Source organism: Nuphar pumila, chromosome 6 (assembly GCF_984573655.1).
Source record: "Nuphar pumila chromosome 6, dmNupPumi1.hap1.1, whole genome shotgun sequence".
Taxonomy (NCBI): Eukaryota; Viridiplantae; Streptophyta; class Magnoliopsida; order Nymphaeales; family Nymphaeaceae; genus Nuphar; species Nuphar pumila.
In genome coordinates, this window is record NC_143254.1 from 49,846,501 (window position 1) to 49,918,589 (window position 72,089).

Below are 72,089 nucleotides of genomic sequence, written 5' to 3' on the forward strand. Positions count from 1 at the left end.
TCGCATAACCTAGTCCAAATCACTTGAGGTATATTATTCAATGTGTTTTAATTAAAACCAAGTGACTAGCCGAGCTAAAACCACCTGAGAGCGATCCAACATTGAGAGAAACTCACCAGTGGCTACAAACAAGATTGATCCTTACTCTGCAAAAACATAGACATACCACCTAAGATAAGATTAGGTGGTCCAGACTCCTAACTCCGTAGACTGGGGACCAGTGAGACCTTTCGCTCACAAAATAAAATAGGGTTTACGCAAGTTGCACCGCTGCCCCCTCTAAAGCAGATCTAGAAAGTCTGATCATGCCAGTTCAATGACTAATTTCACCCAGAACCGCAATGTGATCCATTAGCCTACAATTTCAATTACTAATTATGTCAAAAATCTCTTGATGGGTTTTCTTTATTAAGGTAATAAGCCAGTGCAACGGGGCTATTAACCCACACTATGTGTCTTAAGTCCACACTTTCATAACCAAATGCATGTTTGTTATTATGCACACATACACGTCAAATTCTATCCACAATCATGACATACCTCACTTAACCATTATCATATGCGCATTGGATATCATATGCAACAATGACATGCACTACAAAAAAATTGTCAATTAGCGACGGAGTTTTTCGTCGCAACGTTGCGGCGGATTAGCGAAAGAAACTAATATGTCGCTAAGTCGCAACACATGCGACAGTTAGCGACGGATTTGCCGACAAAAGTTTTTCTGTCGCTACGTAGCGACGACGTTAGCGATGAACATCTTCCGTCGCTAACTAGTCATGTAAATTTATGATGGTGTTGTGATGGAATTAGGCCGTCGCCAAATCTGTCGCTAATTTTTCCGTAAATCCCAAATCATAGCCCTTTTTTCTCTTTCTTGTTTTGTCTCTCCCGCCCGCCTGACGCACTCCTCTGCTGCTCGACGCACTTTCCGACCTGCCGCCCATCGCTCCCCGGTCCGCCGCTCGGCCCGTCGCCACCCGGTCCGCCGCCCGACGTCTCTCAGGTAAATCCCTCTTTTTTTTTGGTAGGGGGGCGCCTGCCCCTTTTATTTTTTTCGGCAGGGGGTCGCCCTCCCTGCCTCATTTATTTTTTCTGGTAGAAACGGCGACCCCATGTCACGTTTTGTTTGTTCTGGCAAGGGGGCGACCCCCTGCCTCGTTGTTTTATTCGAGCAGAGGGGGCGCCCCCTGCTTTTCCGGCAAGGGGTCGCCCCCCTGCCACTTTTTTTTCGTCAGGGGGGGCGACTCCACTGCCTTATTGTTTTATTCGGGCAGGGGGTCGCCCCTATGCTTTTCCAACAGGGGGTCGCCCACCCTGCCTCGTTTGTTTTTTCCGGCAAGGGGGGCGACCCCCTGCCGCATTTTATTTTTTCTGACAAGGGGGTGAACCCCCTGCCTCGTTGTTTTATTCGAGCAAGGGGTCACCCCCTGCCACTTCTTTTTTTTATGGCAGAGGGGGGCGACCCCCTGCCTAGTTTTTTTCTGGTAGGGGGTCGCCCCCTACCTCATTTTTTTATTCGGGCAGGGGGTCACTCCCGTGCCTCTTTTTTTTTGACAGGTGGGACGACCTCTGCCTCATTTGTTTTTTTCGGCAGAGGGTCGCCCCCCTGCCTCATTTTTTTATTCGGGTAGAGGGTCTCCCCCCTGGTTTTTCGGCAGGGGGGACTGAGGCGACCCTGCCTCATTTTTTTTTCGACAGGGGGTCGCCCCTTTTGCCTCATTTTTTTTTCGGCAGGGGGGGGCGACGGGCCGGGTGGCGCCCAACGATCGTCGGGTTCGTGAACCACGACATCACCCCGTGTCTGCCGCTTTGGAGGATGATCACTGCCTCCGAAGACTTCATGCTATTGTCGTACATCGTTGGCCTACTGACTGGACAACCGAACTCTAGGGCGGTCGGGCCGAACGAAGAGGTGGTCGACGCCCAGGAGGCATTCTGCCTCGCCAAAATCCAGTCTGACTTCGATATTTATTCTAAATTTTTTTCTTTCGACAGAGGGTGACTTCATTTTAACATAATGTCTCTTGCAGATTTCTCAATGGATCCCGCTGGTGCCGCACCACCCATGGTAAGTAAGTGACAAAAATAATGCAAATCGAGTAAATACTCGTGGTGAGTAAGTGATGCAAGCGCATCACATGTTATTTAATTTATTGGATGCAACACTTTATTGTTCATACACTCACTTAGTTGTTGATATCTAGGACTGCTTTGTTCGAGTTTGGAGATCATGTTGAGCATGATTTTAATGTATGAGAATAGAAGTGTTCTTATTTTTGGAGTACGGATTTCATGCTAGGCATGGTAGTAGTTAGCGGGATATTGGAGTGTGTTTGTTGCAGGTACATGTTTGACATTTTTTTGATATGAATGTTTTTGTGTTATTACAATATTTGATGTTATTGTATTCATGCTTGCATGTAGTTACTTTCAATTTGATTATGACTTATATGTGAAATTGTACAATGAAAGCATGCTTCAAATGAATGTATTGTGTTATGAATAGTTTGCACATGAAAATATTAAGTTATCAATGCATGCATCAAAATTCTTGTGATTGTATGACATCATATATTGCATGATAAATTTGATATTTTTTTTTATTGTAACATTCTAATGATTCTCTTTTAACTAGTTAGGATACTATTCATAACATCATACGACAAAATGATTATAAACTATGAATGGATGTACTGTAGGATAGTTGGCAATGAGTTATCACATGAATATATGGATGGTGTTAAAAGTTTTATTGAATTTGCAACGACAACTGTCAGTACAGTGGATCATACAGGTCAGATTAGGTGTCTCTGCAAGATTTGTAAGAATAATCGATTTGTAAAACCTCATGGTGTTAGACATCACATATACAAGAAGAGTTTTGTGAGCGATTATCAGAATTGGACGTTTTATGGTGAAGAATTTAAAAACAATTTTGATGCACGGGTGAATGTGGTGCACAATAATCCATATATGGATTTGATATTTGATGTCGTAAGAACAGAACTGGGTTCTGTTATGGGTCCTAGTGATGTAACAACTGCAGTAGATGAAGAATCATCAAATGATGCAGCTAGTAGATTTTATGATTTACTTAGTGATGCTGATGAGCCACTTTGGAATGGTTGCGAGAGTCACACTATATTGTCTGCAGTTCTTCAACTAATGAATTTGAAGTTCGAGTATAATTTGAGTTAATCATGTTTTGACCGTTTGTGCATGATTGTGAAGAGTATGTTGCCCAAAGATGAGAAATTGCCACAAAATTTCTATCGTGTGAAGGTTATGGTCAACGCTCTAGGTATGGGGTATAAAAAGATAGATGCTTGTCCAAATCACTGCATGTATTTCAAGGATCAGGAAAACAACATATCATGCACGTCATGTGGGCATCCTCGGTTCAAGCCAAAGACAAGAGGCAATGGTAGCACGAGATCAAAAGAAGTTTCATATAAGTCGCTCTGCTACTTTCCTATCACTCTTAGATTGCAATGATTATATATGTCTTCAAGGACAGCTAAACACATGAGATGGCATGCAAATAAAGTTCGACATGATGAAGATAAGATCACGCATCCTGTTGATGCAGAAGCTTAAAAGCACTTTGATTGTACTCATTAAAACTTCACAATGGAAGTGAGAAATGTTAGACTCAATCTATGTACAGATGGATTTAATCCATTTGGGGGTAGATCAACTTCATACTCATGTTGGCCAGTATTTGTAACACCATAATACCTTCCACCAAGCTTGTGTATGAAGCATCCAAATCTTTTCTTGTCTCTATTGATCCCTGGTCCGACCTCACGTGGCCAAAATCTTGATGTATATTTAAGGCCATTGATTGATGAACTAAAAGTATTGTGGGATGACGGTGTTACCACGTATGATGCCCAAAAAAAATGAAATTTCAATATGAAGGCCACTATTCTATGGACAATCAGTGACTTCCCTGTATATGGTATGTTATCTGGTTGGAGCACACATGGGAGGTTGGCATGTTCGTACTGCATGGAGGATACAAAAACTTTTAGATTGATGCATGAAATGAAGCCTTTCTGGTTTGAGTGTCATCGTCGATTTCTACGCAGTGACCATCCGTTTGACAACAAAGGAATGTGTTTCAAGCAGGCACAACTGAAATGAAAGGTCCACCCACAAGATTGTTTAGCATAAAGATTTTAATAAAATTGTGATACTTTCTAGATCTATTAACAGATGCTCATAGTCCGACGCCCAACCTTGGATTTGGGAAGGATCACAATTAGACAAAGAAATCTATTTTTGGGCAACTACCATATTGGCTGACCCTATTGATACGACATAATTTGGATGTGATGCATGTGGAGAAAAATGTGTTCAATAATGTGTTTAATACAATAATGAATGTTAAAGGGAAAACAAAGGATAATTTGAAGGCCCGTATGGATTTAAAAGTAATATGTAAAAGACCAGAATTGGAACTCAAAGAGTATAATGGCAAAGTACTGAAACTAAAGGCAAGGTACGTGCTTGGACCTAATCAAATAAAACAGGTATGTCAATGGTTGAGACAATTGAGATTTCCAGATGGATATGTCTCTAACATTGCTCGAGCTGTGAATATTGACGATGGACAGTTATATGGGTTGAAGAGTCATGATTGTCATATCTTTATGCAACGATTGATACCCCTAGCATTCCATGATATGTTAGACAAACCTATATGGGGGTATTATCTGAATTGAGTGAATTTTTTAGAACATTGTGTGCATCGAAAGTCGTAGTATCTGATGTAAAGAATCTCAAGGACTCTGTCATCACTGGTGTTTGTTTGCTAGAAAAGATTTTTTCGCCAGCATTTTTCGATGTTATGGAACATTTGATCATACATTTGCCATATGTACTAAGGGTTGGTGGTCCTATGCAATATCGGTGGATGTACCCATTTGAAAGGTATATGTCTTCTTATATTTGTCTCTTCAATGACAGATATTTCAAATTTGAAATATATATTTTTGACAGATGCATGTTTGACCTCAAAAAAAAAGGTTTGTAATAAAGCAAGAGTAGAAGGCTCTATTTGTGAGGCGTACACTTTAGAAGAGATTTCAAAATTTTCATCTATGTACTTTGAACCTCATATTCCAACACGTTACACATGCCCACCTCGTAGCGATGATGAAGAACAAGTAATTGTAGCTGACAAGCTGTCGATATTTCAACCACTTGGGCATGCATTTGGTAGTTGCTGATCAAGACTCTTGACAGATCGAGAGTAAGACGCAACACATATCTATATTCTTTTTTGTTGCTCAGCGGTCGACCCATACATCGAGTAAGTATATATAGATGCAACACAATTCTAAATCCTTTTATGTTTTATACGTGCATGCATGGTTCGGTAATATAAGTATTTATGGTTTGCAGACGATTTGATCTGGAGTTGCGAAGAGAAGTTTCATATCTCATTGATGCAAAAGTTTCATTTGTGGAGTTGTTGAAACAGTTGGTAAGGATGCTCACATAAATTGTATACTTGTAAACAACACTAAGCTACTTAATTGGTCGTGATCACAATCATTGTTTATGTTTGTGTGTAGGTCTGCCTTGGTGATGTTAAAGATCAAGGAATATGTGATTTACAAAATGGTCTGACCAAAGTTGTGCAATGTTACAACGGGTACATTGTAAATGGTTATCGATTCCATACAAAAGATTACGGTATAAACAAATCAACGATGAATAGTGGCATATGTATCAAGGGTAGCAGCTACGGTGAAAATGAACATGATTCCTACAGTGTTATAGAGGAAATAATGGAGTTGACTTACTTAGGCATAAATAATAGGGTAACTTTATTCAAGTGTCATTGGTTTGATCCAACTGCAACAAGAGTCGACAAAGCCTCAGGCATTATGGAGGTGAATCATAAATCAATGTTTGGAACATATGAACAATTCATATTAGCTTCGCAAGTTCAACAATTTATTATACTTCATATCTGAGTATAAAAAAGTAAGATAGAAATGAATGGTAGGCAGTTTGCAAGGTGAAGTCCAAACTATACCCTGAGTATGATCAGTTACAGAAAGACAAGTTAACTGAAGAGAGTGATTACTATCAATCAGATGATATCTATGACTTCTCTTATGGTCACGATGTTGTACATGATTTGCATGTCATATCTTCATTGGTCGATGAAACATTCATAGAAGAATGTGATCCAAATGATATACCAAGTGGATAGGCAAACAATGAAGAAGAAGATGAAGAAGAAGAAGAATATGAAAGTCAAACAAGTGATGAGAAAGAATTCTGAAGCTAGTGAGCAAAATCTTGTAATAGAAACTTCTATTTGAATGTATTGCAATACTTGATATGAATGATTTGAATTATTTGAATGTATTGCAATACTTGATGTGAATGATTTGAATGCATTGCAATACTTGATTTGAATTATTTGAATATATTACAATACTTGATGTGAATGATTTGCAGGTATTCCAATGATTTGAATGTATTGCAATACTTGATTTGAATTATTTGAATATATTGAAATGTATTGCATTGATGTGAATGATTTGAAACAATTTGAATGTATTGCATGACATTTTTTATTTGTTAAAATATGGTTCATAGAGCTTACAGTGGTCGTTCATCCAGTAGTAGCCAGACTTGGCCTTCATCTTCACGGGCTCCTTTGATAGGTATATCATTTAACTAATTGGATGCTTGATTAGTTGAAATGTGCATTCTGAAAATTTCTAACGTATTTTTTTACAGATGATGTTTCACCTGTACATGACCTACCTACACCAGTTGATCATATAAGCCAGGAGCCAACACACAATGCAGAGTCATCTCAGTTTAGCACAAGAAGACTCATTTGAATAGTGTATATCGATAATCAATCGTAAGTATTTTGTTTTCACTTATTGCATATCTTATAAATATTATATATTAATATTTATTGTGTACCAATTCATGTGCAGCACGAGGTTTGAGCCACAAGAAGTAGTACGCGATATTAGGAATTCACTTCTTCAACATCTACCAGGATCGGTTGCTCAATGAAAAGAGTATCCAAAAAAAACATCTGGCAGAATAGATAATCCACTACAGTGAAAGGGCCATGACCCTATTACTATCAGGAGAGATTATTGGGAGAGAATGTGCGACAAATGGGCGGGGGATGCATTTCGAAATCGCTCAGCGAAGGCGGCACAAAATTGAGCGAAAATGCCTGAAGTCCATCTACACACAGGTGGATCTAGAACTTTTGGGAGCCACCTGAAGAAAATGGTAACTCATCAATATATATATTGTCAATTTTATAAGTATTGTTGTAAACCTATTAACTAAATCTTTTATCATTTCACTTCGCGGGAAGCAAAAAAAAGAGGCATTGTGCCATACAAGGATGTGTTTGTTGAAACATATAAACGTAAGACCACGGAAAAGTTCGTATCAGAGAATGCGAGAAGGACAACAGTATTATTTATTGTATTAATAATCATTGCAATATACAAGTTATCATAAACATTGTAATTCTTAATTATTAATTCATACTGTGTGAACACCCCAAATTTTCCAAAAATTCCAAAAAATGACCTTTTTGCCCCTGACCTCCGTCATCTGAGTAATTGGGTCAATTTTTTTACCAAAACTCCATTCATTCCTTGAATTCATTAGAATTTGGACCCAAAATCGTATCTCCGGCTCAGTCTTGATCCGAATCGGATCCGAACCCGTCTTTGAGAAAAATTTTGAAAAAAAAAAAACGAATTCTCAGAAAACTCTCTTTTATAAATATTTTTGCAAAAATATCACAAAAAATATGGAAAATATAGAAAAAAAAAGAAAAAAAAAAGTTTTGAAAATTTCCTTTTTAAAAATATCCTTTTCTAAAAATCTCCTTTTAAAATCATTTTAAGAAAAACTGTTTTAAAGGGGAGGGACCCTCTTTGTAAAAACAGGAAAATGAGAGGGCCCCATCGAAATTCCTTTTAGGGTATTTTGAGAAACCCTTGTAAGGGGAAGGGACGCGAGAAGGCTCCCTTTCTCTCTTTTCCCTCTCTAAAAACCCTCCACAGCCTTCTCTTCTCTGTACACGACCCCTCTTCACCTCCTCCATCTTCCGCCAACCGTCGGATCAGCCTCCCTCCTTTTCAGTCATCTGATCCCCAACGGACTCTACCATCTTCCTGAACCTTCTTCTTCTCTTTAAAGAGAGCCCGCAGGAAGCCCCACAACTTCATCCAGCTTCTACCTCTCCATGTGCCTCTTCTCATTCACGATCGCGTTTCACCCCTCCATCAAGCTCTTCTCGATTTTCTTCTTCTCCTCCTACTTTCCCCTCCTCCTAGCTTCCTCCCTCTGGCGCCTCCTCTGCAAGAAAACTAGAGATCAATTTCCCTCTGGTGCCTCTGCCACCATCGTTTGAAGAAGATCAACCTCACGGCAGCCGACGATAGTAAAAATAAATCACTCCTAGGATGTCAAACTGCTGAAGAAGTTGTTGCTGCTATGATGCACCTCAGAAGATAACAAAGTGGTTTGGTGTATGATCAAGACTTGGGCAGAACGGATGCCACCTGGCAGATTTCGTACATATGAAGCTATAGATATTCAGGGTTTATCATCGACCAAGCAAAGCTCACTCGATTAACAACAAGTGGCCCCAGCACCATTTGCATCTGTAAAGGTTCAGCTAGATTAATAACTTCTGCAACCAGTTATCTGCAATCAAGGGAGGATCAGCTCATCAGGTATGTCATCTAGCCATTGTTGAACATTATTAACCTTTTTTTTTCCTTTCTTTTCATTGTGATTTCTACCGATTCTTTTTCCTGCACTCTTTATTGTTGGTTAATTAAATGTCGTTAGCTGTTAATTAAGTAAATCGGTAGTCAATAGTCAAACAAATCTATCAGCTAGTTGGTTAAGTAATTAGTTAAATCGATAGCTGTTACGTAGTTAGGGCACTTAGCTATTTCGTAAATAAGCCTTAATCGGTCCCTTTGTAATTAGCTAAATTCATCATTTTAAATTAACTTAGTGATTGGTAATTTTAGTTGATTTAAGATAAACCATGCAGGCCAACACCTATTTGCCTGGGGTACAACATGTCTGCTCCACATTGTCTTCTATCTCCTACCTGCATTTTGTATATCCCCTTTCGTTTTACCCATTCATCCACTGTTGCAGCTACACCCCATTGTAGCTCCTTTTCACCTTATTACAAATCCTTCATCCCATCACATTTTAGTGCCTTCACTCTACCGCTGTTGACAGGTTGCGTGGAGTGTTAGTCGATGCCTTATAGGTTCAACTGAGGAAGTCATCCAAAAATACTTACCACATGTCCAGTGAAGCTGGACATTTTACCTACATCAGGAATTAGTTCTTCACATTGGACCTCCTAGAAAATGACTATAACCCACAGTTGTGATTCTTAAGGCAAGGTGTCCTGTGAGCATGTAATAGAGCTAAATGCTATTTCAAGGATATTTATATCATATATTCTCTGCATGTGTGTGTATATATATATATGTATATATATATACATATATATATATACATATGTATATATATTCTTGTATAGTAATCCAGCACAACACATCTCACTACTGAGATCTTTGGAATGTATCCCAGTCACCCTTAGCTTAGGATGCCCTTGATTTATATTACATGCACTATTTCATGTGCATCATCTCTATTGGCTGTCGTTCTTCCTGTTCATATATTCCCCTCTTCCATAACTATACCTGTATTCAACATATACAGCCCTTACTGCTGTGAATCACCTATAACAGCACATTGCCATCCGTTTACTTGGGCACTATACCCTCTGTTGTCGAAGGTATCAATACAGTAGGTCGGTTCCTCCTCACTGTACATGCTCCATCTTGAAAATATAGGACTTCATATAACCATTTATAGCTCCCTCATATTTATATCATACTTTGTTTCATGACAGTACACTGTTCACATTAAATCCCCATTTGTCCTTGTCTATATCATTTGCCTTTTTGCTATGTTTCCCTGCAAACGGCACCTAACATCTTCAGCCACACCTGTGTATATTTCCTGCGAGTCACACTGTTCCTCCCTTGCGGCTCTTCACTTTCACCTAACATCTTCACATCTTAGGCCCACAACATATCGCCCGTGGTGATTGCTGCTCAATACACTCCAACATTCAGACTGTGCTGGTAATATCATTTGCCCAGCACAATTTCCATCTTTTTTTTTTTAAGCAGTCACTTGCCCTTTCATCCCCTGCACTTACCTGTTGTAAGTTGCATCTCATCTATACCTCAACACTCACATACACCCTGCATTTTTGCATATATACACTGCTCAGCATAGCCTGTCATCTTCATTCCCCCATTATTTCTATCGTACATACACTAACACCACACTTATGCATTTGCAGCACAGTAAATGCATTTCAATTTCCATGATCCCACATAAGACCCGAGTGCCCAGCACTGATTTCCCTGCACTTACCTACTGCAACACCTGCAGTCATACCGTCTACTCCACTTTATTCATATCACACACCTTCCACTTCAGTACTAACATCTCCCAGTCGGCTACTCACTGCACCATTACCCCCTGCAATGTCTCACAACCTTTGGGCTTCCAGCTTAAGTGGTTACTATTCCCCTTAAAAGTCATTATAGCTCATCTCCTGTTATCTCATTTTCCAAAGTTCGATACGTCATAACACATGCAGGGGACATCATAATTATATATTTTGGGTCTTGATTGGTAATGGAACCTTGTATTATTTCTGAATAGTAGGTTCGTGTGCGTTGTAACCTCCTCCTTATTTCTAAATGTCTTCCATAAACATGATTAACACTTGTGCTTTTTCATCATCTTTGTCAAGTGCTAACCCTGTTTTTGGCAGGATATACATAGAAAATACCCTTACTTGGGAGTTGTAAATTCATTTTGCAATAAATTAAATCATAATGAGAATTCTTTATTTTCAAGCATTAGATTAGAATGAATAAGCATTGTAAATATCATGAATTGCTTGTTTTCATACATTTTTATTTCTCAAAATTCTCACAATGGTGAAACACGAATGGCACGTGCACCATTTCCTAAGAGGTAAATTAATCCTAAGTTGATGATTTACATCAACGACCATAGTCGGGATGTAAACAAGACTTAGTATTTTTGTCTTTTACGAAATAACACTGGATCCACACTGGATCCGTTTTTCAAAATTCATTATATTTTCCTTAAATATTTTCTTCTTTTATCAGAATTTAACTTAAAATTAATTCAAAATATATACCAATGGCCATAGTCAGGGTATATTGAGAATTAATTTCATCTTAAATTCTATAAAAGCACCAAATGTGTTTCATTCTTCACTTGAATCTAAATATAGATTATTATATAATACATCCAATGACCATAGTCAAGGATGTATTATATCTTGAATCTTATTTTAATTCATCTAAAGAATGAAATAGCTTTTCAAATCCAATTTCAAAATTCTTCAAATTCATTCATCATTTAGGATAGAATTGCATCATGTCTTCAAAATTCCCTTTTCAAAAAAACTCCAAGTAAATGTAAATATCTTCCTCAATCTATCTTCAATCCTTATCAAATCCGATTCATCCTTTCATTTGTCAAAATTCTATTTTTCTATCTCAAAATTCAAATTTAACTTTGAGATTTCATATTCAGATTCAAATCAGATTTCAAAAATCAAATTTGACTTTGACATTCCAAAATTCATTCAAAACTCCAATCCAATCTTCAAGTTCAATTTAACTTTGAGATTCTTGATTCATCTTCTAAATTTCAAATCCAAGGTCTAATTTGACTTTGAAATTCATTTGTATATTCAAAGATTCAATTTCTAAAATTCATTTTTCAAATTCAAATTAAACTTGGAAGTTCTTGATTCATCTTCTGAATTTAACTCCAAATCCATTTTAGGATCCAGGATTCAACACTCATATTGGATCTCAGACTTCAGATCCAATTCCTCTTTAGGATCTAGGATTCAACACTCATATTGGATCTCAGACTTCAGATCCAATTCTCCTTTAGGATCCAAACTCCAATTTCACTTTGGATCTCAGAACACAGATCCAAATCCATGTTAGGATCCAGAATCCAACTCTACATTGGATCTCAGACTTTAGATCCAATTTCCTTGTAGGATCCAGAACCAATTTCACCTTGGATCTCAGACTTCAGATCCAAATCCATCTTAGGATCCGGAACCCAATTTTACTTCGGATCTTAGACTTCAGATCCAGTTCCATTTTAGGATCCAGAATTCAATCACATGTTGGATCTTAGACTTCTGATCTAAATCCATCTTAGGATCCAAAACCCAATTTTATCTCGGATCTCAGATCTCAGATCTTAAATCCATCTTTAGATCCAACTCTATTCCCAATTCTAGATTTCAAATCCAATTCCATTTTCAGATCTCATCTGAACTCTCTAAGTCCATTTCTATTCTTAAATACCATTTGATTATCTCAGATCCATTCCAAACTTCAGAAATCCAAATTCAATTCCATCTCAAGTATTCATTTCCTTTCCTAAATTCAAATTCAAATTCAAAGTTCATTTTGACTTTGAAACTTCATTTCCTTTCATTTCAAAGCTTCAAGTCATTCTTTCTCATTTATTCTTCCAATCCTGATTTACTTCAAAAACTTAGAACTCCTCTGATCTATCTCAAGTTCTAAGTTAGATTAAATCATTTCTTCACTCCTTTACCAAGTTCATCTCAGAATACTTGGAAATTTCTAAATCAATTTTCAAAAAGAGCATACATCCTTGCATTGCACAAGCATGATTCTTTGTGCATTTAGAGTTATAATAAATTCTTAGATAATATTTAGGCAAAGCAAAAGGCATAGATTCGATCCTTGGTTCGATTACCCCTGGTAAAGGCGCCAGGAACAGTCGAACCTCGTACCAACGAGCGAATCCCGTCTCTCCATTTTCCCGCAATATTTTCAAAAACGGAGGCGAGTTAAATTTCTAAATATTTTTTTTCAAATTAAGGTCAAGTGAGACCACGCAAAATAGTTCCTCATCTCTCTTTCTTTCTTTCTTTTCTCTTCTCTCTTTCTTTTCTCTTCTCTCTTTCTTTTCTCTCTTTTATTTCACTCCCTTCAAAGAGGAGGAAAATAGAGGATAAAAAAGGAAAAGAGAAGAAAGAGAGAGAAACCACAAGAAGCATGGGTGACTGCAGCAGGCGAACCCAAAAATGGTCGTAATATGAACACCTCACCAGTCGTTGCTTCCTCCAGTCACGGCTCACAGACTTCTCCCATCGACATCAGCTCCAAGCATCCTATTTTTTCTAGTGATGATGTACGCCAGATCGTTAAGGACACAATGCGTAACTACTTCCATGAAACAATTGTTGACGTTCTCTAAGATTAGTTCAACAATTTTTTGCAGAACAGGAGAACATCGATTGCAGGTGCCTCTCAGGTATGAAAGTTTCATGTGATATATTGCATGTCGTTAGATTTCATATAACTTTGATTGACTTAACTTAGGTGCATTGCATATAATTTATTTCAGTATATTTTGTTTATTAATACTGATAATTTATATAATATTTCAATATAATATTTTTACTGCCTTAGAACACATATGAGCATGATAGAATCACATATACAGTTTTTTTACTGCCTTTGAACACATACGAGCATGATAGAATCACATATACAATTTTTTTACTGCCTTAGAACACATATGAGCATGGTAGAATCACATATACAGTTTTTTGACTGCCTTAGAGCACATATGAGCATGGTGAAATCACATATACAATTTTTTTGACAGCCTTAGAGAACATATGAGCATGATATAATCACATATACTGTTTTTTGCCTGCCTTAAAACACATATGAGCATGATAGAATCACATATACAGTTTTTAGATTGCCTTAGAGCACATATGAGCATGATAGAATCATATATACAGTTTTTTGACTGCCTTAGAACACAAATGAGCATGATATAATCACATATACAATTTTTTTGACTGCCTTAGAACACATATAAGCATGATATAATCACATATACAGTTTTTTGCCTGCCTTAGAACATATATGAGCATGATAGAATCACATATAAAGTTTTTTGACTGCCTTAAAGCATATATGAGCATGATATAATCACATATACAGTTTTTTGCTTGCCTTAGAACACATATGAGCATGATAGAATCACATATACAGTTTTTTTATTGCCTTAGAGCACATATGAGCATGATAGAATCACATATACAGTTTTTTTTTACTACCTTAGAATATATATAAGCATGATATAATCATATATACAGTTTTTTGCCTGCCTTAGAACACATATGAGCATGTTAGAATCACATATACAGTTTTTTTGACTGCCTTAGAACACATATGAGCATGATATAATCACATATACAATTTTTTGCCTGCCTTAGAACACATATGAGCATGATAGAATCACATATAAATTTTTTTGACTGCGTTAGAGCACATATGAGCATGATTGAATCACATATAAGTTTTTTTACTGCCTTAATAACACATATGAGCATGATAGAATCACATATACAATTTTTTTACTGCCTTTGAACACATATGAGCATGATTGAATCATATATAAAGTTTTTTTACTGCCTTAGAACACATATGAGCATGGTAGAATCACATATAGAGTTTTTTTTACTGCCTTAGAACACATATGAGTATGATATAATCACATATATAGTTTTTTGTCTGCCTTGGAACACATATGAGCATGATAGAATCACATGTAAAGTCTTTTGACTGCCTTAGAGCACATATGAGCATGTTAGAATCACATATACAATTTTTTTGACTGCATTATAGCACATATGAGCATGATTGAATCATATATAAGTTTTTTTACTGCCTTAATAACACATATGAGCATGATAGAATCACATATACAATTTTTTACTGCATTTGAACACATATGAGCATGATTGAATCATATATAAAGTTTTTTTACTGCCTTAGAACACATATGAGCATGGTAGAATTACATATATATTTTTTAAGTGCCTTAGAGTACATATAAGCATGATTGAATCACATATAAGTTCTTTTTACTGCCTTAAGAACACATATGAGCATGATAGAATCACATATACAGTTTTTTTACTGCCTTAGAACACATATGAGCATGATAGAATCACATATACAATTTTTTTACTGCCTTAGAACACATATGAGGATGATAGAATCACATATAGAGTATATTTTTTTTATTATATTTTGTTTATCAATATTGACCTTTCTTTTCTTGTGTAGATTGCTGGCGATAATCACCATAGTGGAGCTAAAGGGACAGATCAAGACAATGAACAAGAGAACGCACAAAATCTTGGCAATGATTAGATTCATGTGTTGAATTTGTTCTACCTTCTTTTTGTTTCAAAAATGTAAATGTTGAATTGTAAATAATTAGAACTTGCAAATTTTAAAGTGGATCGATTAATTATTTTAGTTTCCTTTTATATGTATTTTAATGTATACTTTATTTTTTATTCACAGGAAATATAAATTGTATCACAGAAAATTTTTCTCGATATTTAATTTTCAATTTTTTTTTAAAAATTTTTTTCCTTGTTTGCGACGGATTAGCGACAGATATATCCGTCGTTAATTAATATTAGCGTTGAATGTAGTGGCGGATTAGCGATGACTATAAATCTGTCGTCAAACCAAAGTCGTCGTATAATAACGACGGCCTTGCGACGGATGTTGGAATTCATTATTCCGTCGCAACGTAGCGACGGAATGGGCGACAGATACAGTCTGTCGCTACTTAGCGACGGAATGGGCGACAGATATATTCTGTCGCGATTTAGCGTCAAAAAATTTGCGATGGAAGATATCCATCGCTAAACTTTTTAGCGACGGATTTGGGTCATCGCTAATCCACAGGTTTCTTGTAGTGATGTTTCTATGCTATATTTCAAAACACTTATACAAATAGAACCCCATATGCACCATATGTACACTTACTATATGTCATAATCCTATATACATTAGACATATTACATGCATAACATAAATATGTTATTCCATACAAACACATATAGTATAGCAATTTATGTTAATCATCATAACATAAAAGCATGCATAATCTTCAAGTGCATATTATAAACAACAAAAACAATATATATTAATATTCAACAATTCATGTATTCATTTGATTCAGTTCTAAAACTAAACTATGTCTCAACTAATTCACTTTTGGAACCCAAAAACTGCAGAAACTGAATTTTATCACTAGGTGTAAATTCTATTTTGATCATCTGGGGTTCAGAGCAGGGAAAAATAATTATTTTACTCAAGTTGGTTTTTATGTTCTTGGACGGACCTATTCGGTTCTGCTTCTCCAAAAAAGCATTGATTTAGCAACTTTATGAAATAAAAAAAATTCTATAAATATTATTGTAAATAGAGAAATATATCTAGAACAATCTCTCACTGCGATCAGATGTAAGCTCTATTTGAGTTGTGAATTAAAATTTTTGGACCGCAGCCTATTTAGGTTCTTAGACAGTTAGGACTGTAAAAAAAATTAGGTTTTTGAGTCAAATTCTGTGATTTTTAACGTACATACCATAATGAATTTGTATACCAAATTTTTATTGAAATTTTCTTAATATGTAATCTAACACACATAAATGTTTTAGCTATAATCACTATACATATTAAGAGAAATAAAATTGTCAACATAGTACAGTCTAAATTCAAGATGTTTGTGAGGACAAAAATCTTTTTTCAACTTTCGAAGACCATATCTTCGCATCCAGAACTCGAACGGAGCATCCCACCCTATGTGTTCAATCTATTTGCGATATTGGATCAAAATACCAAATCAAATTCAGTTCAAACTTCTTAATTAAGAGTCTAAACCCAAAATCTAATCCAAACTCATATTAGAGCCAGTTAATATGGTTTAGATCCATATCCAATATATTCAGAATCCATTAATTAATCCAAATCCGTATTGGATCATAATACTAATGTTTGGATCCATATATGACCTATATAGAATCCATTATTTAAAAAAAAATATCAAATGACATGGGATCCACCTGAAAGATCTCTATGTGTTCTGAAATTGCCACTTGGCATAGTGAGGGTAAAAATGATTATTATACCCATGTCTACCTCCACACCCCCCATGGACCTCATTGACACATGACGCTCCACTAGGCGAACATAACCCTCTAGGCCCCATATGCCATTATGGCATCTTATTAGGAATCTGGGTTGGGTCCAAATACAGTCCAGTCAATTTTAAAAAATCTATTTCTAGATCCAATTCAAGTGAAAAAAAACAAAATAAAAGTCAGTCAAATTTGAAAAATGCATTTTATGATACAACCCAATCCAAAATCATCAAATCGGATCTTTTACATGATCTACGACTCATAACGGATCTAATTAGAGTCCTATTTCAATTAAAAATCTTGAATTTTGCCCAAATTTATTAGGACTCTAGGTTAGGTCTAAAATGCAGTCTGGTCAATTTTGAAAAATCTATTTCTAGATTTGATTCAAGTAAAAACCTATAATAGAGGTTAGTCCAATTTGAAAAACACATTTTATGATACAACCTAAATCATCAAATCGAATCTTTTACAGGATTTATGGCTCATAACGAATCTAATTAGAGACCTATTTCAATTAGAACTCTTGAATTTTGCCTAAATTTAATCGGATTTTAACTCAATTTTAGCTTAAATTTTGTTTAAATTTAAAAGTTAATATCAACAAAATTCACAAGTGTTATATTTAATGATCAAATATTTGTGCAATCATATTGCACTTGATCTTTTCACCCATAAGAAGAACATCCTTGGAGAACTGTAGACATCACGTGATGGAAGGGTGCATTTGTCCTAACATTTTGAAATATAACAACATTTTTTAAAAATCAAACGAGGTAGGCATGCTTTTGGGTATCATCCATATGGGAGGGACGGTTATGAAAAAAAAACTCAAACATACCCTGATCCTATAAGAATTGCATACACGAATCCTAGTCTATACCCAATGAAGTAGTGTTTTTTATATTAAAACAATGTGGATCTTAATCAGAAGGTTTATTGTACTCTGTCCTGTTATGAAATTTCATAAACCATAGTTGGCTCCAGTGTTCTGAGAGGCCTACGCCTCAGTACCTGAAGCGTACGCCTCAGAGGCGAGGCGCACACTCAAGGTACTGAGGCATTGTGGTGAGGCGTTTCAGGCTTGAAATGCTTTCACTCATGTGAAACGCAAGCTTTCTGTTTTTCTTTCAGCTTTGAGAAGGCTTGTGAGAAGGTAAATCCTCTTTTTTTTTATGTTTCCTATATGTTATAAATGCAGATGGTATTCTAAACATACCACTATCAGCGTGAAAATAGAGACGTGAAACAATGGTTGTTCATGGACCTGTTAAGCGTAGGTTAATTGTAAGCAGTGATGACGATGATGATGTTCTTCTGGTATTCAAGAGAACCAACACACTATCCAAAACAAAACAATCAGATCCATCGATGAGTAAGCCGCCTCAAAAAAAGCCTGCCCCTGATATAAGGGCTCCTAAACCCCAAAACTCAAGTTTGCAAATGGATAAAGGTGCATCATCTACGAAGATAGTGATAAAGAAGACACTTACCAGGCTCACATGCTTCAACTCAAGTATCTGCTCGGTTAGATTCAAACCATTCATCAAATCAAACCTTAATAAGCAACAACAAGTCGACGGTTTTGAGTAGGTCTCCTAATATACCAAGCATGGATTCTGATGATTCAGATGATGACAAACCATTGAATTTCAGAAGACCAGTAGTTCCAAAGGTGGTTGCTAAACATAAGCTTGATGATTTGAAGGATCTGGAAAAAGAAAAGATAAGTTCAAAGGCATTATCTGAAGATGATAAACCGTTGGCTTTGAGGGCAACAATGAAGTCTTTAAATCCTGTTGGTATTTCTATTAAAATGGAGTCAGACTCTGATGAGGACAAGAAGCCTTTAGCTTTTAAGTTTCAGCAAAATGGTTCTGGCAAAGGTTTAAACGGTCAATTTCCTTCAAAGATCAATTTTCTTATGATTTTGTACTAAAATAACTAAAAGCAAATTAGTAGTTGTTATTTAAAATTTTCATTATTTTATTAATATTACATATTTTATTATTTTGATCATGAAGCTTACGCTTCAACACCTCGAGGCTTATGCCTCGCTTCATAGCATGCTCAATGCCTCGCTTCGTCTCATTGCATTTAACAACCATGGTTGGCTCTGACACTAATCGGTCCTTATGGTCCAACCTGATTTTTAAAACAAATTAAGCTCCTTATTTAATATCAAACCCAGATCCTATCGTATCCACTGTGGATCATGGTCGGATCATACCGACTCATTGACACCCCTCGTGATGGGTACGTATTTGGATACCAAGGAGACAACTAGGTGTGGTTGTTGAATTGTTGGATTTTTTGTTTATATACTTAAATTAGAAATAACAATATGTTTTTGCAACTAAACTGAAAAAGAAGATCCAAAATGAGGTGGCTGATCAATCAAATCCCATATCCTTTTTCATGTTGGCCCACCTTCTCAATTAGTAAAACACTAAAAATCTATTAACGCAAATGAGAAAAGCAAGAACTACTAGCATAAAATTATTTTGTTGATAACTCAAAGCTAGAATGGGATACATTCCTATTTATTTGTATTCTACTTACAGATTGGATAGACTTAGCTGATAACAAATTTTACAATGGGCTGAAATTGCAACACTCATGCCATTCCCCAGCACTAAGGCTCTGTTTGGAAGCCTTGCATTGGAATGGAAACATTATTTCCACCTCTTGCCAAAATGTGGTGTTGCCAAAATGTCATATTGGGTATGTACGTAGTTGTCAAAAAAAATTGTGAATGATGATCAAATGGGGGTGTTAGAGTTGCGAACTCCATTCACTGTCTTAATTTGGCAACATCACTGCTCCCAAACAACATAAAGATGTTGGAGAAATATACCCCCCCCCCCCTGCTGCAGCATCTCTGACCCAAGGCTCCCAAACAAATTGTAAATCTCAACATCAAGTTCATCAATCCTTCTAAATAATGGTCATTAAACACTTGGTTTTATAAACCTTCTGATTGGAATTGGTCACTATTCACTAACGCTTGGTGTGACTCAAGTATTTGTTAGACCAAGTTGGGTTCATATTGATATCCATTTGGTCGTCAGGAAGTACTCCTGTTTGTGCTTAGCTGAATTGGGCTGGATCCTGCTTTTGTCAAAGTTAGTTTGGTAGGCAGAAATTCTTAGACTTGGGCCAAACCGGGTATGCATTGAATCTATATCCAAGTTCTATTCTACCCAGTCAGGATGGAGCAGGTTCAGGTAAAATTCTACCCAGATCCGACCATGAAACGGGTTCAGGTAAAACACTACCAAGATCCAAGTATAAATCAAAGGGAAAGAGAGTAGCAGAGGCATTAGAAGCAGTCAAAGCACACAACCAAATTCAATTGACGTCATTCAAGAAGATATTCAAAGGTGGCAAGCTTTAACGTTAGAGCTGCATGATCAGGAGGGCAAGCCGCTAGGTCTTGAGAGGATATTGTTGGGTTTCCCTCCTTAGTGGGATCCATTGGTTCGATGCACATTCAGTATCACCGCAGAATTCTAAGCACGACGCCTGATCTTCTTGAAAATGATTTTTGTATTCGCTGGATAGCGATTTGTAGAAGTCTTCTCAGCTGAATGACGATTCAGCTGTTCACAGTTTGAGGATCAGCAATTTGGCGAAGAATGCTTTAACCTGAATAGCGATTTGCAGTATCGCTAGATAGCAATTTATGGTATCGTTGTATAGCAATTTGTGGTATCGTTGGATAGCGATTTGTGGTATCGCTGGATAGCGATTTATAGTAGTCGTTGGATAGTGTTTTGTAGCTTTAGGTGGATAGCGATTTGTGCTAATGCGCTTCAGGCGCATTGTAAGTTATGCAAGATGTTTAATCTTCCACATTAAATGTGAGTCTCGTCTTCTATTTAAAGGATGGATGAGAGAGCAAAATATAAAGCAGAAGAGAGTGAAAAGGTATGAAAAACTCTTTTTGGACACCGAAAGGGTGTAGAGTGAACAAAAGCAAGAAGTGTTGCTACACTTCTTTCAGGACAACTTAGTCAAGCTGGTTCTTTAGATCATTTGTTCTTTGTTCCTCAGTGAGGTATATCCTCTTGTTCATTTTGTTACACCTTTTGTGTTTGTAAGGCTTATGCCTTTTGGCCACTCTGTAATATTTGTTTGAAGAAAATGGAAGTTGCTGACCTATCAATTATCGTGGACGTACCTCAGTTGAGAGAGAACCACGTAAATCATTGTGTGCTGTTTTGTTTTCGCTGATGGTTTGTTTTGGTTTTATTTCTTCCACTGTCATTGCATTATTGTTTCCATCGATTCACACTTGTGAGAGAGACCCAGTACGTCTGCTTTAACCCCAACATCTGGTATTAGAGCATGTGAGTCATGGAGAACAATGTCGGTCGCATGAGCAGTTTTCATGGCACAAACTGGATGACATGGAAAACAAAAATGAAAGATCTTGTGGTTTATAAAGATCTGGATGGACCTATAGAGGGTGATAGCAGCAAACTAGAAGAGATGAAAGATGACGAATGGAGAAAGCTAGACCGAAAGGCTGTCGGTTTCATTCGGCAATGGATAGATGATATTGTCTTTCATTATGTATCCACAAAAACTTCGGTGCATGGTCTTTGGACCAAACTAAAAAGTCTTTATGATAGAAAGACGACAGTGAATAAGAGCTTTCTATTTTGAAAGCTTGTAAACCTCAAATACAAAGAGGGCAACTCTATTGCAAAGCATTTAAATGAAATCAAAAGCATTGTAAATCAGTTGTTTACAATGAAAATCACTTTTGATGATGAGTTGCAAGTCTTGTTGCTCCTTAGTTCCCTTCATGAGAGTTGGGAAACCTTGGTAGTCACAATCAGCAACTTCGCACCTAATGAAATTGTAACAATGAGCCAAGTTACCAGTAGTCTCCTGAATCAACAGACAAGAAGAAAGTCATTAGGTCCTTCTACCTCTGAGGTACTTGTGATTGAAAACCGGGAGAGAAGCAGGACTAAGAGCAAGGCTTCACACTACCGTGGCAAATCCAGAGGCCACTCACACTCGAGCTCAAAGAAAGATGTCGAGTGTTATTATTGCCACAAGAAGGGGCATATTTAGCGGGAGTGCAGGAAGCTAAAGTTCAAGGAGCAGAGCAAAGAGAAGACCTCAGAAGAAAAACAGAGTGCTATAACCACAGTCACAGATGAAGAGCTCATAGTTATCTGTGATGGTACTAGCATCAATCTGATCGGTCAAGAGACTGATTGGGTTATTGACTCTGGAGCTTCATTTCATGTTACCTCATAGGTTGATTTCTTCACTTCCTACTCGCAAGGTGATTTTGAAAATGTCCAAATGGAAAATGAAGATGTGTCGAAGATTGTTGTCATTGGCAACATTTTCTTGAAAAAAAATGTTGGCTGCAAATTGTTGCTGAAAGATATGAGGCATGTACCAGACATCCGACTGAATCTGATCTCTACCAAAAAGTTGAATGATGAGGGCTACAACAACACCTTCAGTGATGAAAGGTGAAAGTTAACCAAGGGTTCCTTGGTAGTAGCAAGATGAACTAAGACCTGCTCCCTCTACACTTTGCAAGCGAAGACCTGCAAGAGTGTTGTGAATGTTGTGGAGACTGGCTCGTCCACAGAGATATGACATAGAAGACTTGAACATATGAGCGAGAAGGGACTGCAAGTCCTAGTTAAGAAAGAGCTCCTGGCGGGTGCAACAGATACATCTTTGGAACCTTGTATTCATTGCTTTCATGGTAAACATAACAGAGTTTCTTTCCATAGAAGCATTGCATCTAGAAAATCTCATGTTCTAGATCTTGTACATTCTGATGTTTGTGGACCTTTGAAGGTCAAAACACTTAGTGGTGCATTATACTTTGTGAATTTCATTAATGATCACTCTAGGAAAGTCTGGGCTTATACACTAAGAACTAAAGACCAAGTTCTAAATGTATTCAAGCATTTTCAGATCATGACTGAAAGATAAACTGGCAGGCATTTAAGTGTGTTCACTCGGATAATGATGACAAATACATTAGGCCACTTGATCAGTATTGCACCAATCATGGCATCAAGCATGAAAGGACTGTGAGGATGACACCTCAACAGAATGGGGTTGCTGAGAGAATGAATCGCACCATCCTTGAAAGAGTTAGATGTCTGTTGTCACGCTCTAAATTGCCAAGATCTTTCTTGGGTGATGCAATGAGGACAGCAGTTGATCTTATCAACTTGTCTTCTTTTATTCCCTTGAAGAGAAATATTCCAGAGAAAGTTTAGACAAGGAAAGAACCTTTCTATAGACACTTAAGAGTGTTCGGTTGTAGAGCTTTTGTTCATGCTCGGAAGGAAGAGAGGTCCAAGCTTGATCCAAAATCCAAGCAGTGCATATTCCTTGGCTATGAACATGAAGATTTTGTCTACAGACTCTATGACCCTGTTGATAAGAAGGTGGTCAAAATTCGAGATGTTGTCTTCTTGGAAGATTAGACCATTGAAGACATTGGTAAGTCTGATCCATCAGAGTCTAGTAAAGGTGATATTGTTGACTTAGATCCTCTTGATGCGCCAGCTATTCAGGATCTTATGGAGGAGATGACACCTCCTCACAATGATGCAGATGAAGGATATGATGAGACAGAAATTGAGGAGAGCCAACACCCCAAGAGTCACTTCCTCAGACTCTAATAAGGAGGTCTACCAGAGAGAAACAATCATCTAGAAAATACTCATCGAATGAGTATGTGATAATTACAGATCAAGGTGAGCCAACAAATTTTGAAGAAGTTTTGGAGGATGAAAACCAAACTGAGTGGCATAAGGCAATGAAAGAGGAAATGAATTCATTGTATGAGAATCACACCTTTGATCTGGTAAAGACACCTAAAGGGAAGAAGGTGTTGAAGAACAAGTGGGTCTTCAGGCAGAAGACTGATAGGATCAACTCTCAACCTAGATACAAGGCACGAATTGTAGTGAAAGGTTTTGCTCAGAAGAAGGGAGTTGATTTTGATGAAATCTTCTCACCAGTTGTAAAGATGTCCTCCATCTGAACTGTACTCGGTATAGCTGCAAGCATGAATTTGGAAGTTGAGCAGCTTGATGTGAAGACTGCATTTCTATATGGTGACTTGGAAGAAAAAAATTATATGGAGCAACCTGAGGGCTTCATTGACAAGGGTAAAGAGCACCTAGTCTGCAAGCTGAAAAAGAGCTTGTATGGAACGAAACAAGCACCAAGGCAGTGGTATAAGAAGTTTGATTCCTTTATGACTGAGCATGGATATTCAAGAATCTCCACAGACTATTATGCATTTGTGAAGAAATTTTCATATGATAATTTTACCATTCTCTTGCTTTATATGGATGATATGCTGATTGTGGGCAAAGACATCAGCAGGATAAACAAGTTAAAGTTGGAGCTGAGTGAGACCTTTGCCATAAAGAATTTAGGTCCAGCAAAATAGATTCTTGGGATGAGAATCGTTCGTGACAGATCACATGGGCTGATCTGGTTATCACAAGAGAAGTATATCAGAAAGGTTCTTGAGAGGTTCGACATGGACAAAGCAAAGCCTGTTAATTGTCCACTTGCAAGCCATTTCAAACTTATCTCAAGTCAATGTCCTGCAAATGATGAATAAGGAATTGAGATGCAGAAAATTCCCTATACTTCAGTCCTAGGTTTGTTGATGTATGCTATGGTCTGTACTCGACCAGACATAACTCATGTTGTTGGAGTTAGTGAATTTCTGTCAAATTCAGGGAAGGAACGCTGGACAACAATGAAATGGATTCTAAGGTATCTTCAGGACACTTCAAAGTTAAGCCTGTGTTTTGGAAATGGTGAACCTATTCTTGATGGGTTCACAGATTCTGATATGACTGGTGATGTAGACAGTAGAAAGTCTACTTCTGGGTATTTGATTACTTTTGCAGGGGGAGCAGTTGCATGGCAGTCGAAATTACAAAAATGTGTAGCTCTCTCCACTACAAAAGTTGAGTTCATCGTCATTACAGAAGCCAATAAGGAATTGTTGTGGGTGAAGAAATTCTTGCAAGAGTTGGGATTGAAGCAAGAAGGGTATGTTCTTCACTGTGATATCCAGAGTGTGATTCACTTGAGTAAGAATTCCTCGTTTCATTCAAGATCAAAACATATCGGTGTTTGATACCACTGGATTTGAGATGTCTTGAATGAAAGATTGTTGCAACTGGAGAAACTGCATACTGATGACAATAAATAAGATATGTTGACCAAGTCATTGCCCAAGAAGTGTCGATTTCTAACAGAAATGAAAGAAGCTTTTACATAAGTCGGGAAGGGGGAGAATTATTGGATTTTTCTCCTTTGTGGGATCCATTGGTTCGATGCATATTTAGTATCGCTGCAGAATTCTAAGCATGATGCCTGATCTTTTTTAGAACGATTTTTGTATTCGCTGGATAGCGATTTGTAGAAGTCCTCTCAGCTAAATGACGATTCAGTTGTTCAGAGTTTGAAGATCAACGATTTGTCGATAATGATTTGGCGAAGAGTGTTTTAACCTGAATAGCAATTTGCAGTATCGCTGGATAGCGATTTATGGTATCGTTGCATAGCGATTTATGGTATCACTGCATAGCGATTTGTAGTAGTCACTAGATAGCGATTTGTAATAGTCGTTGGATAGTGATTTGTGGCTTCAGGTGGATAGCGATTTGTGCTAATGCGGTTCAGGCGCATTGTAAGTTGTGCATGACATTTAGTCTTTCATATTAAATACGAGTCTCGTCCTCTATTTAAGGGATGGATGAGAGAGCAAAATATGAAGCAGAAGAGAATGAAAAGTTGTGACAAACTCTTTTAGGGCACCGAAATGGTCTGGAGTGAACAAAAGCAAGAAGTGTTGCTACACTTCTTTCAGGACAACTTCATCAAGCTGGTTCTTCAGATCATTCGTTCTTTGTTCCTCAGTGAGGTATATTCACTTGTTCATTTCGTTACACCTTGTGTGTTTGTAAGGCTCATGCCTTTTGGCCACTCTATAATCTTTGTTTGAAGAAAGTGAAAGTTTTTGACCTATTGGTCGTCGTAAACGTACCTCAGTTGAGAGAAAACTACGTAAATCGTTGTGTGCTGTTTTGTTTTCGGTGTTGGTTTGTTTTGGTTTTATTTCTTCCACTATAATTGTATTATTGTTTTCATTGATTCACACTTGTAAGAGAGACCTAGTACGTCTGCTTTAACCCCAACATCTGGTATTAGAGTGTGTGAGTCATGGAGAACAACGTTGGTCGCATGATCAGTTTTCATGACACAAACTGGATGACATGGAAAACAAAAATGAAAGATCTTTTAGTTTATAAAGATTTTTGTATTCGCTGGATAGCGATTTGTAGAAGTCCTCTCAGCTAAATGACGATTCAGTTGTTCACAGTTTGAGGATCAGCGATTTGGCGAAGAATGCTTTAACCTGAATAGCGATTTGCAGTATCGCTAGATAGCGATTTATGGTATCGCTGTATAGCGATTTGTGGTATCGCTAGATAGCTATTTATAGTAGTCATTGGATAGCGTTTTGTGGCTTTAGGTGGATAGCAATTTGTGCTAATGCGCTTCAGGCGCATTGTAAGTTGTGCAAGACGTTTAATCTTCCACATTAAATGTGGGTCTTGTCCTTTATTTAAAGGATGGATGAGAGAGCAAAATATGAAGCAGAAGAGAGCGAAAAGGTGTGAAAAACTCTTTTAGGACACTGAAAGGGTGTAGAGTGAACAAAAGCAAGAAGTGTTGCTACACTTCTTTCAGGACTGCTTCGTCAAGCTGGTTCTTTAGATCATTCGTTCTTTGTTCCTCAGTGAGGTATATCCTCTTATTCATTTTCTTACACCTTTTGTGTTTGTAAGGCTTATGCCTTTTGGCTACTCTGTAATCTTTGTTTAAAGAATGTGGAAGTTGCTGACCTATCAATTGTCGTGGACGTACCTCAGTTGAGAGGGAACCACGTAAATCATTGTGTGCTGTTTTGTTTTCACTGTTGGTTTGTTTTGGTTTTATTTCTTTCACTGTCATTGCATTATTGTTTTCATCGATTCACACTTGTGAGAGAGACCTAGTACGTCTGCTTTAACCCCAACATCTGGTATTAGAGTGTGTGAGTCATGGAGAACAACGTTGGTCGCATGATCAGTTTTCATGACACAAACTGGATGACATGGAAAACAAAAATGAAAGATCTTTTAGTTTGTAAAGATCTGAATGGACCTATAGAGGGTGATAGCAACAAACTAGAAGAGATGAAAGATGACGAATGGAGAAAGATAGACCAAAAGGTTGTCGGTTTCATTCGGTAATGGATAGATGATATTGTCTTTCATCATGTATCCACAAAAACTTTGATGCATGGTCTTTGGACCAAATTGAAAAGTCTTTATGATAAAAAGACGACACTGAATAAGGCTTTTCTATTTTGAAAGCTTGTAAACCTCAAATACAAAGAGGGCAGCTCTATTGCAAAGCATTTAAATGAAATCAAAAGCATTGTAAATCAGTTTGCTATAATGAAAATCACTTTTGATGATGAGTTGCAAGTCTTGTTGCTCCTTAGTTCCCTTTTTGAGAGTTGGGAAACCTTGGTGGTCACAATCAGTAACTTCGCACCTAATGAAATGGTAACAATGAGACAAGTTACCAGTAGTCTTCTGAATGAAGAGACAAGAAGAAAGTCATTAGGTCCTTCTACCTCTGAGGTACTTGTGATTGAAAACCGGGAGAAAAGCAGAAGTAAGAGCAAGGCTTCACACTACCATGGCAAATCCAGAGGTCACTCACACTCGAGCTCAAAGAAAGATGTCGAGTGTTATTATTGCCACAAGAAGGGGCATATTTAGCGGGAGTGCAGGAAGATAAAGTTCAAGGAGCATAGCAAAGAGAAGAGCTCAGAAGAAAAGCAGAGTGCTACAGCCACAGTCACAGATGGAGAGCTCATGGTTATCTGTGATGGCACTAGCATCAATCTGATCAGTCAAGAGACTGATTGGGTTATTGACTCTGGAGCTTCATTTCATGTTACCTCACAGGCTGATTTCTTCACTTCCTACTCGCAAGGTGATTTTGGAAATGTCCAAATGGAAAATGAAGATGTGTCGAAGATTGTTGGCATTGGCAACATTTGCTTGAAAACAAACATTGGTTGCAAATTATTGCTGAAAGATGTGAGGCATGTACCAGACATTCGACTGAATCTGATCTCTACCGAAAAGTTGGATGATGAGGGCTACAACAACACCTTCAGTGATGAAAGGTGGAAGTTAACCAAGGGTTCCTTGGTAGTAGAAAGATGAACTAAGACCTGCTCCCTCTACACTTTATAAGCAAAGACCTGCAAGAGTGTTGTGAATGTTGTGGAGACTGGCTTGTCTACAGAGATATGAAATAGAAGGCTCGGACATATGAGCGAGAAGGGACTGCAAGTCCTAGTTAAGAAAGAGCTCCTAGCGGGTGCAACAGGTACATCTTTGGAACCTTGTGTTCATTGCTTTCATGGTAAACATAACAGAGTTGCTTTTCATAGAAGCATTTCATCTAGAAAATCTCATGTTCTAGATCTTGTACATTCTGATGTCTGTGGACCTTTGAAGGTCAAAACACTTAGTGGTGCATTGTACTTTGTGACTTTCATTGATGATCACTCTAGGAAAGTCTGGGCTTATACACTAAGAACTAAAGACCAAGTTCTAGATATATTCAAGCATTTTCAGGTTATGACTGAAAGAGAAACTGGCAGGCAGTTGAAGTGTGTTCACTCGGATAATGGTGACAAATACATTAGGCCACTTGATCAGTATTGCACCAATCATGGCATCAAGCATGAAAGGACTGTGAAGATGACACCTCAACAGAATGGGGTTGCTGAGAGAATGAATCACACCATCCTTGAGAGAGTCAGATGTCTGTTATCACACTCTAAATTGTCATGATCTTTCTTGGGTGAGACAATGAGGAGAGCAGTTGATCTTATCAACTTGTCTTCTTCTATTCCCTTGAAGGGAAATGTTCTAGAGAAAGTTTGGACAGGGAAAGAACCTTTCTATAGACACTTAAGAGTGTTCGATTGTAGAGCTTTTGTTCATGTTCCGAAGGAAGAGAGGTCCAAGCTTGATCCAAAAGCCAAGCAATGCATATTCCTTGGCTATGAATATGAAGATTTTGGCTACAAACTCTATGATTCTCTTGATAAGAAGGTGGTCAGAAGTCGAGATATTGTCTTCTTGGAAGATTAGACCATTGAAGACATTGGTAAGTCTGAGCCATCAGAGTCTAGTAAAGATGATATTGTTGACTTAGATCCCCTTGATGTGCCAGCTGTTCAGGATCTTATGGAGGAGATGACACATCCTCACAATGATGCAGATGAAGGATATAATGAGACAGAAATTGAGGAGAGCCAACACCCCAAGAGTCACTTCCTCAGACTCTGATAAGGAGGTCTACCAGAGAGAAACAATCATCTAGAAAATACTCATCGAATGAGTATCAAGATGAGCCAACAAGTTTTGAAGAAGTTTTGGAGGATGAAAACCAAACTGAGTGGCTTAAGGCAATGAAAGAGGAAATGAATTCATTGTATGAGAATCACACCTTTGATCTGGTAAAGACACCTAAAGGGAAAAAGGTGTTGAAGAACAAGTGGATCTTCAGGCAGAAGACTGATGGGATCAACTCTCAACCTAGATACAAGGCACAAATTGTAGTGAAAGGTTTTGCTCAGAAGAAGGGAGTTGATTTTGATGAAATCTTCTCACCAGTTGTAAAGATGTCCTCCATCCGAACTGTACTCGGTATAGCTGCAAGCATGAATTTGGACGTTGAGCAGCTTGATGTGAAGACTGCATTTCTATATAGTGACTTGTAAGAAAAAAATTATATGGAGCAACCTGAGGGCTTCATTGACAAGGGTAAAGAGCACCTAGTCTGCAAGCTGAAAAGGAGCTTGTATGGAACGAAGCAAGCATCAAGGCAGTGATATAAGAAGTTTGATTCCTTTATGACTGAGCATGGATATTCAAGAACCTCCACAGACTATTATGCATTTATGAAGAAATTTTCATATGATAATTTTACCATTCTCTTGCTTTATATGGATGATATGCTGATTGTGGGACAAGACATCAGCAGGATACACAAGTGAAAGTTAGAGCTGAGTGAGACCTTTGCCATAAAGAATTTAGGTCCAGCAAAGCAGATTCTTGGGATGAGAATCGTTCGTGACCGATCACATGGGCTGATCTGGTTATCACAAGAGAAGTATATCAGAAAGGTTCTAGAGAGGTTCAACATGGACAAAGCAAAGCCTGTTAATTGTCCACTTGCAGGCCATTTCAAACTTATCTCAAGTCAATGTTCTGCAAATGATGAATAAGGAATTGAGATACAGAAAATTTCCTATGCTTCGGTCGTAGGTTTGTTGATGTATGCTATGGTCTGTACTCGACCAAACATAGCTCATGTTGTTGGAGTTAGTGAATTTTTGTCAAATTCAGGGAAGGAACACTGGGCAACAATGAAATGGATTCTGAGGTATCTTCAGGACACTTCAAAGTTAAGCCTGTGTTTTGGAAATGGTGAACCTATTCTTGATGGGTTCACAGATTCTGATATGACTGGTGATGTAGACAGTAGAAAGTCTACTTCTTGGTATTTGATTACTTTTGCAAGGGGAGCAGTTGCATGGCAGTCGAAATTACAAAAATGTGTAGCTCTCTCAACTACAAAAGTTGAGTTCATCGCCATTACAGAAGCCAGTAAGGAATTGTTGTAGGTGAAGCTGCAAGAGTTGGGATTGAAGCAAGAAGGGTATGTTCTTCGCTGTGATATCCAGAGTGTGATTCACTTGAGTAAGAATTCCTCATTTCATTCAAGATCAAAACATATCGGTATTTGATACCACTGAATTTGAGATGTCTTGAATAAAAGATTGTTGCAAGTGGAGAAAGTGCATACTGATGACAATAAATCAAATATGTTGACCAAGTCATTGCCCAAGGACAAGCATGAGAAGTGTCAATTTCTAGCAGGAATAGAAGAATCTTCCACATAAGTCGGGAAGGGGGAGAATTGTTGGATTTTTCTTTTTTGTGGGATCCATTGGTTCGATGCACATTCAGTATCGCTACAAAATTTTAAGCACGATGGCTGATTTTTTTTAGGACGATTTTTGTATTCGCTGGATAGCGATTTATAGAAGTTCTCTCAGCTGAATGACGATTCAGTTGTTCAGAGTTTGAAGATCAATGATTTGTCGATAACGATTTGGCGAAGAGTGCTTTAACCTGAATAGCAATTTGCAGTATCGCTGGATAGCGATTTATGATATCGTTGCATAGCGATTTGTGGTATCACTGCATAATGATTTGTAGTAGTCGCTGGATAGTGATTTGTGGCTTCAGGTGGATAGCGATTTGTGCTAATGTGGTTCAGGCGCATTGTAAGTTGTGCATGACGTTTAGTCTTTCACATTAAATTCGGGTCTCGTTCTCTATTTAAGGGATGGATGAGAGAGCAAAATATGAAGCAGAAGAGAACGAAAAGGTGTAACAAACTCTTTTAGGGCACCGAAAGGGTGTGGAGTGAACAAAAGCAAGAAGTGCTGCTACACTTCTTTCAGGACAACTTCATCAAGCTGGTTCCTCAGATCATTCGTTCTTTGTTCCTCAGTGAGGTATATCCTCTTGTTCATTTTGTTACACCTTATGTGTTTGTAAGGCTTATGCTTTTTTGCCACTCTGTAATCCTTGTTTGAAGAAAGTGAAAGTTGTTGACCTATTGGTCGTCGTAAACGTATATCAGTTGAGAGGAAACCACGTAAATCGTTGTGTGTTGTTTTGTTTTCGTTGTTGGTTTGTTTTGGTTTTATTTATTTTACTGTCATTGCATTATTGTTTTCATTGATTCACACTTGTGGGGGAGACCCGGTACGTCCGCTTTAATCCCAGCAGAGATAAACCAAATGATTGGTTTCCTTCATCATTGCTGTGAGCTCATGAACTACTTCTTGTAACAGGTCAATGTCTGTCTAAATCCAGCTTGCTCATCCAAGGGAAAATAAAAAGATTATTTTTAAGCTTTTTTTACTCTATTAAAGATAATTTTGGTCTTTTATTTTTTAAGTTTATGAAGAAAAAACTCTAATTTTTTTTTAGCAAAAAGCAGATTTTTTTTTTTATAGACAAAGACACAGAAGGCACTAACTTTTGACACCACCGAAACAGCCCACAATCTAGAAAATAGGACACCTTTAGATAACTTTTTTCTTGATGCTTTTGCTCTTTAGTAGACTGAAGAATCAGGCAATAACTTTGTTTGGAAACCACTAATTTTTTTTTTTTAAATGCAAGCTGGGGTTAGGCAGACTCCCACCGGTTATTATTCCATTAGGGTTTTGAACCTGCAACGTTCCACCATAAAGAAGCCCCATTGGTCGAAACCACTGGCCTAGTGTCATAGGCTCGAACTCACAAGGCGCATGATTTTTTCAGGTGAGAAGTTTTGAAGAGTCACTTTGGTCCACGATAAAAGGGTAAAATCATATAAAAAAAATGTATTGATCAGATTTGTCATACTTTCTGACAATCTCAGTATTATGCCCAAAAAGCTAGTGTCATCAATGTTTTTTATCTTTATCGGATTTTTTTTATAATGAAGACAAACCACCGTGGTGGTTTGGACATCTCATTAGAGGCCGAGATATGCCACGTTGACCGTGGTCTCGTTTCTGAGTTATTTCTTGTGTATTTTTTTTTTCATTAAAAAAAAAAGATAAGAAGAACTTTTTTCCCAGGGTTTGTTCACTCCATTGATAGGGCTGCCAAACAAGCCAAGCCGCTTGTATCTCGGCCCAAGTTTGGCTTGTTCAAACTCGTAAAATAGGCTCAGCAAACGGAATATGAACAATAGGTATTCTGCTGGCTTGACTAGTATAAGCTCGATAAGTACTAAAAAATATATTATATGTATTTGACATATATCTTATATTTATTGTTTTATAAAATATATTTCTTCCAACTCTAAACCATTGTATTTCTTCTATAAAATAAACAAAGTCACCTCGAACTCGGCTCATTTAACTCGAGCACATTATGAGCTTGAGCTCGGTTTGGCTCGCTACAAGAATGAGCCAAGCTTGAACACGGTTAGTTCAGCTCGTTTATATACCAGCCCTACCCATGGTAACCATTGACGACTTTTCCGGGGCCTTTGACGTCGTTCATCTTAAACAAAACAACATCAATAAAACAGGTATCGACGACCGTTTATTAAGCCGTCCATGTTAAACCCATCCCCATGCCCTCCATCTAGGGCACGCATGCACGAGGAGAAAGATGGGCATCCTACCCCATGGCGTTTTGGATGATGTTCATCTTGAAATAATTAAATGGGATACAGGGCATACGCCTTGTTGCTTGCGTCATTGAACGTTTCCCGAACAAGCTGATGCCTAGCAAACAAGCTGGCTCTACTGCCTCGGATGACCAAAATCCCGTCTTGGGTTTCGCCGTTTCCCTGCCATCCTCTGAACCATAGAAAGCAAATACGGCTTCTGTTCCCCCCCTTCGAATCAACAGTACCAACCATAAAAAAAAACGAGAGTCTGAGACACACAAATGCAAGCAAGAAAGAAAGACAAGCACCAAAGGACAGAATTAAATCCCCACCAGCTACACTTTATTCATGACATGATTTCTTTGGAAGAGATACAAGTACCCAAGTGAAAATTGTCTCCAGTTATTTTTGTAACTGAGACAAAAATAAATGAAATGGTTGAGACTTCAGAGGGGGTGGATCATTCTTGGGGATGGCAGGCAAGGATTTCCACTGCCACAACGTCACTTCTGCATTATTCCTTCATACGTCATCGACCCCCTTGTGCCCCTCCCCCCCAAACAATTATTGTCGCCGCCAAACTTGTACAATCAAAACCCTAGCTAACCCTCCCTAATGTTATTTTACTTTATAAACCCTAACACTCACTAGTGACGTTATTTTACTTGATAATATGGTAGTTTTAGGGTTTCTCTTGATTGGTACCTAAACTGCAACAAATTTTGTACAATCTGTCTCTCTGACCCGGTTAGAGTTGTAATTAGTTCTTTGTCATGTACATTTTTGTCTATAGCTGAATAACCTTCCCCCCAGCGCTTTCCTTTTGGAAAAAATGGTCCGTGTCTCTGACCCGGTTAGAATTGGAACTATGATGTGCCTGGGAGATGATTGCACCGGTGAGTAGGAAGCACGTGGGATGGTTTGGAATGAAAAATTGACCATGTGGACCCGGTAAAGAGTCAGTCACTAGACTGTATAAATGGTTTGAACTTAGAATTCAGTTCTATAATTCTATTGTCGGAATATAAGCTCTGTAAATCTTTTAAATGAATTTTACTTAAATATAAGCTCTGTAATCGCCACGAAGGCCCGGTTCGATGTAAATTGTTGTATGCGCATCTACAGTAGCTTGTTACACCTCTCTCTCTCTCTCTCTCTCTCTCTCTCTCTCTCTCTCTCTCTCCAACTTCTTAGGCAAGAAGATAACTTTTGTTTCATTACAGACCAACATAATCCTCGGAAACAATTAAAATTCTACTCGAAAGGGAAGGAAAAAATTTGCCTCGGATATTAAGAAGTTGTTGTTAGCAGCAAACACATAATCATAGTAGCGTATTGCATGGTTAACAGTCAGCATTCAGTTTAGATATGATAGCTATCAGTCTTCATATATATGACATGAACTCGTCTGAAACAAATCTTTCTGTTCATTCGAGATCAGGCTGCACAATCTCCAAAAATCATGCGTGGCAAATTAAATTCTAGTCTATAATAAATAAACTCAAAGGATAAATTCATATCTAAGTTCTCAACATAATTAAAAAATTGATTAATTGAGCACAGTTCTTTTCTCTTTGTGATGGCATTCTCGTTCTATTTAATAAAATTAAAAAAGGATTAGCTGCAAATTAAATTCAAAGGATAACTTAAATCAATTCGGCTTGGCTCCTGTAGACTCGTTTTACAAATAATTTATCTGTATTTGTATATTAGTCAGACAATGACATAGATGACACTAATTTTTTGTCACACAATACTGTATATGGCTGCAAAATAGAAAAAACATGGTCAATTTACCTATAAAATATAACAAACATGGACAACTTACCTTAAAATTATGACAAATATATATAGCCAATTTTTTTTTTTGTACAGCTTTGCCATTTGTCATTGCACTTGTCTTTTTCAGATGACAACTTACATCACACCTGATTTTTTTTTTTTGGGGTGACAATTTACATGACGCCTGATTTTTTTTTTATAAACAACGACTTACGCGACGCTTGGTTTTCTAAGAGACAACTTAGGAAAGTAGGTGCCTAATTTTTCATCTGCAAAAGGGCAAAACTGTCATAAAAAGTCAATTATCTAGATTTGTTATATTTTCTAATTGACGATCAATCCCGACATTAATTAGGACCAAAAGCTAGTGCCATCTACATCTTTGTCCCTATATTTTATACATATATCATATATTATATAGAAAAAAGTTGCATATTATGTATGTTTTATGCATATATTATAGATCTTTTATATATTATCAGGCTTTAAGAAAACACTCAAGGACAATATTTATCTTTTTAAAAAACAGAGCTCATGATTGGAAGCTCAACTCTTAAAGTTCTTAGCCTCGGCTCCACCCGTGACAATATTTTTTTATAAGCTGCACCAATTGGGATAAGGTGTAATTACTTTGCACAAATACAACGTGCTGCCGCTGAGCTTGAGCACTCCTCCGTCTGCTGTTGAAAACCTATCACGTACGCGTGATGCCCAGTGATCAGGTGCAGCGGCACATCGCATTTGCGCAATGCGGTTGCACCTGATCTGGTCTCTCAATTTATTAGCTCATGGGGACGACGAGGAACTAAAGATCAACACGTTTTAGGGAAAATTACAAGCAACAAAATTAGAGATATCAAATCAAAACTCACCTCAAGCATACGTAAGCGCCTCAAAAACACAGGTTGGCGTACAAACTACCTTGTAAATTGTTTGTCTGACGATGGGAATGCCTCTGTTTTTTCTCTTCTTTGTTTTCTATTTCCATTGAGTTGGAGGGGGAGGGTGTTCTGATAACACTGCTCAATTCCAACTTGTAACAATTCTGTCTTTAAATGCATGAATTTTCTTGTCACTCAAAAAAAGGAGAGTCGCAAGAAGAACGAAGAATCAGAAGTTATAAAGTCGTCGATCACGCATTTAGTTGAGATAGAACTTGAAGATAATGATACTGACGTTTTCATATGGTAGGAAAGCGGATGAGGTCAAAGGTTCTTGGACAGAAAACTGTACAAGTACAAGGAACGCTGGCCATCTTCAGTATTAACGACACTCGAAACCCGTCGAAATGAAGGCCCTTCATCTGGATGGGCCTCGCAGTGCCTTTCACTGGATGGACGACGTCCACAGCTGCAAAATGAACAGCCACGATGCATTCAAAATATTTTTTTGATGACGAGGAATCCTTGCTGAGAACTGGGCCACGCCTGCCGTCCCGCCAGATAAACCATGGGTGGGATGGACCGACACCCTCTTATGGAGCCCACTAGTTAAAAGCACCTGCACACCAGGCGGGAGCCTAACCTAGGGCGAAGGGGTCATCACCTTCTCCCCAGGCAATGCATTCAAAATATGACGAGTGTACATTGGGCAGATTTCTTGGACTTGATCCGCTCTCAGTTGGAAGTGCAAGTGAGACAAGCTGGAGATCCGTTTTCTCACATATTTACCCGTCATGTACATGTTTATGCATGGATACCACTGTCACGATTTACCTGTCAAACAAACGAACCATGACATCCGTTTGGTACATCCTTCGGACTTCCAGTATTTGCAGACGCAATGTGCATTTACGATGGGAGAGGATCGCGTCGGAGGCAACTCTGACGGTAGCACCGTCCAAGCTGCCTTGGATGTCGTTAATCTTAGAAATGAACGACACCATCAAAACAGTGAACAAGCTCGTTGTGAGCCGTTCATTTTAAAATGAACCATTCGATGCCAAGTGATGGGGGCATCTCGTGCAGGTTTTAGATGCCGTTCATCTTGAGATCAATGGCATCCAGAAGTGCTCTGACGGAATACGGTCCGAGCAAACTCTGACCTGCTCCCGTCCCATTAACGATAAATGATATAGCCCACTTAAGTTTCTCATATATATTTTTTTCTTGATCGAAGGGAACACTTAAGAGTTCACACGGTCTGCAATCATCTTAATCTTTCCTGGAACAAGTTTCTCGTGCAGATTAGAGGTGAAAATCTCAACCTTTTATTCTTCTGTAAATGCAACAAATGATGGTATTAACCGCCAGGGTTTCATGACACCCTCATCATTATAATAATAATGACCAATTCTTGTTGCATACATAACAGAGACAAACCGGGAGGCTGGTGTATGTTCTCCCCCGGATGATTCACTGAATTGAATCCCACATGGGGGGGATGAGCACGCTGATGGGGCTTGTATTCCCGTGTATATTGACATAACTTTGCATGACTCTGGTGCTGTTGCAAAAACTTAATCACCCTTGCTTTTCTTGCCATAAAATAATGGTTCGAGGAAATAACAAAAATATCTTTCATTTAAAAGTTGAGAAACTACGGTTTTGAGAAAAGGATAAAAAAGTCCTTCATTCAGAAAGTTTGATGTTAACTATTTAAGGTGTAGACGTTCGTTATTCATTAAACTCTTGCGCCATCTGCTGTAACAGTAGCTCCCATTGTCAACGCAAACTTTGCCTTTATCTCCAGTCGAGGTTTTCGCCTTGTTTTGTATCTTGTTTTACAACACATTATCGCCTTCTCGTGCGTGCCTTGTGTTACAAAGCATTCATGTGTCTTCTATTCATTTTCGTTGTCGTTAGGCATTATGGAAGAAATCAATGATGCACAAACATTCCAACCAGTGTCATTAAGGCGTCGTGAGTAGCTTTCCATCTCATCATGCTATCAATGAAGAACGCATGTCATCTTGTATGCCATTAAGGCATTGTTTTGTTACTGCAGGTAGATCTTGTTCTTACGATGGTTGAAAACTTATCGATATTTGTAAGACGCTGGGACCTGTTGACAAGAATGCTTGTTTACAAATGCTAGGAAGGGCCTCCACCCCATCAGGTATCCTACATTCACTCATTATATGCATTGTATCTCAAACCACTGTATTAGTAACATACTACCAATTTGTGAGATATTGTTTTGTTAGTTAATATCGATTTGTTTGCTATTATGCTCAATTGCTTCTTTATCGTTTTGTAATTTATTGTGCGACATATTTATCAACCTTTTAGATATTATGGTTTTGTATTATCGATTTGTAAGTTATTATGCTGAACTGTCGTATCGATTTTCAATATATTATTCGATATGTATATCGATTTGTAAAATATTATATGTTTTGTAATATGTATTCATAAGATATTTGTACACAGACTTTGAAAATGTGTGCGTGCAGAAACACATCGTTACATGTATTCAAATCGCTGCTCTGTCAGTGATTTGTATTGAACTCGCTTCACAGCCTCTTGGATCTACTGACAACGTTATCGTCAACACACATGTACGACATTTCGTGTCTTTTATTGGCATGGTAAGTGACAACTCGATGCTCAGTATAAGCAAATATCAAACCGCACTTGCTTTTATACTGTCATTCATTAAATCGATTCTTTAACTTGCTAACCCTTATCGGTATCCGTTGTTATATGCATCCTGATTAAATTGTAGTAAACGTATGCACTTGCTAACATAACATGATATATTGCTTACAAAACATTCTCGTGTTTTCTCTTCTTTTGCGTTGTCGTTAGGCATTATGGAAGAAAGCAAAAACGCACAAACATTCCGACCAGTGCCATTAAAGCGTTGTGAGTAGCTTTCCATCTCATCATGCTGTCGATGAAGAACGCATGTCGTCTTGTGTGTCATTTAGGCATTGTTTTGTTACTGCAGGTAGATTTTGTTCTTACGATGGTTGGAAAATTATCGATATTTGTAAGACGCTGAGACCTGTTGACAAGATTGCTTGTTTACAAATGCTAGGAAGGGCCTCTACTCCATCAGGTATCCGACATTCACTCATTATATGCATTGTATCTCAAACCGCTGTATTAGTAACATACTACCGATTTGTTAAATATTGTTATATTAGTTAATATCGATTTGTTTGCTATTTTGCTGAAAACACAAACTGATATATTGCTTATAACATTGTTGAGCTTATCATCAGGTTGTAATGAAGATGATCTAGCTTAAACAATTGAAAGTTATGGAGAATTGAACATCTATACTAATGACGCAACTGAAGAATTGAACATCTGCACTAATGATGCACATGATAAGAATGGTGTAGGCATTAGACCCACTCTTGACTTGAATGTTCCAGTAGAAGAAATGCAATTCAATAATAAGGTAGATTATCATGACAATACACATAATAAAAGTGTAGGCACTGCGAATGAACATGAAAGTACACTTGACTATGTTCCGGTAGAAGAAATGCAGTTTAATAATGAGGAAACTGCATATAAATTTTACAATGATTATGCCTTAAAAGTTGACTTCAGTGTGAGAAGGTTTTCTTGGTCAAAAAATGCACAGGGTGTCGTGGTGAGAAAGACATATGTTTGTTCCAAGCAAGGTTGGAAGAAATCAATGAGAAATCTAACAAGGAGCATGCCAGAATCAAGATGTGGATGTCAAGCGAGAATGGTTTTGAGAAGACATCCGAATGAGAAATTTTTAGTTCATACTTTAATCAGTGATCATAATTATGATTTATCTGCATTATTTATGACTCCTATGTTAAGGTCACATCGTAAAGTAATTATAGTGCATGTTGTAATGGCTGAAATAGTCGATAGCACTGACATTGCACCAAGACATACAATTTGTTTGCCCACATAGATGGTGGTCGCGATAATGTGTCATTCACACCTTTGGATCTAAGAAACCACTTGAGAAGAAAGAGGACATATAACATGAAGAATGGAGAAATATGTTCTTTGGTTGATTACTTATGGAAGAAATCAAGCAATGGCCCTGGTTTCTTTAGTGCAATGCAACTGGATGAAGATGGATATGCTGTGAATATGTTTTAGGCCGATTTAAAGTCAAGAGTATATTATGAATGCTTCAATGATGTTCTTGTATTTGATACTACAGTAAAGATTAATACTGAACAATGGCCATTTGCGCAGTTTGTCGGAGTGAACCATCACTCACAGAGTTGTATATTAGGAGGCGCGTTTTTGTATGACCAGACCAAGGAAAGCTTTGAGTGGTTGTTCAAAGTATTTACACAGGCAATAAACGAGAAGCAACTTGAAGTTGTACTTACAGATGGTGATCAGGCAATTGCGGCTGCAGTGTTTCATGTGTGGCCAGATGCACATCATCACCTATGTTTGTGGCATATTTTTCAAAATGCAACAAAGAACATAGGACATATATTTAATCAGAAGATAGGGTTTGATAAAAAGTTTACTAAGTATGTACTTGAGAGCGTAGACGAGATCACATTTATGTCTGATTGGAAGGAAATGATTCAGACATACGACCTTGAAGATTGTCTGTGGTTACAAAATTTATATACAGAAAAAGAGAAGTGAGCATTGGCATATGGAAGACAATACTTTTGTGCAGGTATGATAAGCACACAAAGAGCTGAATCTATGCATGCCACGCTGAAGAAAACCATGTATTCATGTTTAACAATGTTCCGTTTCATGGAACAATATGAATTATTTATAGACAGTCTAAGACAGAATGAGCTTGAACAAGACGTGAAATGCTTCAATACACGACCTCCAACTTTTGGCATGAAAATATTGATGTGACCTGCAAATCTGTATACACTAACTGTATTCGAATGGATTAAGAAAGAGGTGTTTCATGTCATGAATTGCAATATAGAAAGACCCGTACAAACTGAGAATATGCGCAAATACCGTATTTTATGGAAGGGCGAAAAGCATCACAAAAGGCAAGAAGCACATGTCACGTACAATATGGACAATGGAAGAGTTGAATGTTCATGCAAAATGTATGAATTCAAAGGTATTTTATACTGCCATGCATTAAAGACACTTAATCAAGAAAAGATACAAGAAATACCGGAGTCTTATGTAATGCAAAGATGGAAAAGACAAGCAAAGATTGAAATGCTTGATATGGCCAATGTGAGTAAATCCGGTGTCGACGAGAACTGTCACATAGCCATCCGTTACCAACAATTGTGTAGGTCATTTATGCATGTTGTTGATTTGGCATCGAGAAGTGAAGAAGGCTATATATGCATGAGAAAAGCGTCAAGGGAGTTACTTGAAAACGTGCAGTTAATTAACCTTCAGTCCGTTGCAGCGAATGAATATCAGTCGAAGATAATGTGATCGAACAACGTAGGTGAAAATCATGATTCGCTTGACACTCCTGAGAAGTTGCTCTGTAGCCTAAACATCATCTTCAACAAGTCAGTAGTGAACGTTGTTGATTATGATCGACATATTCATGAAACGAAGGGTATAAAAAAAGAACCTGCCTCTGATCGCAGTCGTCGGAGGACAAAGGGTGCACTAGAATTGGTTGGCAAGAAAAAGTCTAAGAAACAACCAACCTCTAATCAAAAGCAACAAAGCCCTTCTCATGAATAGGTATGTAAGACATTATATTGCTTCCCATTACGTGAAACTTTTCAATATCTAACTTCTGTAATGTCCAACATGCAGCAATACCCTAAAGAAGTAATATCCAACGTGTTAACCTTCATTCCTCCCGACCAGATTTTCGGCAACAATAGCTTCAGTTTTACAAGTCTTTTGGTATGTAATCAATGTTGGGATGAGGTTTGCATTTCTTGTGAAACTTAAGGCAGTGTTTTATATTTTCTGTTTCATGATGGGCTCTGATGATTTCGCAAGAGAAAACTGGTACATAAGAATCTCTTTTGGGCTATTAATTAAGTTGTCATGCCTCTTTGCATGACCCGATTTCCACATTGTCAGATTTGTTAAGAGTTTAGGGTTTACAACAGAGCTCGTTTACTGAGAAATTGTTGGGTTTCCCTTCTTATTTGAACCGCAGCTGAACTCTTGGGACGTTCACTGATCTTGCCGAGGAAGTCTCTTGTATTCGCTGGATTTTGATTTGTCGGTGATGATTTGTGGTCCGTGCTTGGTGGTGCATGAATCGATTTCATATTCGATGTATAGCAATTTGTTCAGTCATTCGGTTGTGATTTGTACAAGAAATCTATAACAGTCATTCGTATACGCTTAATACGTATTTACAAAGATTTGTAGTTTAAATATTGTGCATCGATTTAATGAGAAATTTATAACAAATTAACAATTTCAATACAGAAATCGTTGTACGTATAGCATAATACAGTACAAATTGAGACAAAAATTGAACATGAAGCCTCAACCCGATTCCCTATAACATAAACCCTATACCCTAAACTGAATGAACATCGAAGAACACATTTACGATTTATTCGGTCAACACAGGCATGTAATCGACATTCAGAAATGATAAAAGTAAAGATCGATAAGAAATGATTGACGTTCACAAATCACTGTAATTCTCTACCTCCTGTACTGAAAATCGGAAAATAAATTTGCGTTATTTGCTGTAAAAAAAATATGGTAATGTTCCCCGTTAAGTGATAATAGTCAGCAGCAATAAGGTACGTTTGTCATTCAGAAATCACAATTTTCCTCATCGTCATTGAATGTAAATCGCAGGACACATATGTGATTCATAAAGACAACAATGGATGAATTGACAGAATTGTCGGTTGATCGTATATTATTCATTGATCATGGTGGTTGAGCAGTAGATCTTTTAGCTCATAAATAGTCGCACAAGTATTGGATGGTATGACTATCTTCTACTTCGTGAACCAGCAATAGTCAAACCGATGATTCCTTTATAAACATGGAGTTCGTCACTCGAACATGTAACCAACTACATAGCAAATTGTGGTCGATGAGGCAGACAAAGATAGCTACACGACCAACAATGGCGAATTAGGTGTATATTGTCTACACATTGTCTTTATTTTCATCAAAAATTGTCTCTTTTATGTCGTTTTTGTGATTTATGTTATGTACTGTATAATGTAATTTCAATATCGTTCATTGCAAATTCCGTATTCATTTTAGTACAACATCAATCGATGAAGTTGGGTGAAAACTCAGTCAATCACTCTTGGAGGACATCAAACGGATGCACGATGAATTCACACAATGCAACATGATCAGTAATTTTGTTCGTATGAAACTAGTAGGAGTTATCTATATACGTAAGCCATGTGTACGTACGTTAACAACATCATATTTGCTGCAAACAGACTATATCTGATTTCGTCAGTTATATTAAAAGCAACGCAACAAGCAAAACTATAAGCATCGTCAGCCCTTATTTCATGGTATATCGGTTGTATTTTATGTTATTTTTAATTATTGATTTAGTCCAGTTGATTCATATTTTAACATTGTTGTTAACAATGTTTCGATTTACATACTATCTTACGTTGTTTGCCATACTCCAGTGGATTTAAAGATGGCCTACTTTACTGGGTTAATGGTAATCATTGCAAAGACCTTTTTGTCAAGTGAAAAAGTAAGTAAACAAACCTAGAGTGCAAGGTTACAACATAACAGTGCTAACAACATTTTTATGATTCATTTGCAGATATTGCTTCCTACACTTTGGCAATCTGAAAAGCATTGGGTCTTATACGTGATGGATTTACATGAAAAACAACTATGATGTTACAATTCGTTGGATGTTGATAGTGGATTACGGCTTGACATTTCTCATCTTGTAAGATTACATCTATAGGAGTATCATGTCATGTACTGGGGTCATGAATTTACTTTCAGTCGCATTATTCTCAGATCGGTTTTGTCAAAGGCATTTTGGGAGTCGACATTAGCGAGTGGATCTATCTCACGACATACCATGCTCCTTTACAACATAATGACATTAATTGCAGCGTATTTGCAATGAAGTACATTGAAGCGATATACAATGGTGCAGAACCCTGTTTCAACGTTGTATGTCATTTTTTGGCCTCTGTTATTGGGGATTAAATGCATGTCTATTGGTTCCACATTACAGTTTTTTTTGCAAGTTGATATAGCTGGATTTCGCGAAGAACTCTGCCAAAAATTGACGACCTTTCTAATTGCGGAGGAGAAACTAACGCAGCCGCCATGAGGATCTAAAAAGCAATGAACAGCGGTGCCCACCACGCCAGAGTAATTTCATGTTCGTCTATTTCAAGTACATTTTAGAGACGGTACAACCAACTTGTGTGTAACCAATCATATTTCGACCGAATATTACTAGCCATTGTTGACCGCATGAATCGCAATCCTATTTCGCGGTTTGCATTTAAAGTGTCTCAGCAAAAGAGCGATTTTTTATCAGCAAACATATCTTACCGCTTTTGGCCTTTATCATGAGCGCATATCTTACAATAAACATGAATTATGCATGCTCTAAAAAAACATGTATATGTTTGCCTTAAAATAATAATACTCAACAACGATAAGTAACGTTTGTTGTTCAGAAATCGCAATATTCTTCGTCGTCATTGAATGCAAATCACAAGGAAAATATCGATTTATATGATTAGCATGCGCAAGTAATGAAATCTTTTAATTGATAAAAGTTGTGCGCTCAACCCGCATGATTGACAATCGCAAAATTAGATTGCGATGCATGCAATCAACAAAGGCTTGTAATGTTCGAAATCATAATAGTCAACATTGATAGGAAATGCTTGATGTTTACACATCGCGTTATTGCTCACACTCACAGAATGAAAATCACAAAAGAGATTCGCGATGAATGCGGTCAACAAGAGCCATTAATGTCGTTTTCTTAATTAGAAATAGTACACAATGATAAGACAAGTTTGTTGTTCAGAAATCGTGGTCTAACGTCATTTTGATTGCTACTACCATCAAATCTTGTATAATAATTTAAAAAAATTTGGACTGTGAAACGACGTTACCTTTAATTATGAGTTTGCGGACATCTGAAATAAGTCTATACGAATACCTCAATTGCGATGAAGCCAGTTATACATTCAATTCAAGAACAAGTCATTTATACAGGAATTGTCGGTTTGTCGGTTCCTTATTCACGAAGCAAAGTGAAACACATCTTTAACCTTTGTTATGTGTCATTCATATTTAAATGCAACGTCCTATCACCCTCCATCAGTTTTCAAATAAATACGATAGTTTTCAAAAAACAGTGAGTAAATCTCAAATAAAATACACTCCGCATTAATGAGATTAAACAATGTCAATTCATACAGCTGTATACAAAACTAATCAATGTGATTGGACATACTAGTTCAAATCACGGTAGCACGTATTGTGTGAGTTTGATTTTAGAAATATTTTTTGGTCTTATATAAATCCACAACTTCGTCCACCCTCGTCCCAACAAATCGCTTTCGGTGTAGATTATGGATTTACACCTCGATAATGGGTCAGCCCGAGTCACTATCTGTAAACACCCCAACTTTTCACCCTCATCCAATGTTTGTCCATTTCATGTGTCATTGCATATCATTACATGTATTCTGCATATCATTTCATCGCATTGCATAGCATTGCATGTCGTTTCATGTCATTGCATTTCATTTTCGAGATCTAGCACTCCTATTTCAAAACATTCAATCCAGATTTGAATTTTAAAGCTTTTATTTCAAAATCAATTTTAAAACCTGGGTTTTTATTCAATACTCTATCATTTTCCAACCCCAGGACTTTATATTTCGAAATATTTTCTCAAGGAAACAATCTAGATTCATTTCAAATTCAAATTTTAATCGATTTCAATTCATAGATGAGACCCATTGAGGTGGTGTCGCTTCTGAATTCCTCTATTCATCAAATTTCTTAAATTTTTGAAGGTTTCAGTCCGATCAGGACTCTATCTCAGAGTCCTAATCCGGTCAGAAGTCTGTTTTGAAATCTGTTTTACTTCCATTTTCAGTCTTTTTCGATTATTGTCAAAATTTAGGTCATTTTACAGAGTCCAGTTAGTTCAAAACTCTATTTCAGAGTTCGGTCGAGTTAGGAGTCTAACCCTGACTGTGTTCTTTCAACTCATTTCACCATTTTCTGATAAAATCTTTCAAAAACCTTTCATTTGGCTTTTTAAAATTCCAAAATCTCAGAGTCCTAAGAGTTCAGAACTCTAACTCGGAGTTCCAGTTCGCTTGAGACCCTATTTTCAAAGATCTTGAATTTCAAATGTCGATTTTAACCCTTTTTCAAAGCCATTTTCAGTGTTTATTTCAAAATTTCCAAAACTCGATGTGGGCCCACTCAGTTGGCACCATATCCAAAGGAATTCTAATTCAGTTAGAACCTTATGCCATTTCAAAAATTCTAATTTTAAGATTACTTTTGAAAATCCTTTTGAAAACTCCTTCAATTTCAAGTTTTAAAATCATCTTTTTGTAAAAACTCAAGTAGGGCCCACTCGGGGTGGCACCATATTCGAGTAAGTCAGGGCTAGACTAGGGTTAGTCAGTGTCTTGGTTAGTGTTAGAGGTTTAGAAGAGTCAAAATTCATTTTAAAAACTCATTTTGAAGTTTAGTTTTTAAAACTAGTGTTTTTAAAGGTTTTTAAAAGGTGTTTTAAAATTCAAATGTTAAAAATGCCAAGTGGCATTACATTTGGGGATTTTTTAGGAGAGTCTAGGGGTTAATTAGGTATTAAATAGGATAATTTAGGCTAGGGGTAGGATAGTCTTTACACCCCAAAATCGCCCCCCTTAGAGAGTCCAAAAATTTTAGAAAACTTGATTTTTTAACCTAAACAAATTTTCTTTATAAAGAGGCCCCATGGGGGATGATTTTTCCAGCCACCTCCTATTGGATTCTTGGAGCTTCTCTCTCCTCTCCAGCCTTCCTCCATTGCTGCAACTCCAAGGTAAATAATTTCTTCAATTTTTAATATTTTATTTAGTGTTTTTAATGATTTAAACCTAGATCTAGGCTTGGACACCCCTCCTTATGAAGATCCAACCATGGTTTAACCTCAAGAACCATCAAGAATCAGCAAGAACGATCCAAGAAGGTGATCTAACCCTGTTTTATATGATTCACAGGGATTTTAATCCATTAGAATTGATTTTAATATGATTCTTTACATTATTAACCAATAAAATATATGATTTACTCTTTTAATGGGTTAAATCTATGTTTTAAAGGTGATATCAAATTCCAGCCATTGATTCCCTATTTTTATTTTATTTTCATGGTTTATTCATGTTTGATTTACGTTCTATAGCATAGAAATAATTTTTATTTACTGTTTTATGGTTTATTTTATTGATTTACATTAGTTAATGCATGGTTTTTCAAGTTTCTTAAATTTCTGTGTGTTTTAGGTTTAGAACAGTAAAGATAATGTTATTTCGGATTGAAGTACTCATTGTTTATTTCTGATTTTTTTATATGTGATGCATGCATGAGTTATTGAGTTACTGTAGAAAAATCAGAGGTTTTGGATCTCGGGAACCCTGTCAAAAAAATCAGACATCAAACCGAGTTTATAAAGCTTTAAAATCGTGGTTAAAATCAAGAAGGTAACTTGCTGTGATGATATTTCTCTCATCTTATATCCGATTTTAGATCTGTAAAGTGCTATGAATTTACATTGAGTAGATCTATCTGCTGTGAAACTTTCGGATTTTTTGATCACTGTTTAGTATTTTTTCCCTTTCAGAGAATCTGTTTTTAAATTTAAAACTCGTTAGGGTTTACCAAAACCCTAATCAGACTTGTGTTAGTCATAAATCCCAAACCACAGATCCGATTCAAGATCTGTGAAAAGTGAGTATTATTATTTTTCTGTCTACTGTTCACCACTAAAATTTCAGAGATTTTTGTTTAAGATTTTTATTTATGTCTGTATTTTCAATCTAAAGTATCCGTTTTAATCCCTGTTAAAAGTGATATATTTTAGCTCAGATTGCCGGAAAGGTTTCTCCCTAACCGGAGATGCTTTTTCCGATCTGTAAATTGGGAAATCTCTGTATTTTTTCTTAGTTAGTCTCTGTAAAAGTTCATGGATTTTCATGGAGATTTGACCCCTGGTTCAGGTCTTGGACTGAGACTGGTTGGTGAATTAGGTCAAAAATAGCATATTTTTAGGTTTTAATGCAATTTTCGGATTAATTCAATGTCAAAAAATTATTTTTATAATTCCAATTCGACATTAGGGTTATAACAAGTGCAGGTACCAATTTTGAGGATTTTTGGAATTTGATTGATGGCTGAATTAAGCAAATTGCAAAACCGGGTTCCTGAAAGATCCAAAAACACTGCTAAAATCACAGTTTTTGTGATATTATTGGATTTTTGTGCATATGCATATATTTTTAGGGTTTAATCATGTTCATAATCATATTAGGATGCTTTAGGTTTAATTTGAGGCTCATTTGATTTCATTTAGTGCATAAAACCTAAGTTTTTACCAAAATCTATTTCAGAAAACCCTATTTTCAAGGCCATAGTCTTGCTATCGGGGGCAATTTGGTCATTTGACCTCAATTTCGAAACCCTTAACCCTAATTTTCATATTTTTAATCATGTCACATCATATTTAGCTTAGCTTATTCCATTCAAATTTCAAAACTTGCATTTTATCCAAATATCTTTCTAAAAAACCCTAATTTCAAGGCCATAGTCTTGTTATTAGGGATATTTTGGTCATTTGGACCCCAATTTCGAAATTTCATATCTTATCTTCCTTATGTATTCCATTTTATTTCATATTTTATCATTTTTATTTAAGGGAATCAAGGAAAAGGCTTATATCTAGCAAAATCCAGTAATTTCTAGATATTACTGGATAAATCTAGAAAAGCCAACATATTTTCATTAACCAAGTTTTCTAGTTTTGCAGGTACATTGAAGACTTTATTTTTCATGTATTTAAATTTCAATAGTGATGTAATTTGTAATTAAACTTTGGAATAAGAATTTACATTTCCTGCTTAGCTTAGGTTGCATTGCATATAGTTTATTTTTATAATTTTAATGTGTGATGGATGATGATTCATGCATATTTTTACAAATTCACCATGGTCTACACGAATGGCACATGCACTAGCTTCTATGAAGTTTATAAACTTGGTGGAATTCGTATTTATGGCCATAGTCAGAATACGAATGATACTTAGATTTATGATCTTCACATTAGCCACATTCAGCCTACACTCTTCGGCTAACTTAAAAAATGCACTGCATTTCTCAAAATACAAAAAGTATTTCTCAATTCCTCAAATCCATATTCATTCATTTCATGCATTTGCCAATTCCAATCTCAATTCAAAGAAGTTCATTTTCTCAAAATCTCCTAAGTCTTATAGCAAAATCGATTTTCCCAAAAGCATTGAATTTCAAAGAATATTTCAAGTGTTTTTCATGTTCATAAACTCAATTTTCCAAAGTTATGCAGTCAATTTCAAAGTTTGAAGTTAGAATTTTTCTAAGTCTTATTCAAAAGAATATGGATTTTCCAATGATATTTCAAATATTTCCCAAGTTCCAAATTCAAATTTTCTAAGTTAGAATTTCAATTTCAAAGTTTGAATTCAGAGAAACCAAGTTTCTCAGAATCGATTTTCACCAAATGTCAAGGATTCCTCAAAATCGATTTTATTTCTCTCAGAAGTATATTTCAAATCCCAATTCACGATTTTCCAAGATTTACATTTTCTTAATATTTCAATCATTCAAAGCAAACATCATGTTTTCAAAATGTGCATTTTCTGAAAATTCATAGCACATGCCTGATTCTATGTGCATTTAGAAATTAGAATATGATTTAAACAAGTTGAATAGAGTAGAGCATAAGATTGATCCTTGGTTCAATTACCCCTGTTAAAGGTGGCAGGAACAGTTGAACCTCGTACCGACAGGCGAGCCCCATTCTACGGAATTTTTCCGCATTTTTAAAACGGAGGCGAGTTATTTTCAAAATCTTTTTCAAAGGTCAGTTTGACTCGCAAAAAGTTAAAAATTTTGTGATGATAACAGGTTTGGCGACCGTGATGGGACCTGTCTTCGCCTGATCAATTTAATGCTCTACTTAGTTCAAGTTGTCAAAATCGATTTCCATGGAATGTCAGCTTTTAATTTATGCTATCATGTGAACCTAGGAGCCTAGACTTGAACCCAGCTGACTTGGAATGCATATAGACTAGGTATGGTTTGGTAGGACCATATTGAGGAGAATTATTCATGCTCACATAGACTTAGGTCTAATACAACACTCCTCAATTTAGGAATTGTATGAAAACAATGCTTGCTTCTTCAAATATTTCAAAAATCTATCTCTTTAGGACTTAGAGCCTTCTATTTGCTTGCATGTGCTCATGTTTTCAAAAATCACCCCACCTATATTGTCCCGGTCTTCACGTTGCTGGGCTCTCTTTCAGAACCATAGTTCGGGACAGAGCCTCACAACTGGGCCACTTATTTGGGTGAAAACCCCCCTGCCACGTACCAAGGGCCATAGTCCAACGTATATCGGCAGGTGCTCAAGGATGTTGGAAAACTTGAACCTAAAACCGGAGAAATTGATTTTATGCCACGTACATCGAGCCTTGGCTTGAGTATATAGGCATAACTGGATTGGATACAGTTGATCTGAACCTTAGAGTTAGGATTAAGGTCCTACAGCTATTTCAAAATTTGTGCATCTAGAGTCAGCTTTTAGGGAATGTTGTTTGTGCATACTTGTTTATGCAGAATGTGATTGAATGTGTTATTTCCTTTTTATTTTCCATATTTTCCCAATTTTCTAAAATACTGGACTATTTTCTCAAAATTCCCCAAACCTATGTCCATGTACTGTCCATGTTTTAAACCTTGGACGATTTTCCAAATACTTCATTTTCTATTTATTTCTTCATATTTCATCAAACCCTAGACGATTTTCCAAATTTCCCTTAATTTCCTTCAAAACTTCAGGTGATTTCCCATCTTTTCTGTCTTCTGGATCTCGAATTTCCTACTTTATTTTTATCCTGCCTGCATTTCCCTCAAATTTCCTGTATTTTCCCAAGTCTTATTCCAATTTTCCATGTTTTCCAGTCTGATGGCATCCAGTCAGCTTGATTCAGTCTTCCCTGAGGGTCACATCTCCTACGAGGTGCGACAAAGTCTTCCCGAGCATCGAGTCCTCAGCACCGGATCCTTCTTTCCCCGGTGGTACTATTTATGGTTCAAGAATTTCTCTCGTATGTTTCCAGACCACTTGGACGATTGTGGGTTAGAACTGGCGTCCGTAGTGGGAAAGCAGTCAGTCAACGGCAATTTGATCCATGCACTAGCAGAGCGGTGGAATCCGAGCACTTCTACCTTCTGGTTCCCATGGGGCGAGATGACGGTGCTGATAGATGAATTTTCAGAAATCATGGGATTGCCCGAGCCAGCTGGTCAGCCTGGAGATCCATTGGAGAAACAATTTTTGATTAATGTTAAGAGTCTGGACCCTAAGGATGCCTTAGCTCGCATGACAGGACGCAAGTCTTGGCCATTGATAGAGGAGGATGGAAACGAATATGTGGACCTGCTCGAAATCTACAGACAGTATGGGACATTTGTGGAAGTCAGTTCGTTGTCTAGGACAGCTCGAGAGAGAATTCAGCACGTGATGGTTCTGTGCACGGTGGGATTAGCTTTCTTTCCCGATGGACGGAATTACATGGATATCAGAATAGTTCAGCTTCTAAGGAGATGGGAAAGTCGACAAACCAGCCACCTCTCAATAGCCATGGCAGCACTTGCTTTTCTATACCGAGGGTTGACCCGCTTCACACTTGGAGAATCGATTCTAGTCGAAGGGTGCACCTACTCCTTGCAGTCTTGGTTCCTCCGGCATGTGCCCGCCCGAGCCAGTTCATTCAGATACAACGGAGAGAAGCTTCTTCCAGTTGCGCGATACCGGTTCCTGATCGACAACCTTCAGGAGGAAGAAGTCGTATGGGATTACTTTGATCGTCAGGAATCACCTCCCAGATATACTTATGCATATGGCAAGCGATTCAGGCTACTTGGTCCCTTTTTCTGCGCATACTATCATCCAGAGCGGTGCGTCAGGCAGTTCTCTTAGAGGCAGAAGCGCGTAGAGATTCGTCCACTATTAGGGGTTCTGCCAGAATTTGATCTCACATCAGATCAGTGGTCCGGAGCATACCATTCTGCCAGGCATGACTGAGATTCCTTTGTCAGTCTTACTATTTTTCCTGGTCTTCGTGTATCTTCTGATTATCCGGAGTGGTGGAAAATTGTCTGTCCCCCTCCCCTCTGTCAAGTGTATTATTGATAAAATCATGTTTTTTCCCTCAATAAAATTCCTTTATTTTACATTTCACTTTGGTTTGACGACCTCGCCTAGGTAACAAGGCATATTTCCAGTTGTTTATTTTGCAAAGAATAGCAGCGCAATTGTCGTAACTCCAGCGACGACTCAATCCCTAGTGATGGGATATTATTTCAATTGTCTACCAAAATTCTCAATAAATATTTTCCTCCAACCAAACTTCCTTCAGAAGCCTAACCATCAGTTCTACCTTGCAGAGAGCATCAACAATATCCAAGAGAACATTTGTGATACCCGATGGTTCATACAAGATCCAGAAAGAAAACCACATCAATCGAAGGTGTGGCATACTCGATCGCTTCGGAAGAAGAGATGGACTCCCCCTGATCAGCTAAAAATCAGGGACAGCAGGTTGAGGATGACATTGATCCTCAAATGTACGTCATGTTCAAGAAAATGATGACCAAGATGCTGGCAGAGCAAGCTGAGGCCAATACTGAGCAAATTCAGACCAAACAGAAAGATAAGGGTCATACCGTCAAGAATATCAGCAAAAAGCAGAGTCGTCACGAGGAAATGTCTGATGAATCAGAATCAGCTGACGATGCTAACAAGGAATGTGAAAATAAACATGAATTCAAAAGGTCAACTTAGGGCCAGGGGTCGGCTTACAAATCCAAAAATCAGTCCGTTGATGACCCTACTCAGTCACAGCTAAAAGACATGATGAAAATGGTCAAAGATCTGCAGGCCCGCGACAAGGGCAAGAAAGTCTTCACCAGCGAAGACTTCTATGATGGTTTAGATGGGGACGACAATCTGGATAATCTCCCCAGAAAATTTATCAAGTTTGATGGTTCTGGCGACCCTAAGGCTCATCTCGCCATGTTTTTCGCTGAATGTTCACGATTCAAGCGTGACAATCGGGCACTCTTCCTTTGCTTCCCTCGCAGTCTGGAGGGAACGACAGCTAAGTGGTACTCGGAGCACATCAACCCCATAGAGCTGAAAGAATTTGATAAGGTGGTGAATATGTTCATTGAGCGCTTTCTGTTCAATGCTGAGGCCCTCCCGACCCTCAGCCACCTCTGTGGCCTGAAACAGAGAGAAAATGAAAAGGCCCAAGATTTTATCCACCGCTGGAGGTCAGCTTGCAACAAGATGAGAGACCCCATATCAGAAAGGCATGCTTTGTCCTTGATTCTAAGCAATTTCTCGCAGCCTCTAAAAGGCCTCATCTCCACCGCACCATCCAGAACCTTTATAGAGTTAACAGAGCGAGCCGAATGGCTCGAATTGAGTATGGAGAATGGTTTCTATGAAGGTTTCACTTTCACCAAGAACAGCGGCTAGAACGAGTCAAAGAAGAAGACTCACTTCACTAATTCTGTCAGTAATAATAAATGGAATCATCGCAAGGGGCAGAATAGAGACTTCTGTTATGGGGCAGGAGGTTCAAAGAAGAATGACCAGAAAGGAAAGTCGATCCCGCAATTCAACAAGCCGCTTCAGCTGGAGCAGGGACCAAAACCTCGAGAGAAAGTGAAGCACGAAGGATGGAGCTATGAGAGGAAGTTCACTCCATTAGATCAATCACTCGAGACTGTGCTCGAGTACCTGTTGACCAAGGAGATGGTCAAATTGCCCAGGCTGGTCGATCCTTCCGCTCCTATGGGAAAATTCAAAGACCAATTCTGCAAATTTCATCGAACAGTGGGGCACAACACTGAGAATTGCTTCGTTCTGAAGAACATTGTTCAGGACCTTATTGATAAAAATCTTCTGGTAGAAGGTGCCAAAGATGAGAATATAGAAATTCTGAAATTTCCCCCTTATAATACAACGGTCATCTCTGAAGGAATGCACTAAGGGCATTTGCTTATCTTTTCATTTCCATTCTTTTATTTCCACATTCGGGATGATATCCCATTTCATTCTCATCATTGTCATTTTGATTAATTCTATCTTTCAATAAAGTTGCAAGTTTCCTTTGTCTCTTTACTCCTCAGTATTAAATCTTCACAAAATTGAAATCATTTTGCTCTTTTATCTTTCCAATTATTTTCAATAAAAGCAATTTATTTCATGATAAGCAATTTCCCTAAATCAATTTATCCTCCAATTTTCAGAATGTCTTCCTGATCTATCAAGAAGCTCGTCTTTAATCCAAAAGCTTGTTCGAAATCAGCAATAATTCATCAGGTCAGAATAAGAACAGAATGTAGTCAAACTGCAAAGTAGTCAGAAGAATCCGCAGAGTTCGATTCAGCTATTCAGGAACTGCCAGAATTTGCATCGGTTCAGAAGCAAGATGAGCCATCATCCTTAGTTCAAGATCCGACTGAGGATATCAATATCGGATCAGAAGACGATCCTAGAATTCTCAAGATTGGCAGTGGTTTGAGTCCAGGAGAGAAAGAAAGGCTCACTAATTTCCTCAAGCAGCATGAAGAAGTATTCGCATGGACTTATGAGGATATGCCAGGTTTAAATCCGAAATTGGTGGAACATCGCCTCGTTCTGAAGCCTGAGGCGAAACCAGTCAAGTAGAAGTTGAGAAAAATGGATCCTCGAATCGAGCAACAGGTCAAGGAAGGACTTGAAGATCTGCTTAAAGCAGGATTCATTCGAGCAATTGATTACCCTGATTGGTTGGCGAATATCGTAGCAGTTCCTAAGAAGAATGGGAAAGTGCGAATCTGTATCGACTTCCGTGATCTCAATAAAGTCACTCCAAAGGATGGCTATCTGCTCCCAAACATTGATCTCCTAGTCGATAGCACAGCCGAGCATGCTATATTCTCCTTTATGGATGGATACTCCGGATATAATCAAATCAAGTTGGTCGCTCGTGACCAATCCAAAACATCATTTACCATGCCATGGGGCACTTTCTGTTACATGGTTATGCCTTTTGGGCTTAAGAATACTGGAGCCACTTATCAGCGTGCTATGGCCGTTATTTTTCATGATCAGATGCATAAGACTATGGATGCATATGTCGATGATATTCTGGTGAAATCCAAAGAAGAGGAACATCACATCGAAGCTCTCAATCAAGTCTTCAAGCAACTCATTCTTTACAAGCTAAGACTCAATCCACAAAAATGTGTCTTTGGAGTCGAATCAGGCAAGTTGCTAGGCTTCTTGGTCAGCAAGAAGGGGATAGAAATGGATCCCGCTAAGGCCAAAGCTATCATTGGCATGCCGCCCCCGACTAATCTCAAAGAATTGCGTAGCCTTCAAGGACGCATGCAATCAATTCGGTGATTCATTTCTAATTTGGCCATGAGATGTGAGCCTTTCAATCATTTGCTCAGAAAAGGAGTGAGGTTCGAATGGGGACCAGAGTGTCAGCAGTCGTTCGAACGCATCAAGAAATATCTTCTCAATCCTCCTATTTTAAAGCCGCCAGAATTAGGGAAATCCCTATTGCTATACATTTCAGTTAATCAAGTTGCTTGCGGCGGATTCTTGGCGCAATACGAAGAAGGCAGCTTGATAGAACATGTCATTTACTATGTGAGCAAGACCTTTATTGATTATGAGAAGAAATACTCTCAGATAGAGAAGACATGCCTAGCTCTGGTATGGATGTGTCAGAAATTGTGACATTATCTATTGGCTTCTGAAGTCAAGATTCTATCTAAATTAAATCCTCTCAAGTACGTTCTTGAACAACCATTTCTCAGCGGACGAATCGCCAAATGACAAGTCCTATTAATGCAATACGACTTGGAATATGTCTCTCAGCAATCTATCAAAGGCCAAGCAATTGCAGACCAATTAGCAGATTTTCCTCTAGCAGAGGATGTTAAAGCTGAGGATGATTTCCCCGATGAGCGGATCTGCAATATTCAACAATCCCCAATTTGGAATTTATTCTTCGACGGTTCCAAGAATATGGCAGGCATAGGAATCGGAATTCTGCTAATTACACCAGAGAAGGAGATGATTCCCTTTTCTCTTAAACTGGATTTTCAGTGCACTCATAATATGGTCGAGTATGAAGCTTTGATACAAGGTCTGAAAATTCTACAGGACTTCAATGTCAAAAGAGTGCATGCTTATGGCGATTCTTTGTTAATCGTCAATCAAGTTCTGGTCGAATGGCAAGTGAAAGATCAAAAATTACTTCCTTACCAGAAGATTGTCTCAGCTTTTGCCAACAAATTCGAAGAATTCCAACTTTTTCATATCAAGAGAGATTTCAATCAAGTTGCAGACAGTTTAGCTAATCTGGGATCCATCATGTCTTTCAGGAGTGGAGAATCTTGTCGCTCATTTGAAATTGGTAGACTTGATCAATCCGCTTTCGTCTCAGTAGAGCAGATAAACCAGGCTGAGCAAAAGAAGAAGCCCTGGTATCATGATATCAAGAATTTCATTAAAACTAGCGAATTTCCTCCAGAATTATCAAAGAGAGAGCAGCGAGCAATTCAACGCATGTCTGCTCGATATTTTATTCTTGCCGACGTCCTTTATCGTCGTGGATTCAGTTCTGAGTATTCCAGATGTTTGGACGAAGAAGAAGCCAAAGAAGTTGTGCAAGAAGCACATGAAGGCATTTGCGGTGGTCATGTTGGCTATCAGACTCTCGTCAAACAAATCATCCGAGCAGGATATTATTGGAGAACTATGCAACAAGATTGCTATCGTTTTGTGAAGAAGTGCGTTCAATGTCAGATGCATGCGCCTTCCATACATGTGCCAGCGACATACTTGCAATCTGTCATCTCGTCATGGCCATTTTCCATGTGGGCTTTCGATGTTGTAGGCCCCATCACTCCTTCAGCCTCCAATGGTCATAAATATTTTCTGGCCGCAACAGAATATTTTACTAAATGGGTAGAAGCAGTCACTCTACGCACAGTAGAAGGTCGACACGTGGTTTCTTTCATCCATAAGAATATCCTTTGCCGTTTCGGTATACCGCATGATATTGTGTCGGATAATGACAGTCATTTCAAGAATGAGAGAATGAGGACATTCTGCTCAAAGTTCAAAATTCATCATCATTTTTCTGCTCCTTATTATCCTCAAGGGAATGGTCAGGCAGAGGCCACCAACAAGATTCTGATTCGAATCCTGGAGCGAACTTTAGAAACGGGCTGTGACTGGCATGAAAAGATTCATGATGCATTATGGGCATACAGAACCACCATTCGAACTCCAACGAATGCTACTCCGTCAGAACTTGTCTACGGAACTGAAGTAGTACTGCCTCTACATGTTCAGAAACCTGCTCTGAAATTTGCATCACTTCTAGAATTACCTCTTGATCAGTATCAGCAACAGCGACTGGTACAACTTGATTTGCTCGATGAAAGAAGGCTCAGAGCAGCAGAGCATGCTCAATCCTATCGCCAGAGGATAGCCCGACAATATGCAAAATCTGTCATTGAGAGAAAATTTCGGGTCAATGATCTAGTGCTCAGATCAACAGCTTATCTCAGGCACCGCTCGGGTGGCAAATGAGCGCCAAATTGGGAAGGTCTTTATGTTGTCAAAGAGACACTACCTCGCAATTCATATCGGCTCATCAATGCTGATGGAATAGAATTACCATATCCCATCAATGCTCGACATTTGAAAAAATTCTATACTTGAACAATTCCCTATTCTTTGTAATTCTTCCAAATTTTCTTCAATAATAATCAAAATTCTTTTTCCCAGTTACACTGGGGCATTTTAAAAATTTTGTTTTTATCTACAAATATCCTGTATGCAGGCAGGATAAACAAATCTCTCATTTCACGCACTTGTGCATTCATGTGCATCAATTTGCATTCATTTGCATACAATCGCATTAATAACGATCTGGTCAGTATTGAGATTTCAACTATCAATCCCATCACAATTCCTAACGATTCAAGATTGAAAGACAATCACCAGAACTGAACCAAAATCCAGTATCCAAACTGGTACATTTTTAAACCGGTATGCATACCGGTATCTTTTCAAAATCGAGCACTCATGTTAGTGTTCCACTGAATGGTCATGTCAGTCGACCTCTTGAGTTCAGTCCTCGTGTTGATCACTCATCAAATTCCAAAATTCCAATTTCCAATTATCAATTTCCAAATTTCTAATTTCCAATTTCCAAATATCAATTTCCAAATTCCAATTTCCAATTATCAATTTCCAAATTTCCAATTTCCAATTTCCAATTTCCAATTATCAATTTCCAAATTTCCAATTTCCAATTTCCAATTTCCAATTTCCAATTTCCAATTATCAATTTCCAAATTTCCAATTTCCAATTTCCAATTTCCAATTTCCAATTTCCAATTTCCAAATTTCCAATTATCAATTTCCAAATTTCCAATTTCCAATTTCCAATTTCCAATTATCAATTTCCAAATTTCCAAATTTCCAAATTTCCAATTTCCAATTTCCAATTTCCAATTTCCAATTTCAAATATCAAATTTCAAAATTCCAATTTCCAAATTTCGACCTTTTGGTCACCCAATACCCAATTCCAAAAAAAAATATTTCTTGCGAGAGACCCTTTTTATAGGGAGAGTTCAAGGGAGCTCGCTCTTTTCACATGCTATCCAATTCGTTCACTTAGCCCCTTTTCAGGGAGAGTTTGAAGGGACTCGTGTCTTTGTGAACCGTTTGCAAAACAAAATTCCAAATTTCACACAAGGAACCCTTTTTATAGGGAGAGACTCGACAGAGACTTGCTTTCCTTGTGGCCCCATAATTTCAGACTAGGCCATTTCATCATGAAGGACCCTCTTTTCAGGGAGAGTGTGATGAACTCGTTCCTTCATGACCAATTTACCAACCTCACCAATTCCGGCCCCCTTTCCATAAGAGAAGCCTAATGTTAGAAAGTTTTGACGAAAGCTTAATTTCTCTTCGAAAGTTCGTTTTGCAAACACCTCTTTAGGGAAGAGAGGAGTAATTCCCAAATTCCAATTTCTGAATCTTCTCCTTTGGGGAAAGGAGAAGAGAATTTTTGTCATGGATGTGTTGCGTTGTGCTTCAAATGCTCGATTTCACAAAAGGATTTCAAGAAAATTTTGCCAATTTGTCATTAAATATTTGTTGATTTAAAAAATCTTTATTGCACAAAATTATTACTTCAGAATACCTCCACTATTACTTACGAAAGGGCAATGCTTTCACGAAAAAGGATTCAAAGTTCAAAATCTTTTTATTGGCCAACCAAAAGGATGAAGAATAAATCCGCGATATGGCCAGCAAAGAGAATTCAATGTTGTTGCAAAGCCATGAGTGATTGATATTGATCGCAGTCAATGGCACATTTTTAAAGACCATTCTTGAAAAATAAAGCAGTCGAAATATCCTGGGTGATACAGAAAAATCCACTCAATTTTCATATCTCCTCAATCACCTAAGCTGCAATTAAATATCTGCAAAAGGGATCTCTCAATTGTCGTCAAGATAAAGGCGAATTAAGCGAGTCGACCCCCGGGGCCAAAGAAGATTTGGATCATCTCCAAGATGACGGAGTTTGTGACGGATCCTTCCAGGGAAAGTTCAGATCACCGTCGAGATGAAGGCGAGTGTGATGAGCCTACCGACAAACCCTAAAAGGTATTTAATTTCCGCTATCATCAAGAGATTTCCTACCAATGAGCCAATAACTATCAAGATAATCCCTGAGAGAAAAGAAGGATCGGAACATCTCTGAGATGAAGGAGTTTGTGACGTACCCTTCCCAAGAAAAAAAAAAAGAGAGAGACAAGTCAGGACATCTCCAAAATGAAGGAGGATGTAATTCTCGAAAAATCCAAGAGAGCTCCAATCTGCTAAAAAAAGAGTGCAGAAAGATCATCATGAGAAAAGAATCACAGGATATCAGACTGCCAAATCTATCAAGAATCTTCTTTAATTTTGTGAAATTCTTTTATCAATATTCTTTCACCAATAGCTCTCGCAATATCAAGAATACTTTCTTTTCCGTCCATATCAAGGAAATTGATAGCTTCCTTGAAAGAAAGCCAATCGCAAGCAATTTGAATTCGAATCTTGATTCTACGGAGTTAATCTCAGTTGGAGATAATACTTCAGATAGAAAAGAGGGAATACTTTCAAGACAATGTGCATCATTTTCAATTATTTTGAATCAACAACAATTTTCAACATTCTGACAATATTTTCTAGTTATCCTGGCATGAAGCGAGAGCTTGGGGTTCATCTTTGGCGCATCCTGACACCATCCCTTTTTAGGACTTGATAACGGGAGTTTTTAAGATTCCTTCCCTTCTTCGGTATAATCTGAGCGCACGGGCTCTCAGATTCGCACACTTCCCTGTGACCCCACTGTCCCACCATAGACAGTCCAATTTCGGCTTGAGGTTAAGCCACCAATTCCAGCAAAAGGCAATTTCAAAAGTTAATTAGTCTCAGCAATGAGACGCCCAAAATCAATCCCTTTTCAAACTTTAGGGACCCCAATTTCCTTCATTTTGCAAAACCCCTATCGGATTCATTGTGCGGAAATCCGAAGGTTCCATCATGGTCTCTTTTTTTTTTTAGGGTTCCGTCCATTTTCTGCCCAATCAGGTTAATGGTACAAACCTGAGCCTCACGTGATGAGGTATTTCATTTCCCAATCAGGTTAAAGGTTAAGCCTGAGCTTCGTTCCATACGAGGTATTTCCCGTCCCATCCAGGTTAAGGGCAAAACCTGAATCTCATTTCTTTTGAAATAAAATTTTCTACTTATTTTCCATTTCATATCTACCATCATCACTTGAACTAATTCTTTCATACCCAGTCAAATTTATCTAACTGGGGCATTTTTATGGTTCAAATTTGGTGTGTTTTCTTTGCCACTAAGCTCGGCTTCTAACCGGCTTAGCAGCAAAGAGGGGCATCTGTAAACACCCCAACTTTTCACCCTCATCCAGTGTTTGTCCATTTCATGTGTCATTGCATATCATTACATGTATTCTGCATATCATTTCATCGCATTGCATAGCATTGCATGTCGTTGCATGTCATTGCATTTCATTTTCGAGATCTAGCACTCCTATTTCAAAACATTCAATCCAGATTTGAATTTTAAAGCTTTTATTTCAAAATCAATTTTAAAACCTGGGTTTTTATTCAATACTCTGTCATTTTCCAACCCCAGGACTTTGTATTTCGAAATATTTTCTCAAGGAAACAATCTAGATTCATTTCAAATTCAAATTTTAATCGATTTCAATTCACAGATGAGACTCATTGAGGTGGTGTCGCTTCTGAATTCCTCTATTCATCAAATTTCTTAAATTTTTGAAAGTTTCAGTCCGATCAGGACTCTATCTCAGAGTCCTAATCCGGTCAGAAGACTGTTTTGAAATCAGTTTTACTTTCATTTTCAGTCTTTTTCGATTATTGTCAAAATTTAGGTCATTTTACAGAGTCCAATTAGTTCAAAACTCTATTTCAGAGTTCGATCGAGTTAGGAGTCTAACCCTGACTGTGTTCTTTCAACTCATTTCACCATTTTCTGATAAAATCTTTCAAAAACCTTTCATTTGGCTTTTTCAAATTCCAAAATCTCAGAGTCCTAAGAGTTCAGGACTCTAACTCGGAGTTCCAGTTCGCTTGAGACCCTATTTTCAAAGATCTTGAATTTCAAATGTCGATTTTAACCCTTTTTCAAAGCCATTTTCAGTGTTTATTTCAAAATTTCCAAAACTCGATGTGGGCCCACTCAGTTGGCACCATATCCAAAGGAATTCTAATTCAGTTAGAACCTTATGCCATTTCAAAAATTCTAATTTTAAGATTACTTTTGAAAATCCTTTTGAAAACTCCTTCAATTTCAAGTTTTAAAATCATCTTTTTGTAAAAACTCAAGTAGGGCCCACTCGGGGTGGCGCCATATTCGAGTAAGTCAGGGCTAGACTAGGGTTAGTCAGTGTCTTGGTTAGTGTTAGAGGTTTAGAAGAGTCAAAATTCATTTTAAAAACTCATTTTGAAGTTTAGTTTTTAAAACTAGTGTTTTTAAAGGTTTTTAAAAGGTGTTTTAAAATTCAAATGTTAAAAATGCCAAGTGGCATTACATTTGAGGATTTTTTAGGAGAGTCTAGGGGTTAATTAGGTATTAAATAGGATAATTTAGACTAGGGGTAGGATAGTCTTTACACCCCAAAATCTCCCCCCTTAGAGAGTCCAAAAATTTTAGAAAACTTGATTTTTTAACCTAAACAAATTTTCTTTATAAAGAGGCCCCATGGGGAATGATTTTTCCAGCCACCTCCTATTGGATTCTTGGAGCTTCTCTCTCCTCTCCAGCCTTCTGCCATTGCTGCAACTCCAAGGTAAATAATTTCTTCAATTTTTAATATTTTATTTAGTGTTTTTAATGATTTAAACCTAGATCTAGGCTTGGACACCCCTCCTTATGAAGATCCAACCATGGTTTAACCTCAAGAACCATCAAGAATCAGCAAGAACGATCCAAGAAGGTGATCTAACCCTGTTTTATGTGATTCACAGGGATTTTAATCCATTAGAATTGATTTTAATATGATTCTTTACATTATTAACCAATAAAATATATGATTTACTCTTTTAATGGGTTAAATCTATGTTTTAAAGGTGATATCAAATTCCAGCCATTGATTCCCTGTTTTTATTTTATTTTCATGGTTTATTCATGTTTGATTTACGTTCTATAGCATAGAAATAATTTTTATTTACTGTTTTATGGTTTATTTTATTGATTTACATTAGTTAATGCATGGTTTTTCAAGTTTCTTAAATTTCTGTGTGTTTTAGGTTTAGAACAGTAAAGATAATGTTATTTTGGATTGAAGTACTCATTGTTTATTTCTGATTTTTTTATATGTGATGCATGCATGAGTTATTGAGTTACTGTAGAAAAATCAGAGGTTTTGGATCTCGGGAACCCTGTCAAAAAAATCAGACATCAAACCGAGTTTATAAAGCTTTAAAATCGTGGTTAAAATCAAGAAGGTAACTTGCTGTGATGATATTTCTCTCATCTTATATTCGATTTTAGATCTGTAAAGTGCTATGAATTTACATTGAGTAGATCTATCTGCTGTGAAATTTTTGGATTTTTTGATCACTGTTTAGTATTTTTTCCCTTTCAGAGAATCTGTTTTTAAATTTAAAACTCGTTAGGGTTTACCAAAACCCTAATCAGACTTGTGTTAGTCATAAATCCCAAACCACAGATCCGATTCAAGATCTGTAAAAAGTGAGTATTATTATTTTTTTGTCTACTGTTCACCACTAAAATTTCAGAGATTTTTGTTTAGGATTTTTATTTATGTCTGTATTTTCAATCTAAAGTAGCCGTTTTAATCCCTGTTAAAAGTGATATATTTTAGCTCAGATTGCCGGAAGGGTTTTTCCCTAACCGAAGATGCTTTTTCCGATATGTAAATTGAGAAATCTCTGTTTTTTTCTTAGTTAGTCTCTGTAAAATTTTATGGATTTTTATGGAGATTTGACCTCTGGTTTAGGTCTTGGACTGAGACTGGTTGGTGAATTAGGTCAAAAATAGCATATTTTTAGGGTTTAATGCAATTTTCGGATTAATTCAATGTCAATTTTTTTTTTTTTAATTCCAATTCGACATTAAGGTTATAAAAAGTGCAGGTACCAATTTTGAGGATTTTTGGAATCTGATTGATGGCTGAATTAAGCAAATTGCAAAACCGGGTTCCTGAAAGATCCAAAAACACTGCTAAAACCACAGTTTTTATGATATTATTGGATTTTCGTGCATAAGCATATATTTTTAGGGTTTAATCATGTTCATAATCATATTAGGATGCTTTAGGTTTAATTTGAGGCTCATTTGATTTCATTTAGTGCATAAAACCTAAGTTTTTACCAAAATCTATTTCAGAAAACCCTGATTTCAAGGCTATAGTCTTGCTATCGGGGGAAATTTGGTCATTTGACCTCAATTTCGAAATCCTTAACCCTAATTTTCATATTTTTAATCATGTCACATCATATTTAGCTTAGCTTATTCCATTCAAATTTCAAAACTTGCATTTTATCCAAATATCTTTCTAAAAAACCCTAATTTCAAGGCCATAGTCTTGTTATTAGGGGTATTTTGGTCATTTGGACCCAAATTTCGAAATTTCATATCTTATCTTCTTTATTTATTCTATTTTATTTCATATTTTATCATTTTTATTTAAGTGAATCAAGGAAAAGGCTTATATCTAGCAAAATTCAGTAATTTCTAGATATTACTAGATAAATCTAGAAAAGCCAACATATTTTCATTAACCAAGTTTTCTAGTTTTGCAGGTACATTGAAGACTTTATTTTTCATGTATTTAAATTTCAATAGTGATGTAATTTGTAATTAAACTTTGGAATAAGAATTTACATTTCTTGCTTAGCTTAGGTTGCATTGCATATAGTTTATTTTTATAATTTTAATGTGTGATGGATGATGATTCATGCATATTTTTACAAATTCACCATGGTCTACACGAATGGCACATGCACTAGCTTCTATGAAGTTTATAAACTTGGTGGAATTTGTATTTATGGCCATAGTCAGAATACGAATGATACTTAGATTTATGATCTTCACATTAGCCACATTCAGCCTACACTCTTAGGCTAACTTCAAAAATGCACTGCATTTCTCAAAATACAAAAAGTATTTCTCAATTCCTCAAATCCATATTCATTCATTTCATGCATTTGCCAATTCCAATCTCAATTCAAAGAAGTTCATTTTCTCAAAATCTCCTAAGTCTTATAGCAAAATCGATTTTCCCAAAAGCATTGAATTTCAAAGAATATTTCAAGTGTTTTTCAAGTTCATAAACTCAATTTTCCAAAGTTATGCAGTCAATTTCAAAGTTTGAAGTTAGAATTTTTCTAAGTCTTATTCAAAAGAATATGGATTTGCCAATGATATTTCAAATATTTCCCAAGTTCCAAATTCAAATTTTCTAAGTTAGAATTTCAATTTCAAAGTTTGAATTCAGAGAAACCAAGTTTCTCAGAATCGATTTCCACCAAATGTCAAGGATTCCTCAAAATCGATTTTATTTCTCTCAGAAGTATATTTCAAATCCCAATTCACGATTTTCCAAGATTTATATTTTCTAAATATTTCAATCATTCAAAGCAAACATCATGTTTTCAAAATGTGCATTTTCTGAAAATTCATAGCACATGCCTGATTCTATGTGCATTTAGAAATTAGAATATGATTTAGATAAGTTGAATAGAGTAGAGCATAAGATTGATCCTTGGTTCAATTACCCCTATTAAAGGTGGCAGGAACGGTTGAACCTCGTACCGACAGGCGAGCCCCATTCTACGGAATTTTTTTGCATTTTTAAAACGGAGGCGAGTTATTTTCAAAATCTTTTTCAAAGGTCAGTTTGATTTGCAAAAGGTTAAAAATTTTGCGATGATAACACTATCCCAAATAAACCCTTCACAAAAAAGGAGACATTGTTCAGACTGGTTCACCATTTGTGATTTTAATTCAATGAGATTGAGCAACAGAAAGATTTCTAAGCATCAAGCATCTCTTCTAGCTATGCACTATTTTTATTCACGATGGGGCATATATATTACGATTTTTATTCTCGTAGGTTCAGCAATACATCGATTTCTGAGGAACAAACATTTCTTATCAATAATTACTTTGTCATTTGTTAAGGGCGATCAATACGTGTCTTTGTGGACCACATAAAGCGGAAATCTATTTCCGCGATTTTCATTCACGGAGTGTGAGTTATAAAAAGATTTCAGAACAATAACAAAATATCTTTTGTTGTGCAGTATTTTTAATTATTGAAGAGCAGCATTACTAGCATTGGTTCACCACATACAACAAAAAACTATTTTTCGTTACGATTTAATTTTCGTAGATGAAGCAGTACACCGATTTACAAGTGTGTTTAGTAAAGTTCAAATTATATTTCAACCGAGACAGATTTACAAAATTTGTAGTCTTACAAAATTTGCCTACAAAAATTGGTGTAGACAGTCTCCAAAAACTGTTAGAAATCTATTTACAACCTTTTAAACTTTTCTGGATCGTGCCATTCGTTTCTTTTGTAAGTAGTCTTGTTGGCTGATTATTTATGTCTGCAGACTTTTTAAACTCAATCAAATTTCGACATAGTTCGTTGCATACTTCTGGTATATCTTTCTGCAACAAAATATGTAATATAAAACCAATATATAAAAGGATTCCCCAATAATAGCAGATACAAAGCTCATACAACGTCGAAACAAGGTTCTTCTCCATTGTATATTGCTTCAATATGCTTCATTACGAATATGCCACAATCGACCCCATTACTTTGTAAAGGAGCATCGTCAGCACAAAGCAACATCCACTCGGCAATGTCGACACCCAAAAGGTCGTTTAGGAATCCGACCTGTGATAAATAGAGAATATAGTAAAATCCGGTCCACCGCAACATACAATTCACCTATGGACAGAAGCTTACCAAATGCATAGCATCACGTTCTACACCACTGTGGCAGTCCAATGAGTTGTAGCATCATAGTTGTTTTTCCCATAAATTCATCTTGTATAAGACCCAATGTTTAGGATTTTGTCAGAGTGTATGAAGTAAAATTTGTGAATCGATACAATATTTTATAAATCCATAGACATATTGTGATGAGGATGTTAGGACTAAACCTTTGAGAAGAGGTTTGTTCACTTACCTTTTCAAAATTCAAAAAGTCTACTCAGTGATCATCGATATTTCAACAAGGTAGTGCATCTACGAATCCACTGCTGTATGGCTTTCGCCGGACGTACATCTGTTGCACGAAATAGTAAGGTTTAACCACTAAGAAATGTGAGTAAGTCATAAAAGCAAATAAAACAATAGCAGAACAGACATACCATGAAATAAGGGGTGATGATGCGTACGATACTGCTTGTTGCGTTGCTTTGAATATAATTGACGAAATCACACATTGTCTGGTTGCAAAAATTTACGAACTTCAAAAAATACAAACCGATGACCTAGAAAATGATAGTGGTTACATACGTACAAAATTACTGATAGTGTTCCCATTTGCAAATTCATCTTGCATCTGATTGATGTTCTCTTTGAACTTTTAGGGCGTTGTCGCCCACCCTTGTTTGTGGATGTTGCACTGAGTGCACCATAAGCATAGTATTCAGAATTCAATATTAAAATTATTTTCTACAGTAACAACACAAATCAAATGTACGACATAAAAAGGCAAATGTTGCCTAAACCGGTCATGAGGTTAAAAAAATATACGCCTTAAGCGCTAGTGCTGGTCCTGTAGATGTGGTTGTCTTCTTCTTCGTCGACGTTGGTTGTCTATCTGTCATCTTCTTCTTCGACGCCATGTCTGGTCGTATTGCTCCCATCGTCCTCTTCTTCGGCGCCATTCTTGGACGAAGATATCGATGACCCCTTTGCGACACAACTACGGAATCGACGACGTCATTCAAATATAAAGAAAACGTCATTTTACATACCGCCCTTTTTCAAAAACCGCCTGCAAATTAATTGATTGTGTTTTAAATAAATAAAAAAATATCGTTTCGACTGCATATTATAACAATAGTTGAGTGGGAGATTGACCCGACTCGACCAAACCCGATGTCCAGGTATGTATAATCTTTGATGATTATTGTACACTGATATATTCATGACACATACTTTCCTTATCGGTTTTTAACAACAAACGCTCATTATCGCTTTAGACTATTATCATTTAACACCAGCAAAATTGTTCTGTCTTGTTGTCTGCATACATCGCAAATCGATGTTGACTTACACCGTTTACAAAGGGTGATTATTACAAGCCATTGGCAGTTGCATGAATCGCTAACCTATTACTCGGCCAAACAATAGTAACCTTTGTTAATTGCATACAATTGAAATTAACGTGTACAACGACTGTTGACAATATACGTCACATTCAAGGAGGTTGAGCTAATGGAGCCATTTTTGGCTTCATTAATCGCGTATGAGTTTTGCGATTTTTATTCATTGGCGATGAGGAAAATTGTGATTTCTAAACAACAGGCGTTCCATTTCCTACATGGCCAGCCTATTGATGACCTATATCCCTTTCCACTTAGTGTACTCTAGAACATGTGAGGTGTATCAGTAGTACGACGATTGGATGAGAATGCCTTATGACCTCGATTACTGCTTTGTGCACGTTGTTTAGCAATACTACCATTTGCGATCAATAAAATCTTCTTATCGATGATTTCGTTTTCGAAAGTCGAATATTATAAGGTGTTGTTGACCTCATGAATTGTAATCCTATTTTGCGGTTTGCATTTAAGGTGTCCCTGCAAATGAGCGATTTCTGAGCAAGAACCATATCGTACCGCTTTTGGCCGCCAACCTATTGCGCGATTTGAATTTACTGATGATCATCAATAGCAATTTCTGAGCATCAAACTTTTCTTAGCGCTGTTGACTGTTATCATTTACGATGTCAGAACTTGTTCAATTATTGTTCACGACATACATCACAAAAAGGATTTACGATTTTCTATCAAGACGGAGACAAATACAGCAATTGCTGAACAGAAATGATCTATTATATCGATGCTGACCTTAATCATTTCCTAACATCGATTACGGGACCTTGTCGACTACATAAATCGCATGTGTTCTGCGATTTTCATTAAAAAATGATGAGTTATATTGCAATTTGTGAACAATATTACTCGTGCCAATCAGACATCTATTGCAATTTTCATTGCGTTTTTTATTAAAAAACGATGAGTTATATTGCGAGTTATATTGCGATTTTCATTCAATCAAGGAGGTTAGGCAATGCCACAATTTCTGAACAACAACCATCTATTTTCGATTACAGTTTATTTATTTATGAGATCAATAGATGAAACATGTCTGTTAGATGTAATAAAAAAGAATTAAACAATAAAAGAATGTCACGTTACAATAATTACTTATAGAATTACAACAAATAACTATCGTGATAAAAAAATAGCTAGGGTTTATTCTGTGGCACTTGACGAATTAGATGAAATATGATAGAGAACTCATCTCTTTCTTTTTCTTGGTGGACTGTTTATCCTCGGTGGCCTCTTGGTTGCATCCATCTGATTAAAAAAATTGGTCATCATCTCTACCACTGAGTTCAATTGTCTCCCCATATTACTTACATCCATCCTTAATTTCTTATTCTCCCTCTCCATTAGTTCGAACCTTGCGACGGAGACAACGTTCTCTTTTGTAACATGTGTTCGCTCTTCATCGCAATTTGTTGCTGAGGGAGTCGTTGTTGTAACCAGAGGGTGACGACGGATGGGTTGTAGATGCTGGAATGTAACATGAAAGGGGGCAATTGAGAGGCATGGGTTCCCAATTTTCTTAATCTCCAGATTTTGCCGCATAGGTTCTCAATACCTTTGAAAATAGAAGGGATCAAATTGTCGTCCTTTATAATCATACGCTACGGCACAGACACCACCTGTGTTCCAAATTAATAATTTATCCCTGTAGCGTTCGCGCCAATTCACGTTTCTACCCCCACCACTATTCATCTTCCTTCTCACTTCCAAAGGCTTATTTGAGATAGACTGCCCCAAGCCAGATTATAGGAAAATTGGACTACCATGCTGCAACTTGGTTTCATAATTGCAAAACAACCACAAATCGCGGTCAGACAATCTAGCAGCCTCTGCAACAACGTCTTGGTCATCGTCCACCCCATCTTCATACAGTCTTCACAAAACCTGTACATTGGTAATTCTTTTTAATAACGAGTGACAAATATATTACAATTTACTTAAGAATGATATGGCGACAACAATATGTACTAAGGAAGACAAAATCCCGCAGCGATGATTACTTAAGAATGCTAAACATTTCAACGATTTATAATACTGAATGATAAACGCTGAACCGATTGTAAACAATTTTAGAACGTTTACCTCATTTAGTTGCAGCACATCTAAAATGGACTTAGCATTATGAACTGTGACGTTCATTCTAGCCCAGCGATCGATCTTTGGAAAACCATAAATCGCAGGGCCACCATGTAGACGCAATGGGATAATATGTTCCCACGTCCATGCCTAACAAAAATAATATATTAGTAATACTACAACCTTCAATGAGCTTAGTCTACAAGTACTAAGTATGAAATAAACAAATACATGAACAAATGACCAAAATCTCCCAACTGTTTTTGTACCCTTACTTGCACGGTAGAGTTGATTGTACAAGTATGCGAGCGTAGCGGCACCCCATGCATAGTTGTCAACTTCGTCTAAGTCTTCCAGGTACTGCAGTCACATATAACTTATTCTCGAACAAGAACAATCGGAAAATAAAGTAAGACCAAAAAAATAAAGAAGAAAGTCACACAACTCTTGATCAGCTATTTCAGATGCACAAGTAGCGGAGTAACCTTTCCATTTATTATGAAAAGATGAGATCTTCATTGATGTGGAATTGATTCCACCAGAAATACATTGACTCCATTCGTCCATCGACATTCCTAAAAGGGCCGTGCATTTTTTCATTGCATTATAGTTTGAATCCCGTAATAGGACAGCACTACCAACACAATTAAGGTCAGTTATCTGCGCCACATCTTCTAGGGTCATGGTGATCTCAAAAGAATCAAACTGAAATGTGTTCGTCATATCATTTCACTTATTTACCAGATGGGCCATCGTCTTCCAGCAAGTTTCAAAATATTGTTGGTCTAAAGGCCACCGAAGTGCATATTTTGTAATCGGTTCTTCTGATATGCACTCAACTGACCATACCACGAAAAAACTACAGGCGACTGACACCGACCTCCGAGCTTTTCACCTAGTACTCTACTTCTCCTCTGACCTCCCTGTAACACACAATAACATATTATTCCTACCAATTGTAAATTAGTACAATTTGTACTTATAAATAATATTCTACTAATCGCTATAAATAATATTAATTGCACACACACTATCACAGTAATCACTATACATATTAATACCTAACACAGTAATCGCTATATAAAAATCGCTAAACATATTATTAAATCTTCACAAACAGGACAAATCTATTTACCTTGGTTGCATTTTTGTCATGTTCAACCAATCCCTCCAACCTAGGCCTTTCTGGTTGGTCCACTACCTCCCACTGCCTTTCCCTTTCCTTCTCTTCCTCCTCCACCTTCTCCTTCCTTCTTTTTCTCATCCTCCTTCTCCTTCCACCGCCTTTCTTTTTCTTCCTCATGTTGTTTCATTCTTTCCTCCACTTCCTCTTCCTGCTTCTTTCTTTCTCTTTCCTTCTCTTCCTCCTCCTCCTCCTTTTTTTCTCTTTCCTTCTTTTCCCCAAACTTCTTTTCTTTCCTTTGCCTTTCCTTCCCTTCCTCAAACTCCTTCTCCTTCCTTTGCCTTTCCTTTTCTTCCTTAAACTCCTTCTCCTCCTTCGTCTTTCCTTTTCTTCCTCATCCTGAAGCTTATTCTGTTCTT